At 38.8% G+C, this 64828-nt stretch overlaps 3 protein-coding genes and 1 pseudogene across 3 annotated transcripts; all 4 read right to left on the bottom strand.

The window, feature by feature from the left end:
- Positions 1–20229: 20229 nt before the first annotated feature.
- Positions 20230–21664, bottom strand: LOC132164979 (uncharacterized). The gene is made up of 2 exons (XM_088511573.1): positions 20840–21664; positions 20230–20766 (listed from the first exon to the last, which is right to left on the bottom strand). The coding sequence occupies exons 1-2, from the start codon at positions 21662–21664 to the stop codon at positions 20230–20232; spliced, it is 1362 nt and encodes a 453-aa protein (XP_088367699.1).
- A 1714-nt stretch (positions 21665–23378) lies between these two features.
- Positions 23379–24749, bottom strand: LOC132164981 (uncharacterized). Its single transcript, XM_059575494.2, has 2 exons — positions 24198–24749; positions 23379–24095 (listed from the first exon to the last, which is right to left on the bottom strand). Exons 1-2 carry the CDS (start codon positions 24747–24749, stop codon positions 23379–23381), a joined length of 1269 nt encoding a protein of 422 aa, XP_059431477.2.
- Positions 24750–41353: 16604 nt separating this feature from the next.
- Positions 41354–41938, bottom strand: LOC148583124 (uncharacterized). Its single transcript, XM_088511572.1, has one exon. It carries the CDS (start codon positions 41936–41938, stop codon positions 41354–41356), a length of 585 nt encoding a protein of 194 aa, XP_088367698.1.
- A 10781-nt stretch (positions 41939–52719) lies between these two features.
- LOC132164983 (protein NODULATION SIGNALING PATHWAY 2-like) lies at positions 52720–54256 on the bottom strand (annotated as a pseudogene).
- Positions 54257–64828: the final 10572 nt, after the last annotated feature.

The raw sequence follows: 64828 nt of genomic DNA, 5'->3' as shown, positions 1-64828 counted from the left end.
CCATTCCAAGCTTGGATTATTCCTTGTGTTGAGGTTCAATAATGTCGCTGTTCTGCTGACTTGGACGCCTCTTAGAGCATGCCTTGCGAGGTGCAATTTCGAATGCCATAAAAAGGGTTTGGATTCTCTCACTGGACACCAATTATTTTTCAGATGAGATGGTCAAAGGCTCGATCAAACAAATGGTATCAGAGTTAGGGTCATGGGTTCGAGTCGTGGGAGCGTCATGTTGAGGGAGATATTGTTGAGATTCAATAATGTCACTACTCTGCTCACTTGGGCGGCTCTTAGAACATGCCTTGCGAGGTGTGATTTCAAATGCTATAAAAGGATTTGGTTTCCTAAATTGATTTTCAGATGAGATGGTTAAAGGCCCATCTAACACCTTGTTAAAAAGAAATAATAATAATAATAATAATAATAATAATAATAATAAATAATAATAATAATAATAATAAATGGTTGGTTGGTTATGACGGAATAGGATCCTCTCCATTTCAAAATCCCTTCATTTCCTCCATTTAATGAATTTTGAAGGGTATTGCATTTAATGCACTACTATTATTAAAACTTTTAGACAACACTACCCTTCAAAATGCACTAAATGGAGGAAATTGAGGGATTTTGAAATGGAGAGGATCCTTTTCCGGTTATGAGTACCTCATTAGTATTATCAAATAATTGTGTAATAAAAATGTATTTTTCAACATTACTGCTTCCAAGTTCCAATACTACCAACGGAATAAATTAGTGACAAAGCGGCGAAGTGATAAAAGCTTTGTCTTATCCATTGTTTGCTTTTCTCGTGGCTATATCTCATCTGTCAAATAATGCTAAATGTATAACTTCTGTTCTCTTGTCCTCCAAAAGTGATGTGGCTTTTAAAATTATCATTAAATCAAAATATAATAGTAATCCATTTTAAATCAAATGATAATTTTAATTTTCAAAAGCCACATCACTTTAAGAGAACAAAATAAAAGACAAAAGTCATACTTCTAGCGTTACTTCCAACCCATCCACCGCTAGCTAGTAGCCTAAAGAACAGGACGCATTGAGACGTTCATACGTACCAACACTTCAAATGTACTAATTAAGCCATGTTGAGAATGTTGCAGTCAAATAATTGTTTCATTTATATTAGAGTCAACATCTCACATTATATTAATTTCATTAACATCCTACTAAAACAAAATACAAATTGTAATTAAGTAAGTTGGTCCAATGCTTCATTGGGCAGGAACTAACTGCTGATCACAATGATTACATTTATATTGTTAGTCAACATGTCACATTTTATTAATTTCATTAGCAGCCTAATAAAACAAAATGGCAATCTTAATTAAGGTTGTTGGTCCCATGATTCAATGGGCACGAACTCTCTCCTCACCATGCATCACTTTTGGTCTCTATACATGGCCATAATATGGTCTAGAAACCTAGTATTGATTATTTGTATCTACCTTCGGACTTATTTGAATTGGATAGTCATTCACCAACTCTACACACCTATAAACAAAACTTTGTTAAATTAAATCCATATTTTGTAATTTTGGATTTACCCGTTGAGCTCATCGTCCACGGAGTTTTGGTGATCATCACATGTACTTGGATATTAAAAACAATGAATCCTTGACGTGACTTATAAGAGATAGCATTTAGGTTTGGTTTGGGGAATATATAGTTCTCATAACATTTATATTTTCATGAATGTGACGTTTGGAAATTTGGATTTTGAGAATATTGTGATTAAACTCAAAGTAACCATATATACAATCCTTTTATCTTTCTTTTATTTTTTGAAGTTGACGTGACTTTAAAATTACTATTGGATCAAAATTCAATAGTGATTAATCTTGAATCCAATTATGATTTTAAAAGTTACACTAGCATTCACTACAAAAAACAGATTTTTCGCTGACCCATGATTACTGACGTGTCAGGTCGTCTGACACGTCAGTAAATCTTGCTGACGGGGCTTTCCTGACGTGTTTCGGTCGTGAAGAATGTGGGTGTCAGGAAATGGAAATTCCTGACGTGTCGAAATTGACACGTCAGGAATTACTGACGTGCTAAATTTTCACACGTGAGTAAATCTTCTGACGTGTGAAAATTGACACGTTAGGAAATTCCTCACGTGTCAAAAACTGACACGTCAAGAATTTCCTGACGTGTCAAAAACTGACACGTCATTAATGTTGGGGGTTCAATGGAAGAGATGATAAACACAAAGGGAAAGCGCCCTCCCTAGCATTGAGTGCATTTATATCTATTTATATTTAGAGTTACAAAATTAAGTTTATGAAGAACTGGTCTTGATGATATTGATATGCATGTATTGCTTCGTGCCATGCAGTTATATCCATTTATACGTGCATGAATAACTCTAAATAATTATCTCAACCAGCAAAACTCTAACCCACATCCATCACCAAACCAACCATGATATATAAACCAAATTTAAGCAAGATTTACAACATCATTAATTATTTAGAATGACTACAACATATCCAAATTCTAAATATATATATAGGGACAGTTATAAAACTAAATTGACTATTAAAAAAAGTCAGTACCTGATCCACTGTCGACCGACGATCGCACCATCGCAAAGGGTGGGGAAGCATTGTCTGGTGGGGTGTGAAACCGGATCATTTCCTCAAGTTGGCGAAAACGGTCGTCAAACCTTGCCTGACGTTCAGCCTCCTGTTCAGCTGCCTGTCGCGCTACCCGGGCATTGTTCTCAGCCATCTGCTCCGCCACTTGCTGGGCTACCCGCGCATTGTTCTCGGCCAACAACGCATCCATCTCTTCCTTGTGCTTCGCCCTCTCCGCGTCAAGCGCTCTATCAAGTGTGTCTTGTGATATCGTGGAGTACCTGACGTTTCCTGACCGTGCCTGTGACGGTGTATAGTATGAGTGTATGGTCCCCCGCACAGGCAGAATATTTGGTCCGGCCATCCGAACCCGACCGGCATACTCAGGCTTATTTCCCATTGCCTGGGCGAATGCGTCGTTTGGCGCCCACCTGACCGTTCCCTCTGTGATGCTAGACAATGCTGCAGGGTCGGTGGGTATAAGCTCATTCATCTTTTCCTGAATGTCACATTAATTATTGAGTCAGTGGGTCGCACAACTGTTAATCGCAAATAATTTATCAAATATACAAGCAAAACAACATATGAAAAGTGAATATCATACACATCTCTCCTTCACAATATCATTCGGATATCCACCGCCCTTCTTCGTGTGTGACTTGACATAATTGTGTGCACGTGTAGGTTGATGGCCCAAACGTTCGGCCTGCATTTAAAATAGGTAATTCATTTATTTTTAAATATATCAAATGATATAATGTTAGATATATATAGGATAAATTACACACGTACCTCCTCATGTGTCAATCTGGCATAGCTCATTGATCCGGTGCAATGTGGTGAATCATTTAATGCTCGCAAGCTCTTCATTTTCGCCGCATACTCCTACACAGTTAACACTTTTAATATGTTAATACCAATACAATTACTATAAATGACAGTACACAACACTAAGAATTTACATCATGACCTACCCTATTCTCCTGGGTACACCATCTCTCCAATAAGATATCCAGATCGACGGCATTGTACTCGCCTAGCGTCTGTCCCCCCAGTCTTGCCCGTATAGTGTCCGGCGTATCTTCCTCCGTAATGGCACATATTTTTTTGAGATCGGGCCTCCAAGTCCGCAGCTTGGAGCCCATATCCTTAAATGCTTCATTTTTTACTGCTTCCAAGTTGTACTCGGGTGGAACGAAAAAGTATGCCTGCACAAGTTCAACATTGATAAATTAAAAAATAAAATAAAATATGTGTATATGCATTTACTTACTAAACACACATATATATTTGCAACTCAGAGCGTATATATACATATATACATTACTAGTGTTTAACTTATTATTAAAAAACATACCATCAAAGCGTCCCAAATATCCTCCTTGGTACGGTCCGGTACCTTCGACCAATCGTCCGGTATTCGGACGAAATTTCCGCTCCTAACTATGTCTCCGGTCATCCGTCTGAACCGCACGGCACTAAATCCAACGGGCTGGCATGATGCATTGTACTCCAAAATGATCCGTTTGCCGGGGGGGACTCCCGGCCGCCTGTGCGAATCAAGAATGGTAAACACCTCAATAACGGTGTTTCCTTCAGAATCAGTACCTAACAAATTAAAAAATAGAAAGGTAAGTTATTTCGAATTCAATACTAGGTAACAAGTAAATTAAAACCAAAATATGCACGACATTAAAGCATATACACTTACTTATGATCCGAACCTGCCGAGGGCCTAACCGGGCGTCGGGAGCAGGGTTGGTGGGCTGCGGGTCATCTGTGGCCTGTGCCCCACCAACCATGTGTTCCTGGGCCTCTGTCTCAGTGTCCTCCAGACCTGCTTTGTATTTTTTAATAATGTTTAGAATTCTATGAAGTTGTAGTTGTAGTTAAATATAATTGATATTGCACCAATATAGTTAGAAACTTTCAATCTTTTGAATCTTTAAAAAAACAGTCGGGCGTACCTGCGCTATGCTGGGTGTAAAGCCGCTCGACATCGCCCTCATAACTCTGTCGTAACTCGCTGTACGGGTACGAATCAACCCGAAACCCGGTTTGGGCCATGCCTGCCCGAGTGTATGGAGCATGGACAGGGGTCTCCCCTTCCATCGTACCTGGAAGAACTGGTCGATATCCTTCCTGTATCCCAAGAAGCTGAGCAACGTCTTGTTGCTTGCTGTCATCAAGTTGGACTGCCGGAGACCCAGGCGACGTAGACTGCCGCACTGCGGACGAGCCCCTGCGTGCTTTCCTCTTCCCCCTTGTACTCATGGTACCCTGTAAAAAACACCACAAACCCAATTAATTTCTTAAACAATGTATGAAATATTTACTACATTAAGTATGCATGAATAATAGTGCTACATGAGATATATATCAGATTTTAGCAAATGCACAGCTTAATTAAGTGTGTTGATGTAATGTGCATGTAGTGAACAACTACCAATCAAAACATAAATATAAAATTAATTATACTACTATACATACGCTTCGGTTGGATCTAAGTCGTGTCTGACGTATTCGATATGATCTTGTAGATCGTGATCAACATTTCTGGGCAAAATAAGAGGCTCACACTCGTGGTAATTGGCACATGAATCTTGATGTCCTTCAACCTGACCAACGTCGTATATGTTTCTAGGCTTGGTCCTTACTGCGCAAGCCCAATCTGGGCACCTATCATCTTGTACGTAAAATACCTGGTCAACTTGTGAAGTTAGCACATACGGCTCATCAGAAACCAGGTCTCCCGTGTGGACAAGGTTTTTGAAGTTGACAAGTACTATACCATACTCATCCACCTTGTACCCCTTGTCCCTCGTGTTGTCTGCCCAATCACACCTAAACATAACGTACTTAGTCCTGTCGTAATACTCAACCTCAACTATTTCCGTTAACTTCCCGTAGTACGTGTCGCCATCAAGAGTCGGCACACACACCCCGCTGTTCTGAGTCCTCTTTCCGGCATCAGATGCAATAGTGCGAAACAGCTTGCCGTTAACCACATATCTATTGTATCTGACTGCTGCCTCCCTCGGCCCTCTACAATGCATTACCAATTTGTCACCAAGTTCATTCCTGGATCGCTCGTCCAATCGATCGACCTGTGAATATATTACGTACAATGGAAACGCACGGTTACTAGCTTTAGTTGATTTTAAAAATTGCACGCAAATAACTCCGACAATTGTGATAAGGTAAACATCACATCATTCTTACGTAGTCACGGTACCACTCGTAGAACAAGTCATAATGTTGGGTCTCCAACTGAGCCTCTGTTGTTCGTCCCCTATTGCATGATCGCCTAAGCGTATCTATGTGCATCCTACAATTCGAAATTATGTTAATTATAATTCAATACGAGCAATATTGTCACAAGTTCATTGAGCATGCAATGTACCAACAAAAGATCTCTACTTACATCCGCAATTGATGAAACTCGTCCAAGTTGAACATAATATACCGGTGTATCTGTGTCATTGTGATTCGGTCGAGTCGGACTCGTGTTCCATTTCCCTTTGAACCATCCAGATTTCTTTGTATCCTATTGTGAAAGGTTGGTGTATTCTCTAAATATCTCGAACAAAACGTCACCAACTCAGTTGCTATGTAGCCCTCCGCAATGCAGCCCTCGGGAGCCGCTTTGTTGCGCACATTAGATTTGAATACTCCAAGGCTCCTAAATATGAACCAATACATATTTTCAGTTTAGTTAGTACTTGTCATGTATTGGCACCTGAAACCAAAAAATAGAAAAATATCCGTAAACAAATTTTACCTCTCTGCCGGATACATCCATCTATACTGTACAGGTCCACCGAGTCGGCATTCACGGATAAGATGCACGACCACATGAACCATGCTCGTAAAGAAGCTGGGGGGGAAAACTTGTTCCATCTTGCACAACGTGATACAAATGTCACACTGTAGTCGGTCAATATCCTGTTCGGTCAATGTTGTTGAACATAGGCACCTGAAGAATGTGGACATCTCAACAAGAGGTCTAACCACATTGCTTGGAAGTGAACCACGCAATGCAATAGGTAGAAGCTGCTGCATCAGTACATGACTGTCATGACTCTTTAACCCCGATATCGTACGGTCCTTAAGTCGTATACAACGAGAAATGTTCGAGGCATATCCGTCGGGCACCCTTACATTTCGTAGCACTTTCAAAAAATGTGTTTTATCATCCTTGGACATCGTGTGGGTAGCTTGTTGATAATAGGTCTTACCATCCTGCGGGTCCACAAATGTATGAAGTGTACGTCTCAAGCCCATTTCTTGCAAATCTAAGCGGGCGGCGTGGTTGTCCTTCGTTTTCCCTGGAATGTCCAGTATTGTACCAAGTATGTTGTCCATGACGTTTTTCTCTATGTGCATAACATCAAGATTATGCCGCAATAAATTATCTTTCCAATACGGCAACCTAAAGAAAATACTTTTCTTCTTCCACACTACATGGCCATTATTCGTCTTCTGCTTTTTTCTTTCTTTTTTCTCAGCCTCCCTTGCCTGACCGGCGTTCTCATCCCCAAACACCATCCCTTTTAATTGGCTTATGACTTCATCTCCACTTGGCACATCAGGGGCACATTCTAGTTCTACGTTGCCGTCAAATGTGCTTTTGTTTCGTCTCTATGGATGATCCATGGGCAAGTATCGCCTGTGCCCCATATAACACCATTTATGGCCATGTTTTAACCATTTTGACCATGTCGAGTTCATACAACACGGACATGCCTTCTCACCCTTGGTAGACCATCCAGACAAATCTGCATATGCTGGGAAGTCATTAATTGTCCACATCAACTGCGCTCGCATAACAAAATTATTTTTCTTTGAGACGTCATATGTGCGAACCCCTACATTCCATAGTTCTTGTAACTCTTCAATTAAGGGTTGAAGGTAGACATCTATATCCATTCCAGGTGAACTTGGGCCCGGGATAATCAATGATAGTATAAAAGATGTGTGTTTCATGCACATCCAAGGAGGCAAGTTGTAGGGTACAACCATTACAGGCCAAGTGCTGTGCGATGTAGTCATATTCCCAAATGGATTAAATCCATCAGAGGTTAGTCCGAGCCTTACATTCCTGCTGTCCGCTGAAAACTCCTGATGTAAATTGTCAAATGACTTCCATGCTAAGCCGTCGGCTGGATGCCTCAATACGCCATCCTTAGTGCGGCCTTCTGCATGCCACCTCATAAAGCGTGTTGTATGTTCTGACATAAACAACCTCTGTAGTCGTGGTATGAGTGGAAACCACCGCAACACCTTCACCGGACGTTTCTTGCCCGATGATATGGGTTGACCGTCCTCATCTAAATTGATTGCTTCCGTCCATTTAGATTCTCCACATACGGTACATGAATCCAACTCTTTATTGCCCTTCCAGAATAGCATACAGTCATTACGGCACGCTGGAATCTTCTCATAGCCTAGTCCCATGTCTCGCAAAAACTTTTTCGCCTCATATGTATTAACTGGCAGAGTTTCACTAGTCTCGGGTAGCAACTGATTGATGAACTCTAGGAAAGCCGAGAAAATCGAGTTACTAACTCCACCAACACACTTCAAGTTGTACAGGTGAACAGTGGCACTTAATTTGCTATGTTTTGTCCCAGTATGAAGTGGCTTCTCCGCCTTTTTTAGAAGGGCATAGTACTTTAGTGCATCGCCTTCAGCGGCTTCTTCGGTCACAATTTCCTCACCCCCTTGCACTACGGCCTGAGGCTCACAATTGTCTTCCCTAACTACTTCGTGCATGCCGAATAAATCACGCAACATTCCGTGCATGTCTCCACCCTGATTTGCACATGCACCCGCATCTGAGGCCGGGCGATTGGAATTAGACCCGGTATCAGGACCCTGTACATGCTTCTCACCGTGATAGAACCAAAGTGTGTATTCCGGCATCATTCCTTTTCCCCCTGTCAAGTGGTCGAATACGAAACCCGGCGGGTGGCGCCGGTTATTTCGACAAACCTTACAAGGGCAATAGATGAATCCATCAAGGGTTCTACAGTTACTAACTGCAAACTCCACAAACATTCTACACCCGTCTCTGTATTCCCTCGTACCCCTAGACTTTGTCATCCAACTCTTGTCCATTTTTATCTACGTACATGAGTTAGGAATAAATACATAAGACTTACAAATTGTATACATACTTTCAAGCACATGCATGTATATAAACATAAACCGATACCTAAATATTTGAACCACATTAGAAATATAAACCTATACATTCTCGTATAGGGTTAAATTGTTTATGTCCAAAAATATATACATATTCATGCGTATCTACATTCAACCGTACTGAAGGGTGTATTTATAACCCTTATCTATTATAATTAATCTACAAAAACCAAATAAAAAAAAAAATACTTGATCCAAAATTTAAGCATTTTCTTTGGTGGGGACCCTAAACAAATTAATTATAGCTAGCTTATAACTTATAAGGTTGTTCTAGTACATCTACCGAGCTAGGTTCGTTACGAGGACCCTAAATACAATAAATATAGCTTAAATGTCGTTAGCCTTTGGCATGAATTAGTAGGTGATGACATGCATGGGTCATACAACTCTTTTGTTTGGTGTATTTATTTATTTTGTATATGATATATATAAAGGTTAAAGGAATTTTGAGTGTATTGCAAATATGGCAAATGTTTAGGTAATATATATTTTTGGTTCGGACGTTTCTTGGGTTATTGACACATTAGATTAATTTCTTTCATATTAATCACAATTTTAACAAAATTCCAACTAGTTTTTAGGTAATATAAATTTTAATGCGTTATATTTCAACAAGAACAAGCTATATAAGTTCCTCAAATTAACCAAAATTTTATCCGTTTTGTATGGTTTTTTTTTTTGTTTGAAAAAATAATATATGTGGGATAGAATAAAGTAAGAATCAAATTGAATATATTTTGCAAGTGTTTTAGGTTATGTGTTTAATTATGATTAGATTTGTTAAAAAAACTCAAAACAAAAGTGCGAAAAAAATAGTCTAAAAAACAAAGTCATGACTTTTTACTTATTCAATATAGCACGTCTATTTAAGTTTGACAAGGTTTGCACTTTTGCCAACTCTTTTTCCCGTTAAATCCATGTAATTCGGATTGAATCCTCGCGTTGTGTGACTTTATAACTTACAAATTAATCCATAACGTTTATGGTTAAAAGAATATTAAAAAACTCATTAACGTTGAATATTAATTAAACAAAGTCTTAAACTAAATCTCTATAAATATTATATATCACCACGCACTACACGTACTAATTAATTAGAAGGTCAAACGATATTGAAATGAATGATAGATTAAAATTCATATAATGTTTTATAAATTCTTTACTAATAAGCCAACCTTTAGCAATTATATTTTCAAACAAAAACCTAGCTAGCATGAGAAACATCATTTTGCATGCATGTGCATATCCAACGTACAATAAGTAATTAATTATTAGATATTCCTAAAAAGAAAAAAAATTTCAGCTCAATTAGATGCTCACAAATACTCAATCCAGTGCATTATTGAAATATATGACAGAATAAAACATCAAATTTATAAAACAACACAATATTATGCAATAAAACAATATTCTGCAATATTAAAACAATATTATATATAAAATAAATCAATATATATTTATAGTTATAAAATAAAACAATATATATATATACATATATATATATACCTGCAGGAGAGATGGTGGAGATTGGCGGAGCAGATTGGCCGGAGAATCGCCGGAGACGGCAACGGCGAAGTGGACATGGCCGCCGGAGAGAGCTAGCTAGCAGAGAGAGTGCTACGTTGCTGCTGCAGAGAGATAAAGCTTATCACAGAGAAAATGAAGGAGGAGCTAGAAGAAAATGAGGAAGAGTGAGGGAGGAGATAGAAGAAAATGAAGAAGAAAAATACCTGCAGGGATGGCGCGCGGGAGAAGAGAAGTGTGCGTGCGTGCGTGCGATAATGGAAAAGCAGGGGAAAGAGAGAAAAGATCAGGGAAAATCAAAAAAACAAAAGAAAAAAAAATGATGATTAAAAATTAGTAAGTGTATGCGTGCGATGGGACGGCCAGCAGGTGCTGGCCTTCCCAACGCACGTTCCTGACGTGCCACATAGGCACGTCAGGAATTACTGACGCGCCACATGTGGCACATCAGTAATTCCTGACGTGCCTAAGTGGCCCGTCAGGAATAAATTAATATATGTATATAAATATGTTTATATATATGTTATAGTATTAATTATATATATTAATACTAATATAACTAATATTTGTCTGTTTTGTATGTATATATATACATGTACGTTTATATGTTTATAATTAATATAGCATTAATTATATTAATACTAATATAATTTATGTTTTCCTCTTTTGTATTTCATTTGAGTTCTCATGTATTTGGTTTTATTTTATGTACGTGAATAGTGCAGTTACTCTTACAAACAACAATTTCATTTTAACGTGCATGGCTCAAACCTAAATAATATATAGCGTGCATGATTTATATATATATATATATATATATATGTGTGTGTGTGTGTGTGTGTGTTTGTCAAAACTTTAATATCATCTATCACCAATATTGTTACTTTAATTATTTTAATTAATGAAATACCAAATTTGGTATCTCATAATTAAATGAACGAGATCGAGAAAAATGCATGTTATATATATATATATATATATATATATATATATATATATATATATATATCCTTTAGTCTAATTTGAACCATGCATGCACGTTAAATAGCCATGTTATATATATATCCTTTTGCATGGTTTTGCTATATATATATATACGGTATCTCGAGTAAAACATGGCTAACAGTTGGAAATTTTCTTATTTTTTATTTTATTTTGAATGTTCAAATGGCATGGGTTACGGTACGTGTTATAAAAGAGAAGTATATATATATATTAAAGTACTAGCCGGTGTTTGTTTTCTAAAAATTAATTTTATTGAATGTTAATTGGAATTCAATCATATTGTACAATATACAATTAATCTGATAATGTTGGGATCAATCCTATAGATATATATATATATATATATATATATATATATATATTATATTTACTGACGTGTCTCTTTGACACGTCAGCAATTGTTGACGTGTCAAATTGAATTTGACACGTCAATAAATCTTGACGTGTCAATTTGACACGTCAATAAATCTTGACGTGTCAATTTGACACGTCAATAAATATTGACGTGTCCGTATATGACACGTCAGTAAATAATCAGCCAATTATTTATTAATTTTAAAATGATGTCACATTTAAATTTGGTTCAAATTTACTGACGTGCCAAAGTGACACGTCAGTAAATACTGACGTGTTGTTTTCAACACGTCAGTAAATATTGACGTGTACCTTTTAACACGTCAGTAAATAATTTGTTGACGTGCTACTTTTAACACGTCAGCATTTACTGACGTGCCAAAAAAATGTTACTGTTTGACACGTGAAGAAATGAGCTTTTTTTTGTAGTGATTACTCATTCATTGTAATGTTATATATCATCATTTTATCGTCCTTTTATCCCCAAAGTTGAGTATAGCTTTTAAAATTACCATTGAATCAAAATTTAATAATGATGCATTACAAATCCAATGGTGATTTTAAAAGATATATCAACTTTGAGGATAAAATGATTATATATAACATTACTCACTCAAAGTAATGTTATATACCATCATTTTATCTTCCTTTTATTTCCTAATTTGACGTAGTTTTTAAAATCATCATTAAATCAAAATCTAATAGTAATTCAACCTAATCCAATGGTAATTTTGAATCAAAATCAAATTTCAAAGCATATTTTCTAGAGGACTGCTACAATGGTTTGCTTTGCTTTACAAAAAAGTTTTGTGACAATAACCCTTTGTTTTTGTACTATCAGTAGTGGTGGTTCAGTGGCTTCAAAGAAATCTCCAGAAAATGGTTGGGTCATGTACTAATAGTTAAGTATTAACGTCCACATCAAAGTAGACGTTAATAGCCGAACGAAAAGATGAATATTAGCGTCCACTTTACAGTGGACGCTAATAACTCGACCTTAATATGCACGCTGGAATTATTCAAGAGGCGGGAGAAATATAAGCGTCCAAAAAAACACTTTTAGCGTTGACATTTTGTCAACGCTAAAAGTGGAGCAATAGCGTCCACTTAAGTGGATGCTAAAGATGGCAAAAAAAAAAAAAAAAATTTTAAAAAAATTAAATAAAAGATCAATAGCGTCCACTTTGAAAGTCGCCCCTAATACTTAAGTATTAGGGTCGACTTTGTGGACGCTAAAGAGTAGGTAGAAAAAAAAATAAAATAAAAAATAAAATTGATGACCAATAGCGTCCACTTCTAATACTAAAGTATTAGGGTCGACTTTGAAAATCGCCCCTAATACTCAACTATTAGGGTCGACTTTGTGGACGCTAAAGAGTAGGTAGAAAAATAAAAATAAATAAAATAAAATAAAATTGATGACCAATAGCGTCGACTAAAAGTGGATGCTAATAGTTAAGTATTAGGGTCGACTTTGAAAGTCGCCCCTAATACTCAACTATTAGGGTCGACTTTGTAGATGCTAAAGAGTAGGTAGAAAAAAAAAATTAAAAAAAAAAAAAAAAAATTGATGACCAATAGCGTCCACTTCTAATACTTAAGTATTAGGGTCGACTTTGTGGACACTAAAGAGTAGGTAGAAAAAATAATAATAATAATAATAAAATTGATGACCAATAGCGTCCACTAAAAGTGGACGCGAATAATTAAGTATTAGGGTCAACTTTGAAAGTCGCCCCTAATAGTTAAGTACTAGGGTCAACTTTGTGGACGCTCAAGAGTAGGTAGAAAAATAAATAAAAAAATTGATGACCAATAGCGTCCACTAAAAGTGGACGCTAATACTTAAGTATTAGGGTCGACTTTAAAAGTCGCCCCTAATACTCAACTATTAGGATCGACTTTGTAGACGCTAAAGAGTAGGTAGAAAAATAAAAATAAAAATAAAAAAATAAAATTGATGACCAATAGCGTCTACTAAAAGTGGACGCTAATAATTAAGTATTAGGGTCTACTTTGAAAGTCGCCCCTAATAGTTAAGTACTAGGGTTGACTTTGTGGACGCTAAAGAGTAGGTAGAAAAATAAATAAAAAAATAAAAAAATAAAATTTAAGCTAATAATTAATTATAAGATAAATATCACATTAATGATCTTTTATACTAAAAATTTATTAAATTTAAATTTGTTGTTAATATTTTAATAATAAAAACATATTTAATATTTGACTCATCGAACATATAATTTGATGCAATATCTCCTTCCATTAGGATTTGGCGTTAAAATGTTATTTCCCAAAAATTTACCTCCGATAATATGTCATTATTTATTTTATATAAATTATCGGATATTCGATCAATTGTGATTGAATCAAATGATCGATCAAACTTCAAACACATTAAAGGTTCATTCACACATCTGTTAGGTCCTACTGCATTTGTTCGATCGATCATGATAGGATCAAATGATCGATCAAACTTTAAACAATTGAAATTGAAGGTTTGATCGAATATCCGATCAATCATAATGAATTAGTTCGATTGATCGTGATAAGATCAAATTATTGAAACAATTGAAATTGAATTAATTCGATTGATCGTGATAAGATCAAATGATCAATCAAATATTCGATCGATTGATTGTGATAGGATCAAATGATGGATCAAACATCCGATCGATCCTAATGAATTAGTTCGATTGATCGTGATAGGATCAAATGTTTAATCGAACATCCGATCCTAGTGAATTAGTTCGATTTATTGTGATAGGATTAAATGATCAATCAAACTTGAAAAAATTGATGGTTCGATCGAACATCTGATCGATCCTAGTGAATTAGTTTGATTGATCGTGATAAGATCAATTGATCGATCCAACTGGATACAATTGAAGGTTCAATCGAACATGTGCATCTTACATGTTCAATAAAAACATGTAATTTTTATAGATTAGGTTAAAAGAAATTCTTCCAACCCAGTTTGGAGAAAAACTTTGTCTATATATATATATATATATATATATATGTGTGTGTGTGTGTGTGTGTGTGTGTGAGAAAACTACAAAATGATGTATATATATTAACAAATAAAAAATAGAAAAATAGAAAACTTTACTAATTATGACCCAAAAATTTAAAATTTTTTTTTTCAATAAATTTTGACTTAAAAAAAATTAATAAGCTAATCTAATTGTCTTAATAAGTTCAAATAAAAAAAATTAAAAAGTGGACAATTAGCATAACATTATAGGTTGACGCTATGGTTCTCAGGGTCGACTCATATGGGTCGACGCTGATAGATTTATATTAGCGTCGACTTGATATAAAACTATGTCAGTTTGGTACAAATTAAAAGGCGGGATCCATTGGCGCGGTGGGTGAAATTTTCGGAAAATGTTTTTTGTATCTCCCCCTATTTGCTTCTTCGCCCCTCTAACCCATTCTTCTTGTTGATGCACAGTTTTCCAAATGATGACGTGACACGCCTGCCTTGCTTGAGTTGACCAATACACAGACTATTTGACTGCACAACAAAGAAGAAAGAAGGATCGAAGTGACCGGGGGTGAGCCAGCGGGAACACTCCGATGCCTAAGTCAGGATGAGAAAGAAAAGAGGATATTGTCAACAACTATAGAGCTCAGATTATGAGAGTTGTGATTACCTTTGCTTTGATAATATGACTTGTATTTATAGGCATCAGAGAGAATTTGATTTCCCACTCATCAAGGAATCTTATCCCTTGATATCGCTAAACAAACATTTGAATGAAAGATCATGTTTGTTAGTTGTTCCACGATTTTAGCGACTTGAGATCAGAGGATTAACTTCGTAATCCTTTAGGCTAGGCTAAATTAAAGCGTTTGAGTAGGACTTGATCGCCTTTGTGATCTTAGATATCAACTGACATATCTTCATGAGTATATGCAAGATCTAGATAACAAGATTACCTAGATATTAAAAGTATCATCTTTCAGGATATCGTAGTTATTCCTTTTAGCCGAGACTTACATGTCCTGAGTTATTCTCGAACTTTATGGTCTCGGCTAGAGGTTGCCTCGGATTCGTGGTCTCGGACCACATGAGTAGGTCTCGTCTCGGATCACATGAGAATGTCTCGGATTCATGGTCTCCTATAAGCAGGTCTCGAATTTGGGCCTCCTATGAGCAGGTCTCGGATTTGGGCCCCTTCTGGCTGGGCCCAAGGACTGCTCAATAAATAGTAGGCTAGTTCATGACCCAACAGTTACCCCCCAATTTCGAAGTTTGCAGAACTAAAGAAATTTCATGTCTTGACGGAATGAGTCTTCCTACTGAGGCCAGCTTTTCTTAAGAGAAATCCCGAGACAGTCAATGTCTTTCCGACTCCGTCCCGGATTAATAAGGCGGCAAAATTTGAATTTTAAATTTCACAGGGAAATTCAAATTTCGAATTCAAAATTTAAATTTCAAATCTTGGAGGGAAAATTTGACTTTTGACTTTCCAGGCGTCGGTTGAGATTCCGAGGCCCTGTCGCTTCATTAATGCTGGCTTTCGAGTACCTTACACGTGTCATCTGCAGGCGGCGTCGGTTGAGCTTCCGAGGCCCTGTCGTTTCTTGGCATATTTAATGCCCCTGCTACCGAGTTGAATCCCTTTAAATAGACTATTAGCACCTTATTCTATTCATTCTTCTTTCGTCTTCTCGCAACAAAATCCAAACCCTACTTTTTCATTCTAGCTTCTTTTCCTTTTGCTTCCCCTTCCCTTAAAACAACTTGTCATCATGTCTGGTGACGAAGGATCAGGTTCTGATGGTCTCGGAGGTAATACTTACCTAACCTGCTGGCGGTCGGAATTAACCAAGGCTGATGAAGCTAGAATCCGAGAGGAATGCTTCATTCCCAGATTAGTGAAGCTTCGGTTTGATGAAGAGCAAATAGGCGCCATCATGCGTGCTGACGCACATGAGGTTTGTTTATACGAGACCATGTTTCGTTCAGGTTTCCGACTGCCTTTCCCAAGGGTAGTGAGAGAGCTGCTGAATCTCATAAATCTGGCTCCGCACCAGATTGTGCCTAACGGCTGGAGAGTCCTCTATGCCTGTATTTTGCTCTGGCCAATGGCCCTTGGACTAGGTCATTACCTTTCTGCCAGAGAATTTTTGTGGTTCTATCGGCTTCAGAAGAACCCAAAGTGTAAGGATTTATACAACTTCCAGTCCCGACGGGGGAAGTTTATACATATGGATGGCAAATACTCCAGCAATCACAGGTGGAAAGCTAAATATTTCTTCGCCACTGGTCAGTGGGAATTTCACCCTACCAAAATTGCTGAAGGTCCAAGGGTGCCACGGGAGACGAGTGTCCCTGCCAGAAATGCCCCCAAGGAACCGACTCCCAATGAGGACGAACTGAAGCGTGTAGACGACATTGCAACATGGGCTCGGTGACATGAAAACTTAATGTTCTATACTAAGTTAATAGAAACATTTTTTGAAGGAAAGGGTATCGAGAACTTAGATGGAGGTGCTGGCGGAAAAAGGAAGAGACTTGCCTCCGTGGTCGTCCGAGACCCAAGCCTTGCCACCTCGGGTCCTCCAGTTGCCAACACCCGATGAGCTACCCCCCGAAAATCTTGTCTTGACAAAGGCAAGGGCAAAATGGTTGAACAGCCCAGGCAGAAAAATATCGCCTTTCAAATCGGCAGGGCTTTAAGAATACGTGGAGATTCAGTCCCACCTGTGGTCCCTCAGTTTCGGACTACTGGCCCCTTAAAGATGGATGCCAAGGCCAAAAAGCCTAGCACTCCTCCTCGGGCAGCCAGAGTTTTGAGGTTGGTTGACGAGCCTGAGGACCTCGAGGTCCCTCAACCGGAAAAAAAAAGAAACCGAAGAAGTTGGCTGAAGTAAAAGCGCAAGACCAACTTGCCAATTTTCTTGCTGCTAGGAGAAAGGCGGGTCCTGAGCCCGTGGTGAGATCTGCTGCAGAGACCGAGGCCTTCCTCTCAAACGAGCCCATCTCTGCTCGACTGCTAAATGCTACTCCTTTAGCCTCAGCAGGAGCTGTTATAGGGGATGCGATTCCCATCGAGTCCCTATCGTTTCAACCTCTAGGCTCGAACATCCAACATATCCTGGATGATATAGAGTTAGAAGATGAAGGCTCTGTAGGGATGGTGCAAGAGAGAGCAGAGAATCACACTGTGGCTGCAGAGGAAGGATTAGGACTTCGGCCTTTATCACTTACCGCCAAGGGTGATAATATGGCTCAGGGTTCGAAACTTGCCGAGACCTCTCAGCCAACACCTACTGCCAAAAAGGTCCTTACTACCGAGAGGGCCTCTGAAGCCGAGAAAGTCCATGATGCTGAGAGGGCTTCCGAGGCCGAGACCTCCTCTTCATCCGAAGCTCTTGTGAGACCAGAAGGGGTAGATTGGACAGTGGGCGGACCCCTCGCTACATTTGGTGGCGACCTGAAGGGCAATCCTTTTCAGGCACTAGTGGATTTGATTCCTCATGAGGGTCTCATTATGGAGCGTGACACCTCTGCTCAGGGCATGACTGAGCAAATGCTCTTCTACCAACTTGTCGTAAGTTTTCTGATTTTTGCCTTGGTTTGCTGTTCCTTCTCTACACATGTTAACTGAATTTTTGTTGCAGAGTTTTATGAAGTCGTTGATACTGTACTGTTATTTTCGGAAGAAAGCCCAGGCTCGGCTATTGAGACAAGTCGCCTTAACGACAAGGTCATTGAACTAGAGGCCAAGAATGCAGAACTGACGAAAGTTATTGTGGCACAAGACGAGGAGCTGCTAATCTCGGGTCAAGAGCAGTCTAAATTGCTGGCCAAGACCTCTGAGGCTGCTGCGGCTCGAGCGAAGGCTGAATCAAAGATTAACAATCTGCTGACTGAGATCGAAGGCCTTCGAGCTGAAGTGAACCGCCTGCAAGAGGATAACTCTATTATTAAAGAGGATTTCAACCAGCTGGAAGAAACGAACGCAGGGGTCTCGGACCAGCTGAAATTGGTTCAAGATGAGGTCTCGGATTTGAAAACTTTGGTGACCAAGGCGAATGAAGCCAAAGTGGTAGCTGAGGAGAAGCTCAAATTCTTCAAGGGAAAGTACGCCCAAGGAAGGGGGCTCAGCTGAAGAAGGCTAAAACCCAAGCTACCGATTACTTACGTCAACTGTCCTTTGCCTCATGGGTTCGAAATTCTGCTTGGGCCGACGGGCTCATCCTTGGCTTCGAAACTTTTCGAGCATGGGCTAAGGACTCGACTCGGAGGGTAGATCTAGACAAGGTGAAAGTCGAGGACATCCCCTGTTCGGATGCAGCAATGGCACAACTGGTAAACCTAGGTTAAGAACAAATGCCTGATGCAGCAGGAATAAAAGAATGCTTCTACGATCCCTTTTCGGATCAACAACATCAAGGCACTGAATCTGCTCCTGATGATGCCCACTCTGCCGAGGCCAACACTCCCGAGTCCATCTCTGCCGAGGTCCCTGATGTTACCCCTAAGGAAAAATGATGTAATACCATTTGTACATACCTCAAGTTTCTTTGTTAATGAAACGAGTTTTTGTGTTTGTATGAGTCTCGGAATAACCTTTATTTGTTTGTTGCTTAAGGTAGTAAGAAATTTATAATTATACTTCTCCGAGTTATATCTTGGAGACTTCAATTTAACCTTAGTTATGCTACCTCGACTTAGGCCTCGTGGTATTTGATTGCTACCCCGAGTTAGGTCTCGGAGAGTTTTATTGCTACCTCGAGTCAGGTCTCGAAGAGTTTGATTGCTACCCCGAGTTAGGTCTCGGTTATGTTATGTTAAGAGAATCCTCCTTTCGGCTGCATCATTTTAGGACTCGGAAGAGCCTTTTTAGCCGTCTTCTCCGAGACTAATAATTTAATTTGTACATATGTACCTTATATGCTGCATAACTCTGAGATACTTTTATTCATTGAAATGAAAATAATAAAATGACAAATAAATCACATATCATTGCATTTAGACATAATACTTTTTAAGGTGCTCAGCGTTCCAAGGCCTTGGTAGAGCCTTACCTTTGGAATCTTCTAAGTGGTATGCTCCTGCTCGTTTGCATTCAACCACCTTATAAGGTCATTCCCAATTAGGAGCCAGCTTTCCCTCAGCTGGATCCTTGGTTGCGAGAGTAGCTTTACGTAGGACCATATCTCCAACTTTCAAGGTTCGAGGCTTGACCTTCTTGTTGAAATACCGAGTCACTCTTGCCTAATATGATGCCATAGCCACCTGGGCTTGATCCTGCTTCTCTTGTAGCAAGTTCAAGTGCAGTTGTAAACCCTCGTTATTTGTCTCGGATTGGAAGGTCTCTACGCGATAGCTGCCTGAGCCTACCTCGGCTGGAATGACTGCCTCAGTTTCGAATGCTAAGGCATATGGTGTCTCTTCGGTTGGAACTCTCTTGGTTGTTCGGTATGCCCATAATACTTCTGGAAGGTCTTCTGCCCAGTTCCCTTTCCGATCATCCAGCTTCTTTTTCAAGATCTTAAAAATTGTTTTGTTGGTAGCCTCTACCTACCCATTTGCCTGAGGGTGCCCTAGGGACGAGTAATAGTTTCTTATTCGTAGCTGGGCACACCAGGCTCGGAATGAGTCGCAGTCAAACTGCTTGCCATTATCTGTGATAAAAGCATGGGGAATGCCATACCGACATACGATATTCTTCCATAAAAATTGCTCCATTGCCTTAGCTGTGATATTTACCAAGGCTTCAACCTCTGCCCACTTGGTGAAATAGTCTACAGCAACAACCGCGAACCGTACACCTCCTATGCTCCGAGGCAATACTCCTACTATATCTACCCCCCATTGGGAGAAGGGCCAAGGTGAAGATATTGCACTCAGGTCTTCAGGAGGTTGATGAGTGATATTAGCGAATCGCTGGCACTTGTCACAATTCTTGACTATATTCGCCGAGTCTCGACTCATGTTGGGCCAATAAAAACCCGCTCGGACTGCTTTATGTGCCAGTATTCTGGCTCTAGAATGGCTTCCACAAATCCCTTCATGAATTTCTTTAAGGATATAATCTCCTTCCTCTTTTGAAACGCACTTTAAGAGTGGCAACATGAAACCCCTCTTGTAAAAGGATTTCATTTATCATTGTAAACCTTTCTGCACTTACCTTCAACCGGGTAGCAAGCTTTTTATCTGAGGGAAGTACGCTTTTTTTCAGGTATTCCACGATTTCTAGTTGCCAATTAGGTATGGCCTCGGCTGTCGAGACCGACACCGTCTCGGTAACTGATGATTGTGGAAGAATTTGGATAGGAGTCTCGGCTTCAATCTCTTCACTGGCTGTTGAGGCTATTCGGGCCAACTGGTCTGCTCTCTCATTCTCTGGTCTCGGAATTTTCACAATGCTAATCTTCTTAAATAAAGCTTGCAAATCCTGCACCTTAGATAAGTATAACTTCATCTTATCTCCCTTGGCTTCAAATTCCCCTCGGATGTGCCCTACAACGACTTGGGAGTCACTCCGTATTTCCACAAATTTGGCTCCCATTTCAAGAGCTAAACCGAGTCTTGCCAAGACTGCCTCGTATTCGGCCTCGTTATTTGTGGTCTTGAACTTCAACTTCAATGAACTACATAATTCTTCCCCATCGGGAGTAATCATTACTATCCCAGCTCCACCACGCTTCTTTGTAGACGACCCATCTACGTAAATTACCCAGGTCTCATCACTTGGCCAGCTAGTGATGTCTGGCAAATTAGTGAATTTTGCCAGAAAATCAGCCAGTGCCTGGCCCTTGAGAGAATTCCGAGGGAGAAACTCGATGTCGAATTCTCCCAGTTCAATAGCCCAGTTAGCTAATCTTTCCGACAGATCTAGCTTTCTTAGTACTTTCTTCAGAAGGTATTCAGTCAATACCCTGATAGTATGAGCTTGGAAGTAGGGTCGGAGCTTCTTGAATGCTATAACTAAGGCGAAAGCCAGTTTTTCCATCTGGGGATACCTTTCTTCAGCGCCTCTCAAAGCCCTACTTGTGAAGTATACAGGCTTTTGAATTCCTTCTTATTCTCGGATTAATGCAGCACTAACAGCCATTTGAGACACGGCTAAATACAAATATAGTACCTCCCCAGGTATTGTCTGGCTCAGCAAAGGCGGGCTCATCAGATATTATTTCAGCTATCCGAAGGCTTCTTCACATTCGTCTGTCCATTCAAAGGCCTTTCGCAAGACTTTAAAAACCGGAAGACACTTATCGATCGATCGTGAAATGAACCGATTTAGCGCCGCTATCCTTCCTGTCAATTGCTGGAGCTGTTTCAAGTTTTTCGGAAATTGCATATCCAAGACAGCTTGTATCTTTTCAGGATTGGCTTCTATTCCTCGGCTGGACACCATGTAACCGAGGAACTTTCCTGATGAAATTCCGAATGCACATTTTGAGGGATTCAACTTCATCCCGTACTTCTTCAAGGTTGCGAACGTCTCTTGCAAGTCGAGTATGTGGTCCTGTGGCAGCACACTCTTGACTAGCATGTCATCAACGTATACTTCCATATTGCGTCCGATCTGGTCATGGAACATCTTGTTTACCAGCCTCTGGTATGTTGCCCCTGCGTTCTTCAAACCGAAGGGCATGACTTTATAACAGTACAGGCCTCGGTCAGCTATGAACGCAGTTTTCTCACGGTCTTCTGGATGCATGTATATCTGGTTGTAACCAGAGAAGGCGTTCATGAAGCGGAGTAAGCCATATCCAGCTGTTGAGTCCACCAATGCATCAATGCGAGGTAATGGAAAACTGTCTTTAGGGCAAGCTTTATTGAGGTCAGTGAAATCCACGCACATCCTCCACTTCCCATTGGACTTTTTGACCAATACTACATTGGCCAACCAATCGGGATAATATACTTCTTCGATGAAACGAGCCTTGAGAAGCTTCTCCACTTCTTCTGCTATGGCCACATTCCGTTCAGGGGCGAACTTTCTTCTTTTTTGCTTCACCGGTTTCACACTTGGATCCACATTTAGCTGGTGGAGGATGTCTTCAGGATCAATTCCTGGCATATCTTCATGAGTCCATGCAAAAACTTCTAAATTCCTTCTTAGGAAGATGATGAGGTCATCTCGGATTCTGGGACTGAGCTGCGTCCTAATCTTCAAAGTCTTGTCTTCACCTACTACAACATCCTCCAGAGGTTCAGCTGGCTCTCCCTTTGGGTCATTTCTGTTATTCCCACCTACTGTACCAATTATAATAGGAGTCGGATCCGAGACCCTCTTGAGAGACGTATTGTAACATCTTCTCTCCTGGGTCTGATCCCCCTTCACTTCTTCGACTCCTTCTTCCATCGGGAACTTCATCATCAAATGATATGTTGAAGTTACGGCCTTTAACTTATTCAAAGCAGGTTTGCTGATAATGGCATTGTAGGCACCTGGTCGGTTAATAACCAGGAAATCTACCATCACAGTTTTCTGCTTAGGTGCTGTCCCTGCTGTTACAGGGAGTGAAATAAGACCAATCGGCTGGACCTGCTCTCCTACAAATCCAACCAGGGGAGAGCTAAATGGTGTGATCCTTTCACGATCGATACCCATTTGCTTAAAAACTGGCCAGTACAGCACATCTGCCGAGCTTCCATTGTCCACCAAAATTCTGTGGATCATATGGTTGGCCACTGTCACTGTTACGACTAGCGGATCATCATGCGGCTGCATTACCCCTGGCTTTTTCTTCAGAGAAAGAAAGGGTCATTGAATCCTTTCTTGCAACTTTGGACGATCTCTGTACTGTAAAGATCTCCTCGGCCTGTGTTTTTCTAGCGTGGGCTTTCCTAACCGAATTAGACTGTCCTCCACCAGCTATTCCTCCAGCGATGGTGTGGATCTCACCTACTACTCCTTGATCCCAAGGGGGTCTCGGATCTTTTCTAGGACCATCATCCCGATCACGTCTCGGCTCTCGTGCCCCTTCAGCTTGATTTGCATCTAATAGGAGAGGCTGCTGGTGCACCGCGCCTCGGTTCCCTTCTCCTGCTAGGAATCTTACCAGCCTTCCATTTCTAATGAAAGTTTCAATTTCATGTCGCAAGGTTATACAGTCTTCCGTCAAATGCCCGTGATCATTATGGTACTCGCAGAACTTCGTCCGATCTCGCTTCTTCGGATCACCCCGCAACTTACTCGGCCACCTGAAAGCTGGGTCTCTTCTGATTTCCATAAATACCTCGTTGACCCTGGTATTCAAAGGTGTGAACCTTCGATCTTCACGCCGCCGGGGTTCTGTCTTTGGGACTGATGGTACAGTCTTCTTTATTATTCTCTTCTGAAACCTTTCTTCCTTCAGAGCAGATGCTATAGGTGGCTCATTTTTGGCGTCCTCTTCCTTTTTGGCATCCTCCTTCTCCCGGTCTTCTTCCTCCTAACCTTTCGTGAGAGCCTTAATCATTTCCTCCTGATTAATATACTCCTCTGTCTTGGCGATAAACTCGGGAAGAGTTATTTCTGTCGAACTCTTTGATACTTCGGCCATTAGAGGCCCATTTGGCCTGACTCCATGCCATAATGCGGATAATACCGTTTGATCCCCCGAGTTATCCACTAATAATTTTTCTTTATTGAACCTATGCATAAAATCTTTCAGGCTTTCTTCCTTCCCTTGACGCAATGACAGTAAGCAAGCCGAGTGCTTCCTCCTCTTCTTGGTAGCCAGGAATTGGCTTAAAAAGAGATTTCCAAGTTCTTTGAAACTGTCTATTGACTTGGCAGGCAATCTGGCAAACCAGTCCTGAGCAACTCCTTCCAAAGTGAGAGGAAAGGTTCTGCATGCTATTTCATCCGGAAACCTATGAAGGGAAAAGTGAACACGGACGCTTTCCATATGTTCAGAAGGGTCGCCACTACCGTTAAACTCCTTGAAGCGAGGCATCTTGAAGTTTTCAGGCAAAGGGAAACTTAACACTCGATCAGTGAAAGGCAGGTCGGTGTTATCCATAAACCCCGAAGCAAGGGTTTTTTCCTCCTTTGCAGCCAACTTACGAGTCAGCTCTTCGTACTTCTTCTTCAGATCCTCCATGTCAGCACTCATCTGGCCTTCATTTTGCCCATGAGGTTGTTCCTGTCGAGGTCTCGTATGCTGGGACCTCTCCTGGTCTTGGTGCTCCTCATTCTGGACAGTTGTATGATGGCTAGCTTGAACTGAACTTGCTTCCTCCTCGCGGTGCTAACCGGCAGTCCGCTTCCCATCTCGAATTTTCCTTCGCCTTTCCTTTTCACGCCGTTCATCACGTCTTCTTGCTCGCTCTTGGTCCCTTTGGCTATTACGGCCCTCAGCAGCTGTGAGCCTTACAGCCCGGTCTTCATTCTGCTTCTTCAAAGCCTTCATGGATTCAGACATCTGCTTCATGAATTCGGCTAGATCGGGTGGTGGCAGTGTGTTGGAGACTGCAGTAGTGGAACGGTTAGTCACCATTTTGGATTAGTAGAGAATTGATGAAAATTGAAGTTCCCACAGACGGCGCCAAACTGTTGATGCACAGTTTTCCAGATGATGACGTGACACGCCTGCCTTGCTTGAGTTGACCAATACACAGACTATTTGACTGCACAACAAAGAAGAAAGAAGGATCGAAGTGACCGGGGGTGAGCCAGCGGGAACACTCCGATGCCTAAGTCAGGATGAGAAAGAAAAGAGGATATTGTCAACAACTATAGAGCTCAGATTATGAGAGTTGTGATTACCTTTGCTTTGATAATATGACTTGTATTTATAGGCATCAGAGAGAATTTGATTTCCCACTCATCAAGGAATCTTATCCCTTGATATCGCTAAACAAACATTTGAATGAAAGATCATGTTTGTTAGTTGTTCCACGATTTTAGCGACTTGAGATCAGAGGATTAACTTCGTAATCCTTTAGGCTAGGCTAAATTAAAGCGTTTGAGTAGGACTTGATCGCCTTTGTGATCTTAGATATCAATTGACATATCTTCATGAGTATATGCAAGATCTAGATAACAAGATTACCTAGATATTAAAAGTATCATCTTTCAGGATATTGGAGTTATTCCTTTTAGCCGAGACTTACATGTCCTGAGTTATTCTTGGACTTTATGGTCTCGGCTAGAGGTTGCCTCGGATTCGTGGTCTCGGACCACATGAGTAGGTCTCGTCTCGGATCACATGAGAAGGTCTCGGATTCATGGTCTCCTATAAGCAGGTCTCGGATTTGGGCCTCCTATGAGCAGGTCTCGGATTTGGGCCCCTTCTGGCTGGGCCCAAGGACTGCTCAATAAATAGTAGGCTAGTTCATGACCTAACACTTCTCATGTTATCCCCTGCCTTCTGCAATTCTGCACAATACCAGGAGAGAGAGCTAGAGCGAGAGAGAGAGAGAGAGAGTGACGGACAAACGGAGAGAGAGAGATAAGATCGCGAGAGAGAGAGAGATGCGATTCAAAGTTGCAGACGCACAACCATGTATTTTCTCCCTCTAGTTGCAGACGCACAGCCAGGTTCTCTCTCATTCGGTCCTCTTTCTCGCTCTCCTCTCTCTCTCTCTCTCTCTATATATATATTTTGTTTTCTTAGGTTTTATTCAATTTTTTTACGTTAATCTCAGATCTGAATTTTGGTCTGTGATATGATATATATCTCTTTGTCTCTCACACTAATGAACATTTGTCTTTCTCTAGTTGCCGAGCAAGGAAGAAAGAAGAGCTTAAGGTAAATTTTCTTCCTCTTCGTCTTCTCTCTTTTCGTTACTGTCCGAAATTCTCTCTCGTGGGAACCCTGTTTTCTCATGCTTTGGTTTAATTTCTAATCTTGGTGCATATTTCTGAAATTTACGCTTCATGTTGGCATACCTATGGATGATTTGAGAGTATTTTGCTAATTTTGGATTTGGGGATGAAAAATTGTAGAAGCCCACCCCTATTTGTTTTTTGTAGAAGCCCCTAGTATATGGAATTTGAGGATTATTGGGTCAATGCTAATGGTGGGTGTTGTTTTGATTTTTGGATAATTTCTTGATTTGATTTTCTGTGTTTCTTGATATGGGATTTTATTATGGGGACCCTATTCATAAATGTTCTTAATCATTTATATGGAATTTGAGGATTATTGGGTCAACGCTAATGGTGGGTGTTGTTTTGATTTTTGGATAATTTCTTGATTTGATTTTGTGTGTTTCTTGATATGGGATTTTATTTTGGGGACTGTTAGATAATATTATAATATTATTATTTACTTTCTTTGGTATTCTAGGGTTACTAGGTTTACCTTTCCTTATTCTACTAGGTCTGTATTATTCGCCTATATATAGGCCTCTTCTGTACATTATATTGGGTGATTCAATATACAACCTTATTCTCAACATGGTATCAGAGCACAGGTTCTGAATCACCTCAAAATTTTTTCGCGGCTAAATATTTTTGCTCCGGCGCCGCTAGTGTTATCCGACGAATCCTTCTCTCTGATCCTCACGGTTCTCTATCTTCTCCTCGAGGTTTTCAACGTATCACTATACCGCTTGAAAGCCCGGAAGACAACCGTCCCAGAGACGCCGCACACAGCCATATCGGAGCCCTCACGCGCCGCCAAAAAGGTTCGGCAATCCGCCACTGCCGTCCAACCACCGGCTGCCACGGTGGTCCGATTGCTTCCCTCAGGCCACCGATCGATAGATCTGCTCCCCAGGATTCCAGAACAGGCCTCAGATCCTCCATACGACGCTCCACGCGCCTCCACGCGCCCTTAGAAGTCCGCGCGTCAGATCCACGCGCCAGTACAAGCCTCCTCCGTTCGCGCGTGTACCACACGCGCCATCGCACCCATGTGCCACGCAATTCTTGCCACGTCAGCCCTAATTGCCACGGCAGCATAGCCACGCCAGCCCTACGTGCCACGTCATATGTGCCACGTCAGCCTGTGCGCCACGTCACCTGTGCCACGTCAGCAGTATCAAGTCAGACCTTGCCACGTCATTGGTGCCACGTCAGCGTTGACTTTGACCGTTGACCGTTGACTTTTTTGTTGACTTTCAGAGTTGACCAGGTGCTTTCTTACCTATTTTTTCGTCCTGATTTCATATTTGTAGTCTGTTTTTGCATTTGAGCCTTCCAGATGGCACAAAACGAGATTTTTCATCATGTTCAGACTGTATTGGATGGAACAAACTATATGTTGTGGTCTCAATCTATGCGCAGCTTTCTTAAAGGCCGCAAGCTTTGGCTTTATGTCACTGGGGAGATCCAAAAGCCAGTTAAAAAGGATTCTGAGGCAGATGAGGCTTTTACCACTCGTCTTATTGATTGGGATAGCAAACATCATCAGATTCTTACATGGTTCCATAATACCACTATCCCATCTATTTCTGCACTCTTTGGCAGCTTTGATGAAGCAAAGGGTGCTTGGGATATGCTTGCTTCTCGTTATTCTTCTGTAGATGGTGCTCACGAGTATCAGCTTTTGTTTGAACTTTTCCATCTCAGGCAGGAATCTGGTCAGAGTATCAATGATTTTCTTGCCCGCATGCAATTCTTGTTTAACCAAATTGATGTTTCTGATCCTATTTGGAAGGATCCCACTGATGCTCAGATGTATATTACCCGTAGAGATCAACATCGCCTTCACCAATTTTTGATGGCTTTGCGTGATGATTTTGAGCCTGTTCGTGTGCAACTATTACATCGTTCTCCTCTTCCCACTTTGGACACTGCCATCTTCGAACTTGTCCGTGCCGAGGCTAGATCGCAGACTATGCGCTCTCAGCCTAGTCATACAGTGTTAGCTGCACCATCCTCTAGCTCCTCGTCATTCCAGCGAGAGTATTATGACAGGTTAGGTACTTCTCGACTCCCTCCTAAGTCTCGCAATAATAATTACTGTCGCTATTGTCGACGTCGAGGGCACACTATTGACAAGTGTTGGCGTAAGGGAAGATCTAATGCACCCACAGCAGCAGTTGCTCATACTGAGAGTGGTTCATCTCCAGCTGCTCCCTCTTCAGTTGCCCCCTCTGGCCACGCATCAGGATCCAGTGTCACCTTATCTGCAGCTGACTTCGAGACAATAGTCAACCAGGTCGTCCTATCTCGTTCTGGGAATGCATCTTCCTCTGTCCTCTCAGTTTTGCCAGGTACCTCTTCCTCTTGGCTCTTTGACTCTGCTTGTTGCAATCACATGACACCTCACCCTACTTCCTCTACCACATCTGTACCTTCCCCTCATTCTTCATTCATTCGCACAGCTGATGGCTCCATTATGACTGTTAAAAATATAGGCACTATCAATACACCTTCCCTTTCTGTTCCTGAAGTTTTTCATGTGCCTGGATTATCCTTCAATCTTCTTTCTGTTGGCCAACTGTGTGAACTTGGAAATAGACTTGTTTTTGACTTTTCTGGTGTGCATGTACAGGATCCTCGTACGAATCAGACCATTGGGACCGGGCGTAGAATTGGGCGTATGTTTGAACTATCATCCTTACATCTCCCCGCCACAGGCATCTCTGCTGCAGCCTCTTCATCATCACCATCTCTTGCACTTTGGCATTCGCGTCTTGGTCATGCATCTGCCTCTCGCGTTCAATTTTTAGCTTCCAAGGGTTTGTTAGGTTCAGTTTCCAATAATTCTTTTGATTGTAGTTCATGTCAACTTGGTAAACAACTGGCTTTGCCATTTAATAATAGTGACTCTCATGCTACTGCTTCCTTTGATTTAATTCATTCTGATGTTTGGGGACCTTCTCCTGTTGCTAGTATGAGTGGCTCACATTATTTTGTTATTTTTGTTGATGATTTCTCTCGTTACACTTGGGTGTTTTTAATGAAATCTCGTTCTGAATTATTGGATATTTATCGTACTTTTGCCAAAATGGTTGAAACCCAATTTTCAAAACCCATTAAAGTTTTTCGTTCTGATAATGCTTTAGAATATACTCAACATGATTTTCAAGCTATTCTAAAACATTATGGCACTGTTTCTCACTTGTCGTGTCCAGGCACCTCACAACAAAATGGTCGAGCTGAACGTAAACTTAGGCACATTTTAGACACTGTCTGTGCTCTTCTCATTTCCACATCTGTTCCTACCCCGTTTTGAGGTGAAGCCACTCTCACAGCTGTCTACACAATCAATAGGTTGCCTACCCCTATCCTTGATAATTGCACTCCTCATGAGCGGTTGTTTGGCTCTATCCCTTCATATCATCATCTCCGTGTCTTTGGTTCTGCTTGTTTTGTTTTACTCCAGCCTCATGAGCGCACCAAACTTGAGCCTCGTTCTCGGTTGTGTTGTTTTCTTGGATATGGAGTGGAACACAAGGGCTACCGGTGTTATGATCCTGTGTCTCGTCGTCTTCGCATCTCCCGTCATGTAGTTTTTTGGGAGCATCGACTATTTCACGACGTCGGCAAATTCAGCATGCCATCATCCCCTCCCTTTACTACCCTTTTTGAGTTTCCTCTTTCTCCTACTCCCACCACCGATGTCTTGCCTGAGTCTCTCTCGCTAGAACTGCAGTCATCTGATGCCCTCGAAGCTGCTTCGCCTGTGTCCCCAAGTTCTTTGCCTGCGTCCCCAAGTTCTTCGCCTGCCTCCCCAGGTTCTGTTCCATCTGAGGATCCAGTCTGCACTCCATCACCTGACATTCGTCGATCCACCCGAGTAAGATCTCTTCCTTCCCATTTACAGGATTTTCATTGCTTTCATGCCTTAGCTACCTTGCACGAGCCTCACTCTTTTCGTGAGGCCTCCACTAACCCTCTTTGGCAGGCTGCGATGAAAGAGGAACTTGATGCTTTACACAAGAACAATACATGGGATCTGGTTGACTTACCTCTTGGAAAATCTGCGGTCGGGTGTAAGTGGGTTTACAAAATCAAGACTTGTTCCGATGGTACTATTGACAGGTACAAGGCTCGACTTGTGGCCAGAGGTTTTACTCAGGAATATGGTGTGGATTATGAGGAGACTTTTGCTCCAGTTGCTCGCCTTTCTTCTGTGCGTGCTCTTTTGGCTGTTGCAGCCTCTCGGCATTGGTCACTTTGTCAAATGGATGTCAAAAATGCCTTCCTTAATGGTGATTTAAGTGAAGAAGTTTATATGCAGCCACCTCCTGGATTATCTCATCCTACAAACAAGGTTTGTCGTCTTCGTCGAGCACTCTATGGGCTTAAGCAAGCACCTCGAGCATGGTTTGCTAAGTTTAGCGCCACTATCTCTCGCCTTGGCTACTCCATCAGTTCTTATGATTCTGCCTTGTTTATTTGCCGCACAGACCAGGGTACCATACTTCTTCTACTATATGTTGATGACATGATTATCACTGGGGATGATATGATTGGTATTCAGGAACTTAAACAGTTTCTTAGTCAACACTTTGAGATGAAAGATCTTGGCCCTCTTAGCTATTTTCTTGGTCTTGAGATCTCATCTTCTTCAGATGGTTATTATTTAACACAGGCCAAGTATATATCTGATCTACTTTCTCGGGCCAATCTTACAGACAGTAAGATTGTCGACACACCGACTGAGCTTAATACTCGTCTCACTCCTCATGATGGCGAGCCTCTTCATGATTTTACCTTATATCAGCATTTAGTTGGCAGTCTTGTCTACCTTACTGTCACTCGACCTGATATCTCATATGCTGTCCATCAGGTGAGTCAATTTATGGCTGCTCCTCGCTCCACTCATTTCTCAGCTGTTCTACGCATTCTTCGGTATCTGAAGGGGACATTATTTCATGGGCTTTATTTCTCCTCTCAGTCTCCTATACAGCTGCATGCTTATACTGATGCTGATTGGGCGGGTGATCCAACAGATCGTCGCTCTACCACTGGTTATTGTTTTCTACTTGGCACCTCGCTTATTTCTTGGCGAAGTAAGAAACAGACTGTTGTTGCTCGATCTAGCACAGAGGCAGAATATCGTGCTCTAGCTGACACTACCGAGGAGCTTCTTTGGTTGCGATGGTTGTTACAAGATATGGGTGTCTCTCTTTCTTCTGCTACTCCTGTATACTGTGATAATAAGAGTGCTATTCAGATTGCTCATAATGATGTTTTTCATGAACGGACAAAACATATTGAGATTGATTATCATTTTGTTCGTCATCATCTTCTTCAGGGCTCACTACAACTTCATTCTGTCACGTCCCGTGATCAGCTCGCAGACATCTTTACAAAGTCACATCCTCCAGGACGTTTTCGTGATCTTGTGTCCAACCTCAAGTTGGTCTCTCGAACTCCAGCTTGAGCTTGTGGGGGGCTGTTAGATAATATTATATTATTATTATTTACTTTCTTTGGTATTCTAGGGTTACTAGGTTTACCTTTCCTTATTCTACTAGGTCTGTATTATTCGCCTATATATAGGCCTCTTCTGTACATTATATTGGGTGATTCAATATACAACCTTATTCTCAACAAGGACCCTGTTCATAAATGTTCTTAATCATTTTTTGCCTTGGCATTCACTTGTGGTTTTTCTATTTGCAGCAAAAAAGAGTTTATTTGTGCTTTGTACACTGCATTGATTGACCCTGTCAATGCTGGATTGCTTGGACCCACCTTGTGTAGAGCTTGATCATTTCTGTTTCTTCTTTCTTTAGCAGAGATCTGTAAACTTAAATACATTTGACTCCATTTTAGCTATCACCGATGGGGTGGGGAAACATCTACAGAAGACGCATGAGGGTATTCACAGTGGCTTTAGTAATATACCTAGATTGTAAGGTAAAGTTTCTTATTGTGGTTCATTGCTTTATATAGATGGAACACCTTATTAAGTTCTTTTTTCGATCTTTGAAGGCTTTACAGCAAAGAGAGAAATGGATTTGAGAGGCACCCCACTTTGAATTCACCAAAAACATATTATATCAGGCTCTATATGCTTCGTCCTAATCTCTAACTTTAATTTGTTTACATTTTGTTGGGGGAAATTAGTTTAATTTGTATGACAGCGTTATACTGTGCCCTTGCTTGATTTCATTCCATATGCTATAAACCAAATAGTACTGTTATATGATTTTTTTTTGGGTACATTTTATGCCCGTAAGCTGTGTTGTTACTCACACTCCAATAATAATAACCTCTTCAAGTTTGAGTTCAGAGAGTGCTGTTAGTCCCAAGTTAGTGGCCTGGGGAGAACTTGAGTTTCAAAAGGCATTTCTAATACTGAGTTATATTGGGGAGTAAGTTTTCCTTGCTTTCGACTGCTAGGTTGTGGTTACTGCATACTATGCTCATGCTAAGCTACTTTTCCTACAGAAACCAGCTCGAGGATATTGATGATATTTCTGTAGATGAAATTAGGAGTCTGAAACATTTAGGGATGCTAGATTTTGAAGAAAGAGTTTGGGAATCTTTGGGAAAAAAATATATTGACAAAGAAGACCGGCTAATGGTGAATGTTATGTTCTAATTGTTGTTGACCTATGATAGCATACCGTTTCTTGACTAATTTCTTAATGCCTGAGAAGTCCATTGAATATATATATATATATATATATATATAAGCTTGAAGTTGCTTTTTTCTTCATATTATTAATGATAAAGTAGTTTTTTTTTTTTTCCTTTCAAAAAAGAAGTTCTGTTTATCTGAAACAGTAATGTATATACTTGTCACTTGATTCAAATAATCGGAAGGAACCTACAAATGCTATTTTTATGAAGTGATATCTTAACAATTATTAGGGTTTCTGAGTACATAAAATAGACTGCCATGTCTTCTATGTTCTCTTTGCTCGTTTATTTGCCGGGTGATTCATTAGAGAGATCGATGAATACATGGCCTCTTAATATATCCTCACATCCGTAAATTTGTTTGAGCTGGGAATCTTTTGTTGTGTGCTTGATATGTTCTAGATTGATGAGCGAATCAATGAGTTCCCAGCAAACTGTAAAAAGGAAAAAAAAAAAAAAAATGAGAGAGAGAGAGAGAGAGAAAGAAAGAGAACATTTAATCTGGGAAATGTGCTGAAATTGGTGAAATCAAAGGACATTACTTGAATGTTGGTGGTAACAAGTTGCTTTGATTCAAAATCTAATTAGCTGTTCTCCAATTACTATAATTAGAACATTCCTACCTGTTTCTATTAGTATTTTATGTGCAGAATTGACTACGCTTTCTAAACTTTATTGAGCTAATTCAGTTATTGGATAAATGGAATTCAATTAGAAAATATGAATGTTATCTTCTGTCTTGTGGTGGATAAATTTCAAATAAGGGTTCGATTTTATTCTTGAGCCTTGAATTGATAAATTTCAAATAAGTATTTTCATACTTCAGCCTTTAAATTTTGGTCGATCAACTCTTTTTGGCATTTAGATATATATATTTTGCTACAAGTACTTCGCCACCTACAATTTTAGCCTCAAAATCGACTAGTAGTGTTTTCATACCTATATTATTTTCCGTGCTTCACTTTATTCTTCCTTTGTTCATGCTAATGGAAGAGTTTTGGTTTTTTGTTCATACTCATGGTAGCCTGCTTTGGACATACACAACTGGCTATGTTGCTCCTCTCCTTTTGCTCATAATTAACATGTATTGGTGGGACTATTACTGATATATGTTAGAAATATTGTGGTTAGGAGTTAGCCGATATATGTTACTCATATCAGTGTTCCCTGGTTCTGCGATCGATCGCACTTGGAGTGCGATCGATCGCAGTACCAGAGTGTTTTCAAGTAGGTTTTTTATATTTTGCGATTGATCGCACTCCAAGTACGATCGATCGCAAAATGTCGAAAACCTATTGGTACTGCGATCGATCGCACACGATTGTTCGATCGATCGCAGATTATTATTTTTTAAATTTTTTAGGACCATTAGGGTCCACTTTGTGGACGCTAATGGTTAACTATCAGCGTCCACTTTGGTTTGGAAGCTGATAGTTAATTTTTTTTTAAAAAAAAAAAAAAATTTGAGGACCATTAGGGTCCACTTTGTGGACGCTAATGGCTAACTATCAGCGTCTACTTTGGTTTGGACGCTGATAGTTAATTTTTTTTTTTTTAATTTTTTTAGGACCATTAGGGTCCACTTTGTGGAGGCTAATGGTTAACTATCAGCATCCACTTTTAGTGGACGCTAATGGTTGATTATCAGCGTCGACTATGGCTTCCGTTTTCATCATCTTTAGGATCAAAACATTTCGACTTTTAGGGTCGATAAAGTGGACGCTAAAAGTGATCATTAGGGTCGACTTTAAGTGGACGTTGATAATCACGCATTTGATCATTAGGGTCGGACTATTAGCGTCGACACCTTTAGGGTCGAAAAGTCGACGCTGTTATCAACAGTGTCCACTTTAGGACTTTTAGGGGCGACTTCAAAGACCTAAATTCTTGTAGTGAGTGTGAAAGTTCAACTCTCAAAATGGGAATTATCAATTCTATTAGTATTAATCGCCTTGTAATTCCTACCGTCTCGACCCCCTCCTATATATGTGGCTCGGAGCAGATCGGTACTACTTGTTAATGTATTTGATTAAGTGATTAAATTTACATATTCCTATCCATTTAAGTTTTTAGGATAAATTGTGATCTGACATACTATTAGTGCTAGAGGTCCCGAGTTCAAATTCTAACTCTGTTAATTCATCATCCATTTAAATCAAATATTCCACATGTAGGTAAGGGGGATGTTAATGTCTTTAATTAAATGATTAGCACTATTATGGTTAAGCCTAGTTAGAATAACTATAGTAAAAGAAAGAGAGAGAAAGCAAAATTTAATCTCAACCCTTAAAAGAACTACAAAATAGGTGCTGTAAAAACAATTATAGCACCTAAGCCTGATACGTAAAAAAATACCATTTGTCACCCACTAATAATTGCTTTAATTGCGAGATTGAGACTCAGAAGGATTTGGATCCCTCAAATTTTTTAAAGTAAGAGATTCTCATGTTTATAAATCTGAGTCATTCATTACATCTAGGGGTTCAAATAATTAAATGCAAAGGTTTGTGTGTTACCAAGGCAAGTGAGTTTGACATGTTGAAAACTAAAATTAATTATCTCGGTAACAAACAAATCTCTACATTTGTTTAGACCGTTATATGTAGTGGAAGACTTAAATTTAAAAATCCGAGATCTCATATTTTAAAAAATTTGAGGGAATCTCAGATTTTCTAATGGTTGATCTATATATTAAAAATAATCTTATTAATATATCAAATGTTATTTGCTTAACTTTTGTATATTTGACACATAGTAGCCTGGTAGGGTTATCCGGAGATGGGCCATGATCTACCCATTTATTTGATATCTTTATATTTTTAATAATTTAATGATATTCAAAAATTATCCCTAAAAAAAAAAAAAATCCAAAATCTATTAAATTCCTGTTAAGCGTCATTGATGTAAGCATAACAGATAACAACTAAAAGGATTAATTTCCTACTACTAAACATGTACCATGCGAATGATTTAAAACTCTTCATAAAAAAAATAAATAAAAATAAAAATTATGAACACATATTTTTTTAATTGAAAGCATAAAAATATCATTAAATTTGTAAAACTCATATCCCTTCTTATTCCCTAAAAGTGATGTGGCCTTTAAATTTAAGATTGGATAAGGGCTGGCAAAACAGGTACCTAATATGACCCGTTTAATTTATGCATTTTTTTTTTTTTTTTATAATAAGATTCATCTAGGCGTCATAATTTCCTAAAGAATAATTATATGCATAGGATAAACAAATACCTCTTTATTTGGTAGGTACCTATTTTGTCCGCCCTAATTGGATTTGAGGATGGATTACCGTTAGATTTTGGTTTAATAGTAATTTTAAAGGGCACATCACTTTTAGGGGATAAGAGGCAATAGGAGTCTTGCATATAGCATTACTCCCGGTTAATAATCGGTATTCAATAACCGTATAATTGCTGGTTGAAGTTAACTGCTAAAACCTGTTGCGGTTGTAGTTGCTGTTAGGAGGGAATAACCAGAACCGATTGGACACTCCTACTTCGGTGGAGAAGGAAATCACTAAAAGGGCGACACTTGAATAACAAATATTTAGTTAAATCTAGACCTTTAGTTGTTTTAACATGGTGTAGCTGGATCCCATTAGAACCTTTTATGTTTAAATTCTAAATAAATAAGAAATTGGAAATTTTAGCATCTAGCTTACTAGTAAGTACGGTACAAGCAGGCTACGACAATCTCCTTTTTAAAGTACCTAGATATTACCTATAATGCATGTAAATTAAAATCCTTGGACCTAGGCCATTTTCGCAAACGGATCCTCTCCGGTTCAAATGAAATGGAGAAAAACTAGTTGGTTACTTTTGAGGGGCAAAATTGTTCACTAAAAGTGAAACTACAATTTTGCCCCTCAAATTTTAACTTGATTCCGCTCAATTTCAAATGAAATGGAGAGAATCCCATTCCACAATTTTCTCGTTAACAAAAAGAGTAATGCATCCAAAAAATTACTCTAATTTCAATCAAATTGAAAATTGCTTAAACTTACGAATTAAACATTCTACGTACATGAAACTCAGATCCAAAAAATGCATTATTCAAAATCCCAAAAGTGAAGAAATTAAAAAAAAAAAAAAAAAAAAAGTTTAAGTACAAACAAATTAATGGTAGTAAGTCAACGAGTCCATTAAGTTAGAGGTGTAAAGGCGGGCGGTTAAATGCTCGCTAACCGCTAACCATTATAACCGCTACTCGCTTAACTGCTAACTGTCTTAACCGCTAATCGCTACAACCGCCTAACTGTTAGTAGATTTACTAACCGTAACCGCTAACTGCTAACCGCATTTTTTTATAATATATTTTTATAATTATAATTATAATAATATTTATATCTATAACATAATCAATTGATCATTAAATCATTTGATTATTTAGTAACAAATTATACATATATAATATGGTATAAGTCATAAGTATACCAATTCATACTTTTTTTTTTTTTTTTTTTTTTTTTTTTTTTTTTTGAATTGGTTCTCATAAAAGCCAAGAGCAAACTAATACATCAGGACTTTAACTCTTCTACATCAAACGGGAAATCCTCCCTCCACTCTCGACCCTCCCCATACTTAAACGTGCTTTTTGCTACATTGTGCGCTACCCCGTTAGCTACCCTGCTTATATATTGAACCACCCAGCCCATGTGCTTTGCAATTTCTTCTTTAGCAGCGTTCACAATCTGCCCATAGGTCGTCCAGCAATCTTCTTCTTGGTTGAGTGCTCTGACTATCTCCAGCGCATCCCCTTCAAAGACTACATTTTGGTAACCCATACGTCGAGCATAATCCACCGCAAGCCATGCACCGATTGCCTTAGCCGTGGGTGCGTGATAATAGATCTCTTGGTAGCACACATCATCGTCATAGCCGTGGGGATCGCCTGTACCACTGCCTTCAGTTCCCAGCTTGCGAAAGGAATTTTTCCTTCCAGCCATTCATTCGATCCCAAATTCTACCTTTTAAAGATGAGAAGGAGCTCACTTTTGCTCTCCCAATAAGTGCGGGTAGGCCGAGGTATTTTTCATACCTATTCGTAGAAGTTACCCCCGCCACTAACAAAATGAGTTCCTTAGCTTCTCTCTTCGTATTTTTGCTAAAAAAGATGGACGTCTTCTTCTGATTGAGTTTCTGCCCGGAAGCTTTCTCATAGATTTCCAGAACCTCTTGAATTCTGGCCCACTCCAGGATGCTAGCTCAGCAAAACAATAGGATGTCATCTACAAAAAACAAGTGGTTAATTTTTGTACCTCCCTGGCAATAGGCAAGCCTGTGATTCTCCCTTCATGTTCTGCCCTTCGCAATAGAGTACTTAGCCCCTCCGCACACAAAATGAAAAAATAGGGGGACAGCGGATCTCCTTGCCTGATTCCCCTAGATGGAACAATTTTTTCGTGCGGCTGACCATTAATCAGAATGGAATAGGAGACAGTGCGAACACATGTCATCACCTTGTCTACCTAGCTTCGTGCAAACCCCAACTTTACCATAATAACCTCCAAGAAATCTCACTCCACTCGATCATAAGCCTTGCTCATGTCCAGTTTGAGTGCCATATACCCCTTTTTCCCTTTCATCCGGACATCCATAGTTTGTAAGGCCTCAAATGCTACCAAAACATTGTCTATTATAAGACGTCCCGGGATGAACGCACTTTGATTAGCCGAGATTATGTGAGGGAGGACCTTTTTCAGTCTGTTAGCTAGAACCTTTGCGATTAGCTTGTATATGACATTACAGAGACTGATAGGCCTGTATTCAGTAATTCTAGAAGGGGTCATAATTTTTGGAATCAGGGTAATATACGTAGTATTGATAGACTCATCAAAAATTTCATTATTCAGAAAATCAAGGATTGCCATGCATACCTCATTCCACACGAGCGCCCAAGAATTTTGATAAAAACATGCAAACATACCATCAGGCCCGGGAGACTTCAACGGGTGCATTTGCTTCAAAGCCTCATCCACTTCCGTCATGGAAAAAGCCTTGAGCAATTGGCCGTTCATCTCTTCAGTTACCCGACCCTCCAGTCCCATCACACAAGCCTCCAAGTCAGTCACGCCCTGGGTGCTAAATAGTGTTTGATAGAAGCCGATAAAAGCCTTACCGACTTCCTCTGGTGTGGTCCATTCTCGGCCTTCATCGTCTTTTATTTTCTGAATAAAATTGATTTTCCTTCGGTGACTGGCCCATGTGTGGAAAAACGGGGTGTTTCTGTCGCCATTACGATACCAATTTTGCTTGACTCGTTGTTTCCACTTCATATCTTCTTGCTCTAGCAGAAAATCAATTTCGGATTGAAGCTGTTTTATTGCTGGGCCATCCTTTGCATTTTCGTTCTGCTGCAAAATTTCTAATTGCTTGGTTTTTTCTTTTATTGCTCTCTCAAAATTGCCATGTTTTCTCCAATTCCACCGTTTCAGTTCACCTTTACACGCCTCAAGTTTTTGTTGCACCACCTGGATGCTAGTGCCCCCAATTGTGTCATCACACCACGCCGCCTTGATCACGTCCATTGCTCCCTCATCTAAGAGCCACTTAGCTTCAAACTTTGTACCCCTCTTAGCTTGTATATATTTTTCCTCCTTCTCCGAATAAGTGAGAAAAATTGGCTTATGGTCTGATGTCCGAGCCACCAGAATCTTCACTTCCGCCTTTTTGAAAAAATTAATCCAACCACTGTTTGCAACCGCCCGGTCTAACCGTTCTTTGATGAAGCCGCCATCTTGCCGACAATTTGTCCACGTAAATTTAGAGCCCGTGAACCCCAAATCACTAAAGTGGCAGTCTTCCAATGCCTCTCGAAACTGAACCATTTGAGCTTCCCTACGTAGCACCTCTCCCAACTTCTCAGATTGATTCGTGATTTCATTGAAGTCTCCCACGCAAAGCCATGGTAGCGGATTGTAATTTTTTAAATGGCGAAGTAATGCCCAAGACTCATGTCTTTTTGTCCTCTCCGGATGGCCATAGAAGCCAGTCAATTTCCACGAACACCCCAATACCTCTTTTGTCACTATTGCATTTATATGTCTCCTCGAGTAATTTTGAATTTCCAGCAAACTACTCTCCTTCCATAGAAATGCGAGTCCGCCACTTTTCTCAACAGGGTCCACCATAAACATACATTCAAATCCCAATTTCACCCGAACACACTCCATTTTATTCTTTCGACATTTTGTCTCCATGAGAAACAAAATGGTGGGCCTCTTTTCCTTCATTAGTTGACAAAGGTCTCGAACTGCCTGAGGGTTCCCAAGCCCTCGACAGTTCCAACTTAAGAGACTCATTGTTGATGGCGGGGCTGAAAATCAGCCACCCCCATTTCTTCGTTATTGTCATTCCCTTCGACACTTAGCAGCCCCCCCCCCCCCCCCCGCGTTTACCCACCCGTTCTGTTCCTTTCCCATCATCGCCCATCTACGCCTTTCGCTTCTTATTTGATCCGTGCCCCACCTCAACTGTTACAGCACTGTTATGTCCCTCTCATACTCTGCGCTTCCACATACGTAAGCTAACTCCACTTTCAACCAGCTCCTGTTGAAAACAAGGGGATACATCCATTTGGGCCGATGTGGGTGGGGCTTCCTGGTGGCCCCACGGTTCATCTCCTTCTTCTTGGCCCATATCTGCATTCGGCCCCTTCCGGTTCTCCTTAGAAGGCCCACTCAGACCTGCTTTTTCCCCATTCTCTTTGCCCGCCACCTCAGCATGGTATGCGTCTCCCACGAGAGGAGTATTATTTGCTGCGTGTCCCTGATTTACCTCAATCTGTCCAGCCGACTCCTCTGTGTTCTCCTTTCCTTTTCCTATCGCTCCTCTTGCATTTCCATTATGGTAAGAAGAAGATTCTCCACTCTTGGTGCAGTGATTGTGGCAAGATTTTTGGTTAGGGTTCGCAGAAAATCCGGAGGATTCCGTATACTCATTCTTCTGAAACAGCTCGGCGCCGTCATCCCCCATGTCGCCGTTCTTGCTCGATGTTCCCCCTCCGGCTCCGAAATCCTGTCCACCACCTCCTCTCTTCCGCCCATCATCCGCCCCGGGCCACACTCCCCATGCTTTCTTTTCCGTCTTCCCATTCAGTTTTGTGCTACGTGGTATAGGACACCCCTTCTCTCCATGGATGATCCTGCCGCAGTCGAAACAAGCCATTGGTAGCTTTTCATATCTGCATGTTACTCAGTGAGACTTTCCTTCCAGCATGAGGGCACGCCCTCGTTCCAATGGTTTGGATAAGTTGATTACTACGCGGAGACGCAGACACCTTCCCCACCCTACCCCATCTCCAGCCAGATCAATGTCGTCTAACTGCCCCATCGATTCTCCAATCTTGATCCCTACTCCTTTAGTCATGCATAGTAATGGCATGTCATGTATTTGCACCCAAAAGGGAGAGTGCATGAATGCCATTTGCGCTGGCGGCGTGCTTCCGTCAAATTCATTGAGAACAAGAATATGCCTATCAAAAGACCATGGCCTTCCCTCCAGAACTCTCCGCATATCATCCGCATCTTCAAACTCAAAAAGCCATATGTTATCATCCAACTCCTTGAAAGTTACTCCTCCCAATGTGCGCCAGATTCTGGAAAGCACTGTTTTGAACGCTTCCTTATTCGCCGTTCTCCCCATCCAAAGTTTCCCAATCAAGCAGCGCCCACCTTGAAAACGAGCCTCCTCAATCTCCCCTTTAGTAATGGCAATCCCGACTTTCTCCCCTTCAGTGAGAGAGATATTTCCACATAGCTTTTCCAGTTGCTCCGCCATCTTCCGCTCTTAAAGCGCCTCGATGAATCCTATCAGACCCTCCACTGCCGTCAACCGGTAGGAGGTTCAAGCCTCGCCTCTAGCCGTTTCTCAGAGAAACCCTAGGGAGGACTCCATTCATTTTAAGTTTTACGTATACCAATTCATACTAATACAACAATTAAGTACCAGAAACTCAATTCCAATATATGTTATAAACTTATAAGTTTATATATGTTATAAATTATAATTATACAATTATGCATATTGAATAATATAAATGTATAAGATCAATATTTAATCATATGATTCAATGATAATTCAAATACTTATTAAAGTTAATCATGTCATTAATGTACAATGATAATGTGATTAGGATAATATCAAATTAAGTAATTAACATCTGCTACGTCTATCTCTTAAACACAAAATTTCTTCACACAGTTAGATTAAAAACTTGAATGCAGAAAAAAATTATTTCATGGAAACATATGGATGAAAACAAATCAATTGCAGTTGGATAAAAAAGTTTAATGCAAAAATAAATAAATTATTGCATAGAAACACATGGATGGAAACAAATCAATTGCAGTTGGATGAAAAAAATTATTTATGTTATTAATTTTAAGAATTAGTACCTGCATGTGAGATGAATATTCCTCATATGTGTTTATTTTTGTTTTTATGAATGATTTCTATTTATGTGTTTGTTTTTCCATTTAATTAAGTGTTGGCAATAATATAATAAAAAAAGAATAAGAAATAATATTTTAAAGCAAATAGAGAATGAAATAGAGAATCTGTTGGAGTGTGTAGTGAAAAAACAATAGCTAAAGTAAAGAATTGTACTTTTTCAAAAGGTAAAATACCTAATTCTGCTGGATATGCTCTAAGAGGGGATATGAGTCTTGCATATAGCATTACTCTCGGTTAATAACTGGTATGCAATAACCGCATAACTACTGGTTGCGGTTGTAGTTGCGGTTAGTAGGGAATAACCACAATCGCAACCGATTGTACACCCCTACTTCGGTGGAGAAGGACATCACTAGAACGACCACGCTTGAATAAAAAATATTTACTTAAATCTAGACCTTTAGTTGTTTTAATCGGATATAACTGGACCCTATTAGAACCTCTTATGTTTAAATTCTAAATAAATAAGAAATTGAAAATTTTAGCATCTAGCATAAGAGTAAGAGTATGTTTGGAATTGTGTTTGAGAAATAGAGTTTTTAAGTTAAAAATCTCTTTTTGGCAAAAGCTTTATTTTTAATTTTTTGTCAAAAGTGCATTTTGGTCATTTTTTGGTTTTTTGGACTCGCTTTCAATTTTTTTATCAAACAGATACTCTTTTTTTTTTTAAAGAACTTCTTTTAGTGTTAAACGCACTTTTAAGCCACTCAAAAGTACATCCAAACACACCCTAAGTACGGTATAAGCAGGCCGCGATTGTAGAAATTATTACAAAACTATTTTTTTTTTTTTTTTTGGTACCAAACTTTGCATTAGAAACACAAGAACATACAACCCTCAAGGGGGAAAAAAAACAAAAGGTGGTGCAGCACCACTACAGTAAGGAGGGAGAGGAGAATGAGGGAAAATGGGAATGCAGCCAGAGTGGACTCTAGCCGCGGCCCAATAAGCCACATGATGGGCGCAGAAGTTTGCACTTCTGTTGATCTTCTTTGCTTCCCACTGAGGGGAAGGAGGGAGAAGAGTTAAGGTATCTTTTATGGCCTTTTCAATGTGCCAATCTTGGATGATCAGAGGATGATTGAGAGCTGTGATAACAATAAGGGAGTCTCCTTCGATGGTGAAGTTGCTGAGGTTCAAAGACACTGTTAGAGAGGCTGCCAGCAGTGCTGCTTGTGCTGCTTGTGCTTCCCCAGTGTTTGGAGAGCAGGGAGGACTGATCTTGGAGATAGCTTTAATGATATTGCCTTTATGGTCTCTGCAAACGGCTGCTTGAGCAGAGAAATTCTCTCTAATTGCTGTGTCAAAGTTGATCTTATGATAGCCTTCATGGGGAGGGGACCAAACTTCTATTTCTCTAGGAGAAACAGATAACCAAGCTGCAGCATGAGAAAGAGAGGTCTTTTTTATGGAGAGAGCTAGTTTGGCAATATCTGGAATTACCCCTTCATGAAGAGCTTTGTTCCTGCTAAACCATAACATATCACAAAAAACAGCAGCATATATTTGGAAAAGATGAGACTCAGCTTTAGGAATGCCAAACGTAATATGGGGATTTAAGATCCCCTTGATCCAACTAGGGAGATTCATGGAGGACCAAGCCATGGAGTCCACTGGCCAGAAAGAATTTCTCCAGGCAATTCGGGCAAAACAGCACTTGAAGAATAGATGGGGAAGGGAATCTTCTTCAACCTTGCACAGGGGGCAAAGGGCCTCTGAAGGAGGGATAGGAAAAATGGCCTTTAGTCTGGCTTTAGAAGGGATAATATCCCAGGCAATTTTCCACAGGAAGGATTTGAGCCTGGCATTCAGCTTTAGGTTCCACAACAGCTTCCAGGAGAAAGCACTAAGAGGGGAGGAATGAGAGGAAACTCTGGGGGAGCTGATCATTTTGTAAGCTGACTTAGTGGAGAATTTTCCAGACGGGGAGAGAGGCCAGAAAAAATCATCACAAGGGGAGCTACTGATAGAGATTTTAAGGATTTCCCTAACACTATGTAAGTCAAAAGTAGAGAGGAGGAGGGGGGTATTCCATGTAACGACCTAGATTTTAAAACTCTTATTTAAATAATATTAAATAAGATTAAAAATATAAATGAATAAATTAGATCAATGATATGTGGATTAATGATATTAAATAACTATTTAGTGTTAAAGGTATATTACATTGATTTTTGACATCTTTTGTATATCACTTCAATTCTAAAATTTAGCTTCACTAATATATTTATGGGAATTAAACTCAATCTAGTAAATAAATTATTTATATTGGTGTTTAGTGAAGTTAGAAATTAATTTGAAGCTTTTCAGTTTTTAGCCTAAAAAGCAGTGTCTTAATTTTCATACTGTCTAAATGAGATTAAAACTGCTTAAGAAAGATACCAAGGCTAGCCACCTTTGTTGAAAGCTTAAAGTCTTCTAGTAATGATGATTATAGTAAATATCATGATTATAATGATTTAATAAGGCAAGTGGCCAAGTGGGAATGCAAATAGATTAAAGCCTAAGTTGAATCGGAAACTTTGTACAGGCCAAAAGTAGACTCAAATGAACTCGGATGAAGTCGAACCAAAAATATAAAATGTTTGTTTTAGAGTCCTCTATCTACCCTCAAAATTTCATGTCAATCGGAGTACGTTTGGACATTGAAAAATGGATCGGAATACACTGCCCTCATTTTGGACGAAAATATCAATTGGTATAGAGCATGAAATATGGACTAGGTTCATTCTTTTGGTTAAATACATCTCAACCCTTAGATCAAATGTGTAAAAATAAATCCTAACCATTCATTCTCTTATAAATAGAGCCTAAAGCTAAATTCACTTTCACTTTAGTTTTTACAATCTTAGAACAAGTAAAATTGTTTGCTCCTTTCATTTTATTTCTTAGTCCTAGCCAAATACCATATAGCTTAGATCTTTCTTGTAGTGTTCAAGTGTTTTTTCTAAAACTAGCTACCTAGAGAAGATTTGGTGGAGTTTTACTTCTAAAGGATTATTGGGTAAGCGTTTCTTGTATAAATATCATGATTTATTGCTTTTTATCACTTATTCTCATTTAATTGTTTAAAGACCCAATAAGCGTATAATGTAAAATAAAGTAATGGAACAAGTGAATTAATAATAAAGAGTTAGTGGACAAAATCAATTAAAGACTTATAATATTATCTATATATTATTTACTTTACAGTATTTACATTAAGTCATTTCTTTTATGTCATTTAAATTTCTGTTCATATTTCTGGCGGTAAGGACCATTTGATGTCATCCCCGAAATATGCATTATTTACATTCAGTTATTTCTTTTATGTCATTTAAATTTCTGTTCATATTTCTGGCGGTAAGGACTATTTGACGTCATCCCCGAAATATGCATTATTTACATTCAGTCATTTCTTTTATGTCATTTAAATTTCTGTTCATATTTCTGGCGGTAAGGACCATTTGATCTCATCCCCGAAATATGCATTATTTACATTCAGTTATTTTTTTTTATGTCATTTAAATTTTAAATTCATATTTTTGGCGGTCATCCCCAAAATATGAATTCAGTATTTACATTCAGTCATTTCTTTTATTGTCATTTAAATTTTGGTTCATACTTTGGTAGGTACAGACCATTGGTCTCATCTCCAAAATATGAGTCATGTTTTATATATATTATTTATAATACTTGTTTGTATTTAGTGATACTGGCCATTAGCCTCGTCACCAAAAATGAATTCAGGCATAAAGCTAGTTATAAGTAACTATCTTAGATTAATATAATAAAATGAGTAAGTAAAGATGAAGTGACGGATAATAAATAAATATAAAAAGATGAGGGTCTTTAAATAATGATATTATTGGAGAATGAACTAAGTATTGTTTGTATGTATGTATTATGTGCAGAAGTGGAGCAGAATACTACACTAAGGAGAGTAAGTATGGATATACTTACTGAGTACTAGCTTTGTTTTATTGTTATAGGAATTCTTATTTTGTCTTATTGATATAATTTTGCAATACAACTGCTGCATAATGTGTCTAATAAAATGGGCTGATAAGATAGCCACCTTAAGAACAAGCTGGGTGGATTGCCGCGAGGAACTGTCGGTATCTCAGTGGATGGGGGTATATAACCGTCCAACAGGCCTAATATATAACTAAGCTGGAGCGGTGTAGTTGCCAGCACCAAACAGGTAAACCTCTAAAGTGTGAGGGACATAACGGACGTAAGCGGGCTGAGAGCTCATGAGAAGAGGTCTGAAGAAAGATTATCATAAAACACAAACTAATCTGTCATTACGCTGCATTCACAACTCATTCATTATTATATATTTTAGTATTTAATCTTATTTGTTCAAACTAGTCTTTTTAGTCTTTATATCTAGGAAAATAGATTACTCACTTGTTTGCCTATGTAAATATGATAACGTCATCTTTACATCGATCTTGATGCAGGGATAGAAAGTGAGGACGATGGTCCTTTTACTGGTTTTGATGGTTGATAGACCATCTGCTGCAGGATTTATGCTTACTCTATGGAGCAAGTCTCATTTATGTTAATCGCTTTTATTATGTATGGTGATGTGTGTAAACTTAATAGATATTACTATGTTAATTTAGGTGCCGTCTGTGGCATATATTTGGTACACCTAGTGTGTACATATGTTGTAATGAAAACCATGTTTCTATTTTATTTAATAATATATCACCTCGAGGTATTTCAGTCAGCTCAACTGTGTTGTGTGAGTTATTACTAGGTCATAGAAAAAGAAAAAAATATACATACTCCGCTGTAAGATTGTATTTTTTAAAATTGCAGCGTCACGACTTCGATATTTGCTAGTTCAAATATCGGGGCGTTACATTCCAGGTAGCATTAGGATTGATAAGGTCAGAGATATTTTGGGGAGGGGAACTGAAAGGAGCTGTAGAGAGAGGAGAGGGCCTGAAGGAGGGGATAGAAGGGATCCAAGGGGAATGCCAACAAGAGAAACTGGACAGGGAGTGGACTCTATGGCAGGCTCCTTTGGAAATGATAGGTTGAGAAGAGAGGATGCCTTGCCATAGCCAAGAGGGGGAAGAATGGGAAGAGTGGGAGAGAAAAGTTCCAGAAGGAAAATACTTACCTTTGAGCTGCTGCACCCACATTGAGTCTGAGTTGCTTTGGAGCTTCCAACCAAGCTTAGCAATGAGAGCAAGATTAACTTCTCTCATTTTCCTGATCCCCAATCCTCCAGCATCTCTCGGCAAGCAGAGAGAGTCCCATGATTTTAGAGAGAGATTTCTGGTTTTTGAAGGAGGGAAACCCCACCAGAAGTTCTTGAACAATTGGTCAAGCTTTTTGCTAATGCTGGCAGGCAACAAAAAGGTACTCATAGCATAAGAGGGGATAGCTGCTGCCACTGCTTGAATGAGAACTAACCTACCAGCTTGGGAGAGGGTCTTAGCTCTCCAACCTTCTATCCTATTCTGGACCTTTTCTAAGATGCTTTGGCAGGCTGCAATTTTTGATCTACCTATGAGAAAGGGGAGCCCCAGATAAATAGAGCAAGAAGGATTAGGGTTGAAAGGAAGGATATTTAGGATGGAGGAGCAGGTGGAGGGTTTGGTATTATTGCTGAATCTGATAGAGGATTTTCTATTGTTGATGGATTGACCAGACCAAGCACAATATTTGTCTAAACAGGTTTTAATACAGTTAGCTTCAGGGAGGGATGCCTTTCCAAAGATAAGCAGATCATCTGCAAACAGCAAATGATGAATGGCAGGGGATCTCCTGGCTATCTTCATGCCTTTTAATAATCCAAGACTTTCTTCTCTAAACAATAATCTGGATAGCACTTCTGAACCCAAGATGAAGAGGAAAGGGGAAAGGGGGTCTCCTTGCCTCAACCCTCTTCCAGGAAGGAACTTGCCAAAGGGGCTGCCATTTATGAGAATGGAGAAGGAGGGGGAAGAGATGCAGGAAGCAATCCAACTGATCCAAATGGCATGGAAACCCAACTTCTTCATGACTGCCAGAATCAAGGGCCATTCCATTTTATCAAACGCCTTTTCCATATCCATATGCAGAAACATGAAACCTCCTTTACCTTTCTTGTTCTTGAAAGAATGCAAAAGTTCATGGGCTAAAATGGAATTGTCTTGGATATTTCTCCCTGGCACAAAAGCAGACTGGAGAGGGGAAATAATCTTAGGGAGCAAAGCTTTCAGCCGATTTGCTAGGATTTTTGAGATGATCTTGTAGGCAATATTGCAGAGGCTTATGGGCCGAAATTGATCAACTGTGTGAGCCCCATTAAGCTTGGGGACCAAAGTGATGAAGGTGTGGTTCAGCTCTTGGATCAGCTGCTTATTCTGGAAAAAATTCCAGACACACTCCAGGACCTCTCTTTTGACAGTAGGCCAGTATCTTTTGTAAAAGAGGGCAGTGAATCCATCTGGACCAGGAGTTTTTTGTGAGCCAAGACTAGAGAGGGCTTGAAACACCTCTGCTTCTAGGGGGATAGAGAAAAGGGACAGGTTTTCTTCTTCGGTTATGGTGGGGTTGAAAAGGTTCAGGAGCTCTTCTTCAATGGGGGGAGAGGTGGAAGAGAACAAGTTGGTGAAATGTGAAACAAAATTTCCACCAATTTCTGCTCTATCTGAAACCCAACCCCCATTTCTGGATTTAAGGAAATTCACTGCATTGGATCTCCTTCTGATGATGGTGGATGTGTGGAAGAATTTAGTGTTGAGATCAGTGCAAGTAAACCAAACTTCTCTGGATTTAGATTTCCAGAGAATCTCCTCTTTGATGAGAAGCTCATCAAGGTTTATCTTCAAGTTAGCCTCTAAGGAATAGGATTTAGGACAAGGAAAAAGCTGTTGGACCTCGTCAATTTTAGCTTTAGTTGCTTTGATTTTGGACTGAATATTTCCAAAGTGAAGGAAATTCCATCTTTTGAGAGAGGCTTTGGTGTGATTTAATTTCTGGTTTAGGGAGGAGCTAGGGGAGCCATAAACCGGCTGGTTCCAGGCTGCATTGATAACAAACTCACATGAGGGATCTCTAGTCCAAAATTCTTCAAATCTGAAAGGTCTAGGCAGCAAGGTAGTATTGTAGTTGGTGTTAAGGGAGATGGGGTGATGGTCAGAGGTTGTGGCAGGGAGATGAATGAGGGAGTATTCAGGGTGCAGATGTATCCAGCTGAGGGAAGCTAGACCTCTATCTAGCCTTTCTTTGATAGAGGCATAACCTTTCCTATTGTTACTCCAAGTGAAAGGGTTTCCAGCAAAACCAAAGTCAACAAGGCCAAATTGATCAATAAACAGTTTGAAGGGGCAAGTGGAGGAGTTAGCAACAGGCCAACCTCCTTGTTTCTCCGATTGATCAAGCACAAAATTGAGGTCCCCAATACAAAGCCACGGACTAACAAAAGCTTCACCAACAGTGGTGAAAGAGTCCCAAAAAGCAGTTTTGTCTTTCTTACAAGGGGGGCCATATATACAAGAAAGGATCCAAGGGGAATGGGGGGGATCAGAATAACACCAGGCAGAGATGTTATTCTTGTTTGTGATAAAAACATTCTAAATCAATTCCAGGGCGCCAAGCAAGGACCAGACCACCACTAGAACCGATAGGGGCAACTTGAGACATTAAGCAGAAACCAAGAAGATTGAGAGAAGCTGAGACCAGAGAGGGGGAGGATTTGGTTTCTGAGAGGAAAAGAATGTCAGGGCTGTTTTCGCGGATAAGCATCCGCAGGGACCGAACTGCAGCTGGCCTGGAAAGCCCCCTGCAGTTCCAAGAGAGGATCTTCATATGTTCTTTGGGGACATATCATTGTCCCCTGAGAGAGAGAAATTTCTGAGAATAGGAGAGGGAGGAGCAGCTGCCTGTTTGTTCTTGCGGGTGGTTTGGATGATATTTCGAAGGTGAGGGGGGGTGACAAGACTGGTGGGATTAGCCAAGGTGTCCATTTGGTAAGTAGTGTCCATATCTTCGGGTAGGATTCCATGGAGGTTGGAGTCAGAGCCTTTTTTGAGAGAACCAGAGGCACCAAGACTACACTTCCTTTTTCTGGAAAGCTGAGTGGTTATGGAGGTGGGGTTGGCATTTGAGGGTTCTTTCTTGTTGTGGAGAGGTTTAAACGGTTTGGGATGTCTAGAGGGGTAGGGAGAGGACCTGTTGTGGGCTGTTTTTTTGAGTGAGGTTTTGGCGGGGGAATCTGGTATTTTTTGAAAATCAGTTGGTGGCGTGGAGTTAGTTGGGCTTTTTAGAGGGGTGGGTTGGTTTTTGGTATGGGTTACATGGGAATTTTTTTGGGCTTTTTCTGCAGCTGATTTGTGGGGCCCTGGATGGAATAGTTGGAGGTTAATGGAGAGGGAGCCAGGAACTAGATTGGTTGGGGTTTCAGGAGAGGGATAGTTAGCTATAGTAGTGGTTTGTAGGATGGGGTGGTTGATGAGAAGGGGTTCAAGTAAAGAGGAGGGGTCAGATCTCTTAGCAGTGGGGGGGTTTCCCAAATGAGCATTTAATGAGGTGAAGGGTGCACTAGGGTTGCTTTTTTGGGTAAGGAGAACAGTGGGAGGTGTAGTGGGCTGCACGTTCTGATTTCTGATGGAGTAAGAAAGGGAAGGGGTTAGGTGGGTGAGATTGGCCTGGTTGAGGTGATTGGGACTCGGGCCTTTTGCCTGAGTTGACTCAGCACCATGGTTGAGGTCAGTGGGAGCTGGAGCGCCATCTGAATAGCCCCAAGCTCCGGCACGCATGGGATGCAAATTTGAGAATAAATTGACTTTGAGAGAAATGGAATACTTATCAGGGAAGCTTTCTTCTGGAGGTGCACGACAGTTTAGATTTGAATGCCCAATTCTGCCACAACGGACACAGTAGATGTCCAATCTCTCATACTTCAGGGAGATCCAAGTTGGCTCTCCATGCTCTCTCCGGAGCTGGAATCCAGGGTTCAAAGGAGTGAAGACATCGATCTCAACCAGCAGCCTAAGATAACTCCTGAAGGCCCGTTTATCACCACTGTTTTCTTCGACCTTAAGGAGGTTTCCCAGGCCCTTCCCAATAGCAATGGCATTTTTTAGAGACATGTGAACCAGAGGTAGCCCATGTACCTGAATCCAGAAGGGAAAAAATTTGTTTGTCAACTCTCCCAACGTTGCCTGCGGATGCCAGTGTTGAAGAGTGAGCAAAGAGCCATTTACATTCCAAGTGACAAGCCTATGGATTCTATCAATATGTTCTTGTTTACTGAACTTGAACATAAACTTGTTTGGGCCAAGAGCTGCAAAAGAGAAAGGGCAAGCAAAGTCCCAAGCTCTTTGAAGGGCTGCATTAACGGAGTGGTTGTTGTGGGTTTTTTGGGAGATGATATGTCCTACTAACGGGAGGATTTCAGCAGGATTAGTATTATGGGGAAGAGTTTCTATTTGAGATGTGGGGTCTTCCCAGGAGAGGGCGGCTGTCTGAGCAATGAGAGCTTCAATATCCATGGGGGAGATAGGAAGGAGGAGGGAGAGAGGGGTGGGGGGGAAGGGGAGGAGGAGGGGGAGACTAGGGGGGAGACTTTGTCTCAGGGGGAAAGTTCTTCCAGGGAGAGCTCTTTCAGAGGGAGAGAGCGAGTTCAAATCTCTCACAAAACTATTTTTTAACTCCTTTTATAAGGGTTTCGAAATTACCTATAATGCAAGTAAATTAAAATCCTAGGACCTAGGCCATTTTCACGTTAACAAAAGAGTAATCCTACATTAATAAATAATAATTAGTTTATAATTTTTTTTAGTCACTACCATGATTTCAATCGAATTGAAAATTGCTTAAACTTACAAATTAAACATTCTACAAGAAACTTAGATCCAAAAAATGCATTATTCTGACCGAAAAGTGAGGAAAAAAAAAAAAAAGCTTAAGTACAAACAAATTAATGGTAGTAATAACGAGAGAGCTCCAACGCTCAGGAATAATAAAAACGACATCAAGGCGCAAATCCTCATCAACATTATAATAAAACAAAAGGTCCTAATCACTCTGCCAAGTGCAGTCCCGACGTATGTGTTGATTTATCAATAAACCATGCACAGATTTGAACAAAAAAAGAATGCAAATGTGTTTGACTCTTCTCACCTTCTTTTTGTTTTTGGCACCCAAATGTATGCTGCTGTCATTGGCCTTGACTTCGAACACAATGCCAATCTGCATCTCTCATGTTTCGCCCAATACCCCCCACTATACAAGCTCACCAAGGATTTTGCTTGAGAAATATTACAAGAACTCACTGGGATTCTCCTGAATACCTTCAATGAAGCAAATCCCTCTGATCTCCACTGCATTCTCTCCTCCTCGTCACTGGAAAACTGATTTAAGCTCTCTAAGTCTACTCCCCAAAAACTCCTTCTCTATCAATCTTAACCCAATTTTGTACACACCAGAGTAGCTGTTGACCAGTGAGTCTGTAAGTGCAGTGTAATGGTGAAGTGCCTCACAGAAGAACTCTACAAAGGACATTGATTGGATTCTTCCAAAATTGAACAATTCTTCCTCTACTAAAATAAGAATCTTTGGGGACAGTTTGATCATACCACCCAGGAAGTTTTTGAGCATTGAAAATGTTCTGTTGGGCATGTGGAGTTGGTGAATCATGCAATTGGCTATGAAAGTATTACCAACTTTCATTCTTTCAAAATCTTCTTCTCTTTCCATCACCATCTGATCAAACATGAAGGGAAGATTGATTGAATCTGCATACTCTCTCAACCTTCTTCCTCTCTGTTCAACATGGACACCATTTCTCTTGTCCACTATGATTGCTGTCACTCTGAAAACAATCTCCTTCCTCATTGCAATCTCAACCATTAGTGGCGGCCATTGGATCCCCTCCATGATGTCGAAATCAACGACATGAACCTCCCGATCGCCTCGTGTTGCCTCCATGATCGCTTGGTTCGCCTTGAAACGCGTGAATTTCACATAAGGAGAGAGTTCCTGGAGAATCTGAAAGGCAAAAATAGTGTTATTGTGCTCTTCTACATCTCGTGATCTTCTAGACACCGTACATAACGTCTCCTCCAGACAGGTCGGGTAAAGCTCACGCTGCATTTCAAGAGCGTTAATGCTCATGTAATGCAGGGCTCGAGTGAAGAAAAGAGCCAACCTTTTAAATAAATCATCTCCATAACCATTCCCTATATCAATTAAGAGATAGTTAAGCTTCTCAACCGCAGCTGAAGCAAGAAGCCAGTTTTTGGCTTCAACAGCTTCAGCTCCCATCAATAGCAGATCGGTCAAACTGCTTTCTTGCATCAGCTCTTCTTGAACTCCCCTTAAAGGGGAATTTCTTTCTGTGGATACACTCAAGTTTTCTTGGTTTTCTTCAGTCATTCCATGATCATCTGATCCAATTTCTAAACCATACTGATCATGATCCATTACTGTATCTTGACAGATGGCATCAAATTCCACCAGCTGATCTTCCTCAAGCTGGAGCAATCTTTCCAGGCAGTCGTCATCATCATCAATTGCACCATCTGGGATGGTGTTCGGGGAGAACAAATCTTCCCTTTCAAAGGAAAAAGCAGCTTCCAAGCTACATTCATGGAGTTCGTCAACGCAACTGGGGTTGAAGAGGTAATTAATCGGCTCATATTCCATGGAGTTCATGGAGCTGATGATGAAGCTTAAGAATTTACATAAAAGAAATTCTGACGTGCAAAGCTTGTTGTGATATATGTGTGTTACAAACAAATTGTTTTCTTGTTTTCTTTTTCCATAAGCCCTTTTATTCTTTATTTGATATTTGCTAGTGGCTTCTTTGAGAAATAATTTTTTTTTGTGACCGTTTGATCATTAAGGGCATTGAGTTTCTCCATACGTTGATTTTCCCTTTTATTGTTTCTATTGATTTTCACTTTTATTGTTTCTAGCCGTTGGCCATTAACAATTTCATGGTTTTAATTGTTCAACGGTTTTGACCTTTGACATTAACAAGGTCTAAAGATTTTTGTCTTTTATGGTTTCCAAGCATTTTTTACCGTTTGGTCATGAAGTCATTCAAGGCTTTGGATATTAAAAGATTCTCTTTAAGAAGGAAAACGTGAGCTTCATTTCTATATATTAAGCCAACCTTCTTGTGAATATAACACACACAAAAGAGCATTTGATATATATATATATATATATATATATATATATATATATTATTTCTATGTTTTCAATTATGGATTTTTGTTATTTTACAAGAGAGGAGTTGGGTTGTTCTATTAGTCTTCGTTCTTGGAAGTGTGTCCTTAACGAAGATAGACGCTATAGTCTAATCCTGGGAGGTTGCGTGTCAAAGGATCCGATTGTACCGAGTTACATACTTCGGGAGGCACGAATCAACCTTTAAGGACAACGCACTTGCGTGATTCTATAGCATATTGTGAGATCGTTCTATACTCTATTTTCATCTATTGTATTTTATTTATTTTATTGTTGATATTCATATTGTAATTATTTTATATCAATGAGAATTTATGCACCATCCAAAATTATTTCCAACAATCTTAAAGGTTGAGTCGGATGGTTGCACAAATATTTTTATTAAAATTATAACAATAATATTTAAACTTATAAGAAGTCAAATACTATAAGAGTTAATTTTCATTATGCAATTCGCATACAAGAAAGATGAAATCAATATTGAGTGGAAAGATTTTGTTGTGAAAAAAATCTGAAAATTGACTCATTTATCAAAAAAAAAAGAGCTTGATTTCATGTGTAGGAATGGAAAGTGAAAATATTTTAATTGAAAGAATTTTCGATTATTTGAACTCAAATTTATGTTAATTTAATTTGTTTGTCAAATAATCTTTTATTGTTGGGTTACTATTCTTACAATAAAAAAAGTTAAGCATTTTTATGGAGTTTTAGAACTTAGCACTTTTTTGTTATGTTGTGCTAAGCTTGGCTGGAAAACATCCATGTAAATTAATAATAATAACTGTGAGTGATTATTCATTTTTTGATTGAGAAAATACATAGGCATTGCTAATTGTGTGCAGATGATACCACTTTGCTAAAAGATTTTTGCAGGTAAGCACATTGTATGAGGAAACAATGTGGTGCGTGTATTGAGTCGATCAGTTCTCACGACACCTAGTTGGAATGTGGTGACGACAATCTATTTTGGAAGATCTTGGAGTAAAGCTGTTGGCTTCACTGTGAGTTTTAAACTCTGATTCATATGTCTTATTTTTTTTTTTTGAGACATAATATACAATTTCATTTATTAAAAGAAAAATCAAGTGATGATGGTACTCCTTGATTGAATTAAAGCTGGTGCAAAATTTTATAATTACATGAATTTTGTATATGATAAGTGGTGGCTTCTATTGATTCATCTATTTCAAAAAAGAAATAGTATCTAGCATTTATGTTAGCTATGACATGCTAGATTAGCATAACTACTTTAAGTTCTTTGGTAATTCTTTATATTTATATCATTTAGCTTTCAAATTTCTCTGACATGATGATTCAGAATAAAATATATATGATTATTGAGGTTCATTTGATACATAATAAATTTATCATATCATAAGAATGATATCATTGGCGTATTTATTAAAATGAGCCAATAATAGTTCATTATTTGGTTGGGCTTGATACTTTGCATATTTATTGGGGCTTTAGTTAAAAAGATTTTATTTTAAAATCTTGATAGAACTTTAAATATGCAACCCCTATATATATAATATATAAGGATCATGTTGAAAAATCACAAGTGGTGATTAGTATTTTTAAAACGTCTTTAGAAACTGTCAATTGACAGAAAAGAAAGAAGAGTAAATGATAGATCATACTTATAGAAAAATAGGCTCATAGAAGTTATTTCTTAAAGTTCTTGTGGGTTATTAATGAAATTTTATTTTCTTGTGATTACTTGATTTATTTCATTCGGTATGATAGATTTATACATGTAAATCTTGGCGACACAAGAAAATGAAAAGAACTGATGAATGCTACAATTGTCAATTTTTGGGCTATCCACCAAAGTGTGGGGGGAAGCCTTTATTTTGTTTGTCATATTCATAAGCATTGTTTGAAATACCTCGAAGTGTGGGGGTATTTGACAAATGTTATATTACTCAAAACCTAAAATGAGGAAACTTGGTTTTAAAACCAAGGATTGTGATTTTATTGGTTTTACATGTAATAGTTCATACTATAGATTCCCTACTATCAATAGTGATATTTTAGATTACAATAATATTATTGAATCTAAAAAAGGTTATTATCTTTGAGCATGTGTTCCTTTGAAAAATAAGGAAAAAATTATTTAATGATTTTTTGGTGCTTCTAATAAAATTGTTGATGATGATTTTATTGCTTATATTGTTGATGATGATCCAATATGTTATGGTGAAGCAATTAAATCTATTTTTGATGCATTTTATTTATTTTTAATTTAATTGGTTAGAAGCTATAAATAATTGAAATCAATTATGTCTAACCATGCTTGGGAACTCATTGAGTTATCTCCTAAGACCAAATCAATTGGTTATAAATATGTGGTTAAGAATAAGCTTAAACCGGATGATACAATAAATAAGCACATGGTAGACTTCGTAGCTAAAAGCTACAAGTAAATGTATATGTTGATTATTTGATACTTATTTTCCGGTTACTAAAATTGTATCTTTTGGAATGTTATTTGCCATTGCTTATATTTATAAATTTGTTGTACATCAAATGGATGTCAAAGTTATTTTTCTAAATGATGAAAAGATTTATATGGAGCAGCCCGAGGGACTAGTAATCCCCGGTCAAGAACATAAAGTGTGCAAACTAGTGAAATCCTTGTATGGATTAAAGCAAGCTCCTAAACAATGGCATGAATAGTTTGACAAAGTGATGTTGTCTATTGCATATTTGATTAATGGTGCAAGTAAATACATAGCAAATTTTACAATAATGAATGTGTCATTATTTATTTTTTAATATATTAATGACTTGCTTATTTTGAACTAACATTGATGTTGTGCATAAAGTTAAATTATTTCTTGCATTTAATTTTGATATGTAAAACATAGGTAAAGCTAATGTCAAATTGGACATTAAAGTTATTAGGGATAATGATTGCATTATTTTATCTCATACATATTATGTTGAAAAGATGCTTAAAAGATTTGAGCACTTTTATTATCCACCTATGTTTATACCATATGATTCAAAAATACACTTGGTTAAGAATCATAATGGTGTTTTTGCAAGAAAAATATGTACAAATCCTTGGTAGCTTGATGTTTTGACAAACTGTATATGCCTTGGTATTACATATATTGTTAGTAAATTGAGTAGATATACTCATAATCATGGTATTGAGCCATTGTGATGCGATCTCTAAATTGTTGAAATTCTCAAAGGGCACAATTAATTTTGGTTTGTCTTATTGTGATTATCATGCTATATTGAAAGGAATGCAACTATATTATTGATTCAAATGAGCAAAGCCTACTAATGGCTTTATGTGTTTACTCTGACTGGAGGAGCTATCTCTTGAAAGTCCTCAAAAAGACTTGCATAGCAAGGTTTACTATGGAGTCAGAGTTAATTGCCTTGGAGAAGGCATGAACTGAAGATGAATGGCTAAAGAACCTATTGGTTAATTTATTTAATTTGCCTTTATATGCTAACATAGCTGGATCTATATGTTTATTGTGATTGTCAGGCTGCCAAAGTTCGAGTAAAGAATTTATAATGAGAAAGTGCACAATATTGTGAGGCAACTTATTGAAACCGGTATATGTCCATGGACTTTGTGAGGTCATAAAAGAATTCTGCAAATTCTTTGACCAAGCCACTAGCAAGAAGGCTAGTGAGAGAAACATCGAGGGGGATAGGACTGATACCCAAATTATGACACTGTGATTGATACCCAACCTCTGATTGGAGATCCCATGAATGAGGTTTAATGGGAAACGAAGTCACAAGTGAAATGAGGTATGGTACTATCAATTTATGTTTATTAACTATCTTGTTGAGAAGATTAATAATGAGTCTATCCCTATGGTGTAAGACAGTACAAGATGCAGAGTGATTAAGGATGAGCTTAAAGCTCTTAATGGATCCATAGTCCCTACCTGTTGGGATGGAGTGTTCCCTGCACACACTCTTGATGGATACCACCTATATGAGTGTGGAGGTGCTATCTCCTATGAGACTTGGGTAGGTCTCTAGAGCGCTCATGAAAGCCATTTTATGGTGTAATAACAAAAGATGCAGAATGAGTAAAGATGAGTTTAAAACTCTTAATGGGTCCATAGTCCCTACTTGTTGGGATGTGATGTTCTATGTACACATTCTTGATGGACGCCACCTATGTGAGTGTGGAGATGGTGTCGCTTCGTATGAGACTTTGGCAAGTCTCTAGAGCACTCATGAAACCCAGAGGCGCATGGCCTGTATAAGGCGCCAACCCGCTATAGAACAACCAAATTTTCTTTATTTGATTTGATTTGACTTTTTGTTTATTTGATTTGATTTAATTTTTTGTTTTTGGAGAAAGTTACGTGGATGATAAGTTTGTTTAACTTGTGGATTTGGTTAAAAGAGTTGAACTCTACCACGATTCATTAAGTTCCTACTTATTTATCCTAAGTGCGGTTAAAACCTTCGGGTACCACATCGATGCATACTTTCAATCTCCTTTATTTTATTGTTTGTAACATGTGGGGGATTGTTGTGATATATGTGTGTTACAAACAAATTGTTTTCTTGTTTTCTTTTTCCATAAGCCCTTTTATTCTTTATTTGATATTTGCTAGTGGCTTCTTTCAGAAATAATTTTTTTTGTGACCGTTTGATCATTAAGGGCATTGAGTTTCTCCATACGTTGATTTTCCCTTTTATTGTTTCTATTGATTTTCACTTTTATTGTTTCTAGCCGTTGGCCATTAATAATTTCATGGTTTTAATTGTTCAACGGTTTTGACCTTCGACATTAACAAGGTCTAAAGATTTTTGTCTTTTATGGTTTCCAAGCATTTTTTACCGTTTGGTCATGAAGTCATTCAAGGCTTTGGATATTAAAAGATTCTCTTTAAGAAGGAAAATGTGAGCTTCATTTCTATATATTAAGCCAACCTTCTTGTGAATATAACACACACAAAAGAGCATTTGAGATATATATATATATTATTTCTATGTTTTCAATTATGGATTTTTGTTATTCTACAAGAAAGGAGTTGGGTTGTTTTATTAGTCTTCGTTCTTGGAAGTGCGTCCTTAACGAAGATAGACGCTGTAGTCTAATCTTGGGAAGTTGCGTGTCAAATGATCCGATCGCACCGAGTTACATACTCCGGGAGGCACGAATCAACCTTTAAGGACAACGCACTTGCGTAATTCTATAGCATATTGTGAGATCGTTCTATACTCTATTTTCATCTATTGTATTTTATTTATTTTATTGTTGATATTCATATTGTAATTATTTTATATCAATGAGAATTTGTGCACCATCCAAAATTATTTCCAACAAAGCTAAGGCACAACACTTATATAGTACAGCACTACTATATGGACAACGGTAGTTGAACTTTCGAATGGTTGTACATGGTAAATAAAAATTGTCACAAGAATAATATATTGAAACTATATGGAAATCAAATTTGCATCTAAGGCTGTATTTAGACAATAATATATTGTTTCATTTTCAATGTTTAATGTATTATACTTATCTATGTTATGCAATAACATGTGAATTTACATACTTAATTTATTTTCATTTGACTTACAGGCATTTTATATATGCAAGAACGGTCTTCAAGGGGTAGGTCAATCGGCTGTGAATCACGCCTCATGAAGCGGAGGTCACTAGTTCGAATCTTCCCTCCCCCTTCCCTTGTGTGGACATGTCAAAAAAAAAAAAAAAAAATGCAAGAACGAAATACATGATTCCAATATATAGGGTCTGTCTTGGCCATATAAAAATTTAGTTAATTAAATTACATACTTCTTTTTCTTGATCAGGCTCCACAAAATCTTCAGTTTGGTTTATATAAATTTCTTTATCCATTTCACAAAAAAAAAAAAAAATTGTTTTTACATTCATTTGGTATATCGATCGATTCTCAAATTATGGATGTAACTTGAATAATCCGAGAAAATTAATTGAAATAAAATAAAGGTTTTTTAAAACCTTTTGTAAACAAGTCTAACGTTAAATTTATATATTGATCAATCCACTTTACTTTATTTTTTAAGTACACATGTACAATATATGATTTTAATTACAACTGGTGGTAAGTACGTACTACTAACTTTCTAAATTTTATTAGAAATTAGTAAATTCATCTTATCATTTACTATTTATTCATCAAGTGATATCAAAACTTCTTGGTAATTAATTAAGTGGATTTTCCTCAACGTTAAAAATATATCAATCAAGCCAATATATATATATATATATATATATATATATATATATATATATATATTCCATTTGATCTAACTCATATATTAATTTTCTTGATTCTGGGAAGAAGTAGAAAAATTATGTTCAAATAAAACATTCTTTCTAATTTCTTGACCCCGCTATTTTTAAATTTAAAAGTATATTTGTTATTGTGAAAATAACATTGTATTACCTGATACAAAATTTTATATTATTTTCAATATCCAAAAATCAATATATATGTTACAAAATTTTAGGTTTGTTAGCCTTACAAAAATGACTCCAAAATGACCATAAACGACCAGATACTTTATATATTGGGTGAAAACCAAGGAAATGGCCGCATAAAGTGATTTCAGAACCAACGCAAAGGTCGCGGGAAGGACCACGAGCCTCAACCTTTCAACATATTTCATCATATAAATTAATATCTATGATCGTCACCAAAATAGATCATATAGATATCTATGACTCACACTTTTGGACCTTGCAAATTTAATCAATATGCCTACTTTAGCTTGTTGCTTTTGTAAAGGGAGACATTGGTTCCTATGATTTTGAATCCATCGAGTTGCTATTACCATGAGATCAACCATAATATTTTACCATTATTTTTGGCCAATTGGGCATTTCTAGCCTAGGAGATGAATGACCTTTGAGGAAGTTATATATTATTGCATAAATTAAATTTATCTTGATGGTGGAATGTTTGTTGCTCTCTTGTGTCATCATTGTATTCTTGTCTTCTAGTTTCCTGATTAAACGGTTGTGAGTGATCATGGTCTCTAGTGATGTTTCATTTCACTTGTGATAGCTTGTCAATAATGCTGGCCACAACAGCGTTGTCCTCAAATTTTTCCATCCATTTTTGATAATATTAAAGCAATAGATTACATGGGATGATAACACATCATTTTGGAACCTTTTTTTAAAAAAAAAAAAAAAAAAAAAAAAATTAAAAATTAAAAATTAAAAAACCTAACATTTGGTGTGAATGAAGTATGTTGTTAAGAGAATGAAAATTATTTGGTGTTAAGAGAATGAAAATTATTTGATGTGAATGATTATATTATTTTTTGGTGTTTCAAGTTGAAGTGTCAGCTTCTTATTAGATGGTGCAAAACACCAAATTTACACCATAACCTAATTGGCTATTCTCATATTTGTTCTATTAAGGCTTTCCATGTTTTCTTTGCAATCGGTTAATTAAGTAGTATATATAATTATTATAAAACTGATTTATAAGTCAATTCAGTGTATATATATATATATATATATATTGACAATTATAATAATATATTCTATGTGCATCTCTACCACTTCTTAACCTACTGTAATGTGTAATTAGTCATTTTGTCAGTAGACTTTGTTCTTGGATTATTCTTAATGAGGACATAGGAAACTTTGAATGAGAAAGTTTAGATAGTGAAGTATTTTTGTTCCATCTCTTAAAGTAGAAGGGCTTGTTGATATCTTCAATGTTGTCAATGGACTTCTCAAATTATTGACTCAATTGAATCATCAAATTAGATTATTGTAAAAGTTACAAGACATCTTTGAAATTGTAACAAAATCATATTAGACTTGGGCATAGTTGAAGAAGTCCTTAAAAAATCTCAATATGATCCTCTCTTCTGCTTTAGGAATAGAAAAAGCAGATAAAGAAAAAATATTTTAAATAAAAAAGTAAAAATGAATAACTAAAATGCTAAGCTATATATATATATATAGGTGCTTTAAAAAAGTGAGTAATTAAATTAGAAAAATATATTCTATAACTAAATTTTAGTTAAATATTTATTAAGCCGAATGTAAGTATGTAATAAAACAATTATCTTCTTTATAAAAAATCCAAACTACGTGACCCATTTCCTACCTAAGACATTTAAAGCCTAGTACTAATGTTACCAGTTATAAAATTATATATATATATATATATATATATATATATATATATATATATATATATATATATATTCCTTTCTTTTCTATTTATTAATGTGAGAATCATTTTTTCACCATAATACTAGCTCACTTTTAGTTTTAATACCTAGCTAGTTAATTCATGAAATATTTTACCATTTTTTTATTTAATCGGTCAATTTTTTTAAAAAAATTTTTATTTATTTATTTATTTATTTTTTAACATGTTCACACAAGGAGAGTGAAAGGAAATAAGAAAAGTTCGATCTAGTAGTAACCTACACTTTATAATCAAGCGTAGTCTCCACCCGAATGAATTACCCTTTCGAAACATTTAATCAATCAAATTATATCATCATAAGTATCACAACTATTGTTTTGTAATTTGTCTAGGGTATATTATCAGGCCACCATTTTCTTTGGTGCACCTTTGACATGGAACTCCATTTCTTTTTTTTTTTTTTCTTAGGGTCAAAGCGTAGTTTTTCCATTCATGTACACTTCAAGGCAATTGGCTGCCAAATAATAAATAGTGAGAGAGGATTATCAGGCATCCAATATATTATCCAAATCTTGAAATTATAGGATTAATGCGACCACTCAAAACACCCCTCGTACCCTCAAGAGGTAGCTCAATCGGCTGGGACCACACATAATGACGTGGAGGTCACTAGTTCGAATCCCCCTCTCCCCTCCTGTGCAGACATGTCAAAAAAAAAAAAAAAAAAACACCCCTTGTACCCTTTTTCCCCATTTGAACCCTTTTTCCCCATTTGAATAATTCTTTTTTTTAAAAAAATAAAAAATTCCCACCACTCAAAACATCTCTTTTCCCCCATTTGAATAATTTTTAAAAATAAAAATTAAAAAAATTAAAAAAGAAATGCCACCACTCAGAACCCGCAGAGGGGATGCTGCAAATATAAAATGGAGTAAATTTATTGAACTGTTGAGGCCAGCAATGAGGATCCAATAGCTATGTTTGGCAATAGCCGGGGCCAGCACTGTAGCTGGAACGGCACTGTTCCAGCTACAGTGCCAACTGACACGTGGCTGACTTTTTCATCTTAAATTTTTTTTTTTTTTTTAAAAAAAAAAGCAGGAGAACGCTGGGGTGGTTCTAGCCACCCCTTGGCCAAAATGGGGTGGCCGGACCACCCCATTTTTGGCCAAGGGGGTGGCTGGAGCCACCCCCTGGCCGATCTGGGGGTGGTCGAACCACCCCCTTGGCCAAAAAAAAAAAAAAAGGATCGGGTGCATTTGGGGGTGGCCGGATCACCCCCAAGGGGCTGGGGGTGGTTTCGGCCACCCCACACCGGCCGTATGGGGTGGCCGAAACTACCCCAGCCCCTTTGGGGTGGTTCGGCCACCCCCAAATGCACCCGTTCCCTTTTTTTTTTTTTGGCCAAAGGGGTGACCGGACCTCCCCCTTGACCATGGGGGTGGTCAAACCACCCCCAGATCGGCCTGGGGGTGGCTCCAGCCACCCCCTTGGCCAAAAATGGGGTGGTCCGGCCACCCCATTTTGGCCAAGGGGTGGCTGGAACCACCTCAGCGTTCTCCTGCCTTTTTTTTTTTTTTTTTTAATATTTTGCTTTAAAAAAAAAAAAAATTAAGATGAAAAAGTCAGCCACGTGTCAGTTGGCACTATAGTTGAAACAGTGCCGTTCCAGCTACAGTGCCGGCCCCGGCTCTTGCCAAACATAGCTAATCAGTTTGATACCATACCATTTAGACTCATTAGAGGATATTCTGGGTGCATGACACGTGAATGACGATGTGTGGTCGGAGTAAATCCAATAAAATGTTGTATTTTTGTTGATATTTTTGAGTGTCGTAATGGAAAGACAACAAAATCTGATGAAGTTAGCATG

The sequence above is a fragment of the Corylus avellana genome, chromosome 11 (assembly GCF_965113065.1).
Source record: "Corylus avellana chromosome 11, dhCorAvel1.hap1.2, whole genome shotgun sequence".
Lineage (NCBI taxonomy): Eukaryota > Viridiplantae > Streptophyta > Magnoliopsida > Fagales > Betulaceae > Corylus > Corylus avellana.
The sequence above is the reverse complement of the archived record's forward strand: the minus strand, read 5'-3'. Positions and strand labels throughout refer to the sequence as shown.

Bases quoted from the DNA above. Each gene is read 5' to 3' on its own strand.
- LOC132164979 (XM_088511573.1), bottom strand. From the start codon at position 21,664: ATGGAAAAACTGGCTTTCGCCTTAGTTATAGCATTCAAGAAGCTCCGA. The intron at 20,767-20,839 runs GTAAGTGCAGAA...CCACTCTTAAAG, and splicing joins AGCTTGCTACCCGGTTGAAG to TGCGTTTCAAAAGAGGAAGG.
- LOC132164981 (XM_059575494.2), bottom strand. From the start codon at position 24,749: ATGGAGGATCTGAAGAAGAAGTACGAAGAGCTGACTCGTAAGTTGGCT. The intron at 24,096-24,197 runs GTATCAAAGAGT...ACGAAAGGTTAG, and splicing joins ATGGGCCTCTAATGGCCGAA to GAGGAAGAAGACCGGGAGAA.
- LOC148583124 (XM_088511572.1), bottom strand. From the start codon at position 41,938: ATGGCGGAGCAACTGGAAAAGCTATGTGGAAATATCTCTCTCACTGAA.